The sequence below is a fragment of the Pseudophryne corroboree genome, chromosome 6 (genome assembly GCF_028390025.1).
Source record: "Pseudophryne corroboree isolate aPseCor3 chromosome 6, aPseCor3.hap2, whole genome shotgun sequence".
Classification (NCBI taxonomy): Eukaryota; Metazoa; Chordata; class Amphibia; order Anura; family Myobatrachidae; genus Pseudophryne; species Pseudophryne corroboree.
In genome coordinates, this window is record NC_086449.1 from 648,947,931 (window position 1) to 649,020,019 (window position 72,089).

Consider the following 72,089-nt stretch of genomic DNA (forward strand, 5'->3'; position numbering starts at 1 on the left):
GAAATTAACAAGAAGGTAAGGCAAACACTTTTTAATCCTCCAAATGCATGAAATTGACACAATAAATAAATAAATAAATAAATAAATAAATGTATTCTGAATGGTTTTAGGAGTCACAGGATTAAACAGAGAATAGTCAATTTGTAACCAAAAATATGGTAATCGACAGGGTGGACTTTGGACACCATAAATAAAGGTTTCAAATAGTACTTTGGATGGAAAAGATGTAAGAGTCTTGGATCACGAATAGCAGAGGCTTTCACCAACAGCAACATTCAAGGCCAAAACTTTTCTAATCTATGAGAATTATAGAAGACACATCTTTGATTTCTTCTTGCTGTTCCAGCATAATGGCATAAATAATACTTAAAGCATAAAATTGGGAAAAATGGTTAATTACAAATGGCTTAATCAAGAAAAAATTAAAGACATTAGAAACCCACAGGAGGGTAGCAAGTTAAATTGATGTGCTACTGGATTGCTTACTTCTAGACCCTCAAAAGGCCCAATGAAATAGGAGCAAACTTCATGTTTGGTATACAGTACAATGGCAGATTTCAGATGGAAAGCCAGAGCTTATCCCCTAGGCATATGTCTCTTACTGTCAACAAAGATCTTATATCATATAGAGGGCTGAATGCTTCTCTTAATTTTATTCCAGATCATAGAAAAATTGTGAATAAAAGTACTACTTCCTGTATAAGAAGTGTGGGACAAGTCAGTAAATCTGGTTTACCTATTTGGTTTGACCATTTCATTGTTGATATTAAGTAGAGGAGGAATTTAGCTTAATTCGGACAGATGTGCATTATTTAGTACCATATATGACCTTTTCTTTATAATGGCCAACCTCCTTCTTTACACACTTTATGTGAGCTGTGCACACGAGAAGTGGAGTATAGTCCAATACAGTAGTTTAGGTGTGAAATACATTTATTTTATTCTAAATGATACAGCATAAAAAATACAAATACATCTTATTAGTTCCTATAACAGACAATGACTAATTTAATAAAACAAAATAAAATAAAATAAATTTAACTAGGGTGCTGGCACTAAAAAGGCAGATACTAAATACAAACATTTAATATTGAGAATCAATTAAAAGAAAAAAACAAAATAATAAAAACAGAATGAGTCTCACTTATTTGGACTCTTGCAACATGTGTTTTATATTTTAGTTCCAGACGGAAAGCCACAAATTATTCAGTGTGAGCAAGGCTACAAATTTAGTTATGCCAGCGAATCCAAAGAAGAATGTGGCATGAGCCTAGTGTAGTGGTAGGATGCATGTTAGGTGGAAAAAAATGTTATTTCAACAGGTGGAGACTGATTTGAGTTGAGGTAAGAGAATACACGATGAATTGAGGATGGGTTTCTCAATGTTCTGTGGTTTCTGATCCAGATGATTAAGAGAGCTTGACAGGGTGCTCATTTTTTTTATTATGAAAACAAAAGTGCCAGCAAGTTTAAATTACATTGTGGTGAGCATTAATAAAAGATCACCGAACTGGTCATGGATTTAAACATTGTGCCTACTCGAGATATAAAGAGATTTTTAAGGTTAGTGAACACTGTTATGGGGTGATAAGCTCTTTAAGTAGGTATTGTCCTTAAAAAAAGTAGAGATGAGCGGGTTCGGTTTCTCTGAATCCGAACCCGCCAGAACTTCATGTTTTTTTTCACGGGTCCGAGCGACTCGGATCTTCCCGCCTTGCTCGGTTAACCCGAGCGCGCCCGAACGTCATCATGACGCTGTCGGATTCTCGCGAGGCTCGGATTCTATCGCGAGACTCGGATTCTATATAAGGAGCCGCTCGTCGCCGCCATTTTCACACGTGCATTGAGATTGATAGGGAGAGGACGTGGCTGGCGTCCTCTCCGTTTAGAATAGATTAGAGAGACACTTGATTTACTAATTTTGGGGAGCATTAGGAGTACTCAGTACAGTGCAGAGTTTTGCTGATAGTGACCACCAGTTTTATTTATAATCCGTTCTCTGCCTGAAAAAAGCGATACACAGCACACAGTGACTCAGTCACATACCATATCTGTGTGCACTGCTCAGGCTCAGGCCAGTGTGCTGCATCATCTATTATCTATATATAATATTATGGGGTATATGCAATTGTGGTCGAATTCCCGAAATTGTCGAATTTCGGGTCATTTTCGACCAAAAAAAAAAATTCCCCTATGCAATCCAGTGCTTTCCGACCAAAAAACGGACTTTCAAAATTCGACTTTTTGAAATTCGAATTTTTGCAAATTCGACTTTTCTGCAATGATACATGTGCTGCAATTCGACCAAAGCATATTCAATTCAAGTTTTGAAATTCGACAGCAGTGCTTTTAGACAGCAAATTCGTCATTTTCAATCCGCCACACTTTGGAGGGTGAAAACAAATAAAAAAATTTTAAACATGTTTTTTTTGGTTTTTTTTTTTTTGGGAATAGCAGATCTATTTATATTAGAAGGGATTAGGTACTTTTTTTTTTTGGGGGGAGGCACAAATATTATTTATATATTTTTTAAAATATTTTTTTTTTTTTTTTATGCTGGAAGGGTAAAATCATAAAAAAAAATGGCGTGGGGTCCCCCCTCCAAAGCATAACCAGCCTCGGGCTCATTGAGCTGGTCCTGGTTCTAAAAATGCGGGGAAAAAATTGACAGGGGATCCCCCGTATTTTTAAAACCAGCACCGGGCTCTGCGCCTGGTGCTGGTGCCAAAAATACGGGGGACAAAAAGAGTAGGGGTCCCCCGTATTTTTAACACCAGCATCGGGCTCCACTAGCTGGACAGATAATGCCACAGCCGGGGGTCACTTTTATGCCGTGCCCTGCGGCCGTGGCATTAAATATCCAACTAGTCACCCCTGGCCGGGGTACCCTGGGGGAGTGGGGACCCCTTCAATCAAGGGGTCCCCCCCCCCCAGCCACCCAAGGGCCAGGGGTGAAGCCCGAGGCTGTCCCCCCCCATCCAATGGGCTGCGGATGGGGGGGCTGATAGCCTTTGTGATAATAAAAAGATATTGTTTTTTCCAATAGTACTACAAGTCCCAGCAAGCCTCCCCCGCAAGCTGGTACTTGGAGAACCACAAGTACCAGCATGCGGGAGAAAAACGGGCCCGCTGGTACCTGTAGTACTACTGGGAAAAAAATACCCAAATAAAAACAGGACACACACACCGTCGACAGTAAAACTTTATTTCATACGTCGACACACACATACTTACCTATGTTCACACGCCGACATCGGTCCTCTTCTCCATGTAGAATCCACGGATACCTGTAAAGAAAAGTTCAAAATACTCACCTCAACCATGGTCCAGAGATAAATCCACGGACTTGGCAAAATAAGAAAACGCAAATACCCGCACCAAAAACGGACTGAAAGGGGTCCCATGCTGACACATGGGACACCTTTCCACGAATGAGACCTGTCAGTGACAGCTGTCACTGACAGGTCTCTAAGCCAATCAGGAAGCGCAACTTCGTTGCGCTCACCTGATTGGCTGAGCGCTGTCTGCACTGTGACAGCGCATCGCACAGCTCCCTCCATTATATTCAATGGTGGGAACTTAGCGGCTAGCGGTGAGGTCACCCGCCGGTCAGCGGCTGACCGGCGGGTGACCCCACCGCTACCCGCAAAGTTCCCACCATTGAAAGTAATGGAGCGGCTTTGCGATGCGCTGTCACAGTACAGACAGCGGACAGCCAATCAGGTGAGCGCCACGGAAGTAGCGCTTCCTGATTGGCTGAAGGGACGTCAGTGACAGGAGTCACGTGATGTCCCGGCATTCGGGAGAAAGGGGTCTTATGTGAAAACATTGGACCCCTTTCTAGTCCGGTATGGATCGGTGTTCGGTTTGTTTTTTTGCCAAGAACGTGGATTTACCTCTGGACGTGGATGTACCTCTGGACGCTGGAAGGTGAGTATAATTTTTTCACAGGTACCCTCGGATCGTCGGCGACCGTGGCAGTCGGCGTGTCAACATAGGTAAGTATGTGTGTGTCGGCAGTATGTAATAAAGTTGTACAAGTCACGGTGTCTGTGTCCTGTTTTTATTTGGGTATTTTTTTTCCAGTAGTACTACAGGTACCAGCGGGCCCGTTTTTCTCCCGCATGCTGGTACTTGTGGTTCTCCAAGTACCAGCTTGCGGGGGAGGCTTGCTGGGACTTGTAGTACTAATGGAAAAAACAATATCTTTTTATTATCACAAAGGCTATCAGCCCCCCCATCCGCAGCCCATTGGATGGGGGGGGACAGCCTCGGGCTTCACCCCTGGCCCTTGGGTGGCTGGGGGGGGGGGACCCCTTGATTGAAGGGGTCCCCACTCCCCCAGGGTACCCCGGCCAGGAGTGACTAGTTGGATATTTGATGCCACGGCCGCAGGGCACGGCATAAAAGTGACCCCCGGCTGTGGCATTATCTGTCCAGCTAGTGGAGCCCGATGCTGGTGTTAAAAATACGGGGGACCCCTACTCTTTTTGTCCCCCGTATTTTTGGCACCAGCATCAGGCGCAGAGCCCGGTGCTGGTTTTAAAAATACGGGGGATCCCTGGCCAATTTTTCCCCTGCATTTTTAGAACCAGGACCAGCTCAAAGAGCCCGAGGCTGGTTATGCTTTGGAGGGGGGACCCCACGCCATTTTTTTTTCGGGTTTTTCACGTTTTTTCCCGTTTTTTAAAATCGCGGCAAAATCCGCCAAATCGGCCGATTTTCGCCCGCGATTCTGGCGAATCCGTTTTTCATTGAATATGGTGAATCCCGGCAGGCACCTGCCGGGATTCACCTGGCGAATTTGGTCGAATTAAAAAACGGCGATAATTGCCGCGAATTCGACCGCAATTGCATATACCCCTATATATATCTGTCTGACTGCTCAGCTCACACAGCTTATAATTGTGGGGGAGACTGGGGAGCACTACTGCAGTGCCAGTTATAGGTTATAGCAGGAGCCAGGAGTACATAATATATTATATAGTGAGTGACCACCAGACACACAGTGCAGTTTATTTAATATATCCGTTCTCTGCCTGAAAAAAGCGATACACACAGTGACTCAGTCAGTCACATACCATATCTGTGTGCACTGCTCAGGCTCAGGCCAGTGTGCTGCATCATCTATATATATTATATATCTGTCTGACTGCTCAGCTCACACAGCTTATAATTGTGGGGGAGACTGGGGAGCACTACTGCAGTGCCAGTTATAGGTTATAGCAGGAGCCAGGAGTACATAATATTATATTAAAATTAAACAGTGCACACTTTTGCTGCAGGAGTGCCACTGCCAGTGTGACTAGTGACCAGTGACCTGACCACCAGTATATATAATATTAGTAGTATACTATCTCTTTATCAACCAGTCTATATTAGCAGCAGACACAGTACAGTGCGGTAGTTCACGGCTGTGGCTACCTCTGTGTCGGCACTCGGCAGCCCGTCCATAATTGTATATACCACCTAACCGTGGTTTTTTTTTCTTTCTTTATACATACATACTAGTTACGAGTATACTATCTCTTTATCAACCAGTCTATATATTAGCAGCAGACACAGTACAGTGCGGTAGTTCACGGCTGTGGCTACCTCTGTGTCGGCACTCGGCAGCCCGTCCATAATTGTATATACCACCTAACCGTGGTTTTTTTTTCTTTCTTTATACATACATACTAGTTACGAGTAAACTATCTCTTTATCAACCAGTCTATATATTAGCAGCAGACACAGTACAGTGCGGTAGTTCACGGCTGTGGCTACCTCTGTGTCGGCACTCGGCAGCCCGTCCATAATTGTATATACCACCTAACCGTGGTTTTTTTTTCTTTCTTTATACATACATACTAGTTACGAGTATACTATCTCTTTATCAACCAGTCTATATATTAGCAGCAGACACAGTACAGTGCGGTAGTTCACGGCTGTGGCTACCTCTGTGTCGGCACTCGGCAGCCCGTCCATAATTGTATATACCACCTAACCGTGGTTTTTTTTTCTTTCTTTATACATACATACTAGTTACGAGTATACTATCTCTTTATCAACCAGTCTATATATTAGCAGCAGACACAGTACAGTGCGGTAGTTCACGGCTGTGGCTACCTCTGTGTCGGCACTCGGCAGCCCGTCCATAATTGTATATACCACCTAACCGTGGTTTTTTTTTCTTTCTTTATACATACATACTAGTTACGAGTATACTATCTCTTTATCAACCAGTCTATATATTAGCAGCAGACACAGTACAGTGCGGTAGTTCACGGCTGTGGCTACCTCTGTGTCGGCACTCGGCAGCCCGTCCATAATTGTATATACCACCTAACCGTGGTTTTTTTTTCTTTCTTTATACATACATACTAGTTACGAGTATACTATCTCTTTATCAACCAGTCTATATATTAGCAGCAGACACAGTACAGTGCGGTAGTTCACGGCTGTGGCTACCTCTGTGTCGGCACTCGGCAGCCCGTCCATAATTGTATACTAGTATCCAATCCATCCATCTCCATTGTTTACCTGAGGTGCCTTTTAGTTGTGCCTATTAAAATATGGAGAACAAAAATGTTGAGGTTCCAAAATTAGGGAAAGATCAAGATCCACTTCCACCTCGTGCTGAAGCTGCTGCCACTAGTCATGGCCGAGACGATGAAATGCCAGCAACGTCGTCTGCCAAGGCCGATGCCCAATGTCATAGTACAGAGCATGTCAAATCCAAAACACCAAATATCAGTAAAAAAAGGACTCCAAAACCTAAAATAAAATTGTCGGAGGAGAAGCGTAAACTTGCCAATATGCTATTTACCACACGGAGTGGCAAGGAACGGCTGAGGCCCTGGCCTATGTTCATGGCTAGTGGTTCAGCTTCACATGAGGATGGAAGCACTCAGCCTCTCGCTAGAAAAATGAAAAGACTCAAGCTGGCAAAAGCAGCACAGCAAAGAACTGTGCATTCTTCGAAATCCCAAATCCACAAGGAGAGTCCAATTGTGTCGGTTGCGATGCCTGACCTTCCCAACACTGGACGTGAAGAGCATGCGCCTTCCACCATTTGCACGCCCCCTGCAAGTGCTGGAAGGAGCACCCGCAGTCCAGTTCCTGATAGTCAGATTGAAGATGTCAGTGTTGAAGTACACCAGGATGAGGAGGATATGGGTGTTGCTGGCGCTGGGGAGGAAATTGACCAGGAGGATTCTGATGGTGAGGTGGTTTGTTTAAGTCAGGCACCCGGGGAGACACCTGTTGTCCGTGGGAGGAATATGGCCGTTGACATGCCAGGTGAAAATACCAAAAAAATCAGCTCTTCGGTGTGGAGGTATTTCACCAGAAATGCGGACAACAGGTGTCAAGCCGTGTGTTCCCTTTGTCAAGCTGTAATAAGTAGGGGTAAGGACGTTAACCACCTCGGAACATCCTCCCTTATACGTCACCTGCAGCGCATTCATAATAAGTCAGTGACAAGTTCAAAAACTTTGGGTGACAGCGGAAGCAGTCCACTGACCAGTAAATCCCTTCCTCTTGTAACCAAGCTCACGCAAACCACCCCACCAACTCCCTCAGTGTCAATTTCCTCCTTCCCCAGGAATGCCAATAGTCCTGCAGGTCATGTCACTGGCAATTCTGACGAGTCCTCTCCTGCCTGGGATTCCTCCGATGCATCCTTGCGTGTAACGCCTACTGCTGCTGGCGCTGCTGTTGTTGCCGCTGGGAGTCGATGGTCATCCCAGAGGGGAAGTCGTAAGCCCACTTGTACTACTTCCAGTAAGCAATTGACTGTTCAACAGTCCTTTGCGAGGAAGATGAAATATCACAGCAGTCATCCTACTGCAAAGCGGATAACTGAGTCCTTGACAACTATGTTGGTGTTAGATGTGCGTCCGGTATCCGCCGTTAGTTCACAGGGAACTAGACAATTTATTGAGGCAGTGTGCCCCCGTTACCAAATACCATCTAGGTTCCACTTCTCTAGGCAGGCGATACCGAGAATGTACACGGACGTCAGAAAAAGACTCACCAGTGTCCTAAAAAATGCAGTTGTACCCAATGTCCACTTAACCACGGACATGTGGACAAGTGGAGCAGGGCAGGGTCAGGACTATATGACTGTGACAGCCCACTGGGTAGATGTATGGACTCCCGCCGCAAGAACAGCAGCGGCGGCACCAGTAGCAGCATCTCGCAAACGCCAACTCTTTCCTAGGCAGGCTACGCTTTGTATCACCGCTTTCCAGAATACGCACACAGCTGAAAACCTCTTACGGCAACTGAGGAAGATCATCGCGGAATGGCTTACCCCAATTGGACTCTCCTGTGGATTTGTGGCATCGGACAACGCCAGCAATATTGTGTGTGCATTAAATATGGGCAAATTCCAGCACGTCCCATGTTTTGCACATACCTTGAATTTGGTGGTGCAGAATTTTTTAAAAAACGACAGGGGCGTGCAAGAGATGCTGTCGGTGGCCAGAAAAATTGCGGGACACTTTCGGCGTACAGGCACCACGTACAGAAGACTGGAGCACCACCAAAAACTACTGAACCTGCCCTGCCATCATCTGAAGCAAGAAGTGGTAACGAGGTGGAATTCAACCCTCTATATGCTTCAGAGGTTGGAGGAGCAGCAAAAGGCCATTCAAGCCTATACAATTGAGCACGATATAGTAGGTGGAATGCACCTGTCTCAAGTGCAGTGGAGAATGATTTCAATGTTGTGCAAGGTTCTGATGCCCTTTGAACTTGCCACACGTGAAGTCAGTTCAGACACTGCCAGCCTGAGTCAGGTCATTCCCCTCATCAGGCTTTTGCAGAAGAAGCTGGAGGCATTGAAGAAGGAGCTAAAAGGGAGCGATTCCGCTAGGCATGTGGGACTTGTGGATGCAGCCCTTAATTCGCTTAACAAGGATTCACGGGTGGTCAATCTGTTGAAATCAGAGCACTACATTTTGGCCACCGTGCTCGATCCTAGATTTAAAGCCTACCTTGGATCTCTCTTTCCGGCAGACACAGGTCTGCTGGGGTTGAAAGACCTGCTGGTGACAAAATTGTCAAGTAAAGCGGAACGCGACCTGTCAACATCTCCTCCTTCACATTCTCCCGCAACTGGGGGTGCGAGGAAAAGGCTCAGAATTCCGAGCCCACCCGCTGGCGGTGATGCAGGGCAGTCTGGAGCGACTGCTGATGCTGACATCTGGTCCGGACTGAAGGACCTGACAACGATTACGGACATGTCGTCTACTGTCACTGCATATGATTCTCTCAACATTGATAGAATGGTGGAGGATTATATGAGTGACCGCATCCAAGTAGGCACGTCACACAGTCCGTACTTATACTGGCAGGAAAAAGAGGCAATTTGGAGGCCCTTGCACAAACTGGCTTTATTCTACCTAAGTTGCCCTCCCACAAGTGTGTACTCCGAAAGAGTGTTTAGTGCCGCCGCTCACCTTGTCAGCAATCGGCGTACGAGGTTACATCCAGAAAATGTGGAGAAGATGATGTTCATTAAAATGAATTATAATCAATTCCTCCGCGGAGACATTGACCAGCAGCAATTGCCTCCACAAAGTACACAGGGAGCTGAGATGGTGGATTCCAGTGGGGACGAATTGATAATCTGTGAGGAGGGTGATGTACACGGTGATATATCGGAGGGTGAAGATGAGGTGGACATCTTGCCTCTGTAGAGCCAGTTTGTGCAAGGAGAGATTAATTGCTTCTTTTTTGGGGGGGGTCCAAACCAACCCGTCATATCAGTCACAGTCGTGTGGCAGACCCTGTCACTGAAATGATGGGTTGGTTAAAGTGTGCATGTCCTGTTTTGTTTATACAACATAAGGGTGGGTGGGAGGGCCCAAGGACAATTCCATCTTGCACCTCTTTTTTCTTTTCTTTTTCTTTGCATCATGTGCTGATTGGGGAGGGTTTTTTGGAAGGGACATCCTGCGTGACACTGCAGTGCCACTCCTAGATGGGCCCGGTGTTTGTGTCGGCCACTAGGGTCGCTAATCTTACTCACACAGTCAGCTACCTCATTGCGCCTCTTTTTTTCTTTGCGTCATGTGCTGTTTGGGGAGGGTTTTTTGGAAGGGACATCCTGCGTGACACTGCAGTGCCACTCCTAGATGGGCCCGGTGTTTGTGTCGGCCACTAGGGTCGCTAATCTTATTCACACAGCTACCTCATTGCGCCTCTTTTTTTCTTTGCGTCATGTGCTGTTTGGGGAGGGTTTTTTGGAAGGGACATCCTGCGTGACACTGCAGTGCCACTCCTAGATGGGCCCGGTGTTTGTGTCGGCCACTAGGGTCGCTTATCTTACTCACACAGCGACCTCGGTGCAAATTTTAGGACTAAAAATAATATTGTGAGGTGTGAGGTATTCAGAATAGACTGAAAATGAGTGTAAATTATGGTTTTTGAGGTTAATAATACTTTGGGATCAAAATGACCCCCAAATTCTATGATTTAAGCTGTTTTTTAGTGTTTTTTGAAAAAAACACCCGAATCCAAAACACACCCGAATCCGACAAAAAAAATTCGGTGAGGTTTTGCCAAAACGCGTTCGAACCCAAAACACGGCCGCGGAACCGAACCCAAAACCAAAACACAAAACCCGAAAAATTTCAGGCGCTCATCTCTAAAAAAAAGGACAATACTTCCTTAGAATGTTTAACTGCGGTTGCTTGGAAAGTCAAATATACAATATAGGTTATTTGCTGAAGAATATATGCTACCAAACTCTTGGTAAAGATGAAGGTATCATCCAAGAGACAACAACAAATTAGTGAAGTACAGAAGATCCATGAAGAACTTCTTTATGAACTTCTGAAAAGCATCAACATTACTTATAGCAAAGGGTATAACTAGGTACATTCTAGGTGTTGCAAGATGTCTTAAAATCATCCCCATATCTAATCCTAAAGAGGTTGTAAGTTTGTCTATGGTCTAGGGCAGGCATGTCCAAACTGCGGCCATCCAGCTGTTGTGAAACTACATATCCCAGCATGCCCTGACACAGTTTTGCTGTCAGAGAATGCTAAAGCTGTGTCAGGGCATGCTGGGATGTGTACTTTCCAACAGCTGGAGGGCTGTAGTTTGGACATGCCTGGTCTAGGGGCTGATTCAGGTTGGCTCGCAGTGTGCGATCCAACAACAAAAACTGAGAAAAAGATAAGGGCACATGCACAATCAGGCAGATGTGGTCGCGAGGTGGGGGGGTGGGGGGGCAGCAACGCTCCATTTCCGGGGAGGAGACGGAGCGTTGTGATGGGCAGCCCTCAGAATGGTAACAAAAGATTTAGTTAAAATTTAAGTTCCTTTAAACCTGTCAAAGAGTTCTGGGATATCGGGCAAGGGACACTGATCCTTGATAATAATGGCAGTCAAAGGGGTCTAAGTACTAAACCTTAGAGAGATAAAGCAGACAGAGATAAAGTACCAGCCAATCACCTCCTAACTGCCATGTTACAGACTGTGGCCCAAATGTATTAAGCTTTAACAATAGATAAATCTGAGATGCTTAAGGAGAGATAAATGACCAGCCAATCAGCTACTAACTGTCATTTTTCAAACACAGCCTCTGACATGGCAGTTAGGACCTGATTGGCTGGTCATTTATCACTCCTTATGCATCTCAGACTTATGTCTTGTTAACGCTTAATACATTTGGGCCTGTGTTTAAAAGAATTACGCGCTGGTTGGTTGCCACTTTATCTCAGCCCACATTATCTCTCTCCAAGGCTTAGTGAAGTACATCTGGCCTAATTCAGATTTGTATGCAAATGTAATTGTTTATGTACAAATCCGATGGTGTGGGATCTGTGCAGATGCATGACCTGCTCTGCGCATGTGCAGAATGGATTTTGCAATATCACTCACAGCCTCCTGTCAGCCACAGCATTATTGACATGCTGTGGCATCGGGGGGTGCTGCCCAGCATCTTTATTCAAAACAGTGGCGTGATGGGTCCAGGGTCCATGTTATTGGATGCAGACTTGCTGGACCTGGGTGTCCAGTGTCCAGATCCGACGGCCAGCCTGAGTAAATTTAAGCCTACACAGGATAAACGGTGCTTAAAAACCAACGGTCATGATGGTGATGTGAGGCTGTGCCCTCGGATCTTGTAAATACATGCGGAGGCATCAATCTCCTACAGACGCCTACTGCTGCATTTGAATTTGAATTACATGGAACATTTTCAAAACATACAGTAATTAGGCCCATTAATCATTGATCTTTCTTTTTCAGGAAGACTAATCCAGTTCCTACATATGAATGGGAGTTCCTGATAAATCCCCAATTAAGATTTTCTTGGATGTATTTTGTAGGGATGAGCGGGTTCGGTACTCGGGACTTCCCGTCAGACTTGGATCCCAGAACGAGGCAAAGCATCATCATTCCGCTGTGGGATTCTCATGAGTTTTGGATCCCATATAAAGAGACGCGCGTCGCACCCATTTTCAGTCTGGACTTGGAGAGTGAGGGAGACAGACCTCTGTCTCTTTGTGGGTGGAGGCGTCGGGTGGGGTCAGTGTGTGCTCTTTAGGGATGTTGCTGTTATGTGTGCTTGTAGGGGTGCTGTACAGGGGTGCTGTCCTGGGGTGTCCTGTGCCATTTGGGGTGCTGTACAGGGGTGTTGCTGTTCTGTGTTGTACACGGGTGCTGTCCTGAAGTGTCCTGTGCTGTTTGGAATGCTGTACATAGGTGCTGTCCTGGTGTGTCCTGTGCTGTTAGGGGTGCTGTACAGGGGTAATGCTGTCCTGTGCTGTACAGGGGTGCTGTCCTGGGGTGTCCTGTGCTGTTAGGGGTGCTGTACAGGAGTGCTGCTATACAGGGGTGCTGTCCTGTGCTGTTAGGGGCGCTGTCCTGTGTGCTGTAAAATTAAAGGGGTGCTGTAAAAATAAAGGAATGCGGTGGCCCTGTCTTGTATGCTGTAAAAATATAGGGGTGCTGTAAAATAAAGGAACGCTGTGGCCCTGTCCTGTGTGCTGTAAAAATATAGGGGCTGTAAAAATAAAGGAATGCTGTAGCCCTGTCAGGTGCTGTAACAATAAAGGAATGCTGTGGCCCTGTCGAGTGCTGTAAAAATAAAGGAATGCTGTGGCCCTGTCCTGTATGCTGTAAAAATATAGGGGTGCTGTAACAATAAAGGGATGCTGTGGCTCTGTCCTGTGTGCTGTAAAAATATAGGGGTGCTGTAAAAATAAAGGAATGCTGTGGCCCTGTCCTGTGTGCTGTAAAAATATAGGGGTGCTTTAAAAATAAAGGAACATTGTGGCCCTGTTGGGTGCTGTAAAAATAAAGGAACGCTGTGGCCCTGTCCTGTATGCTGTAAAATATAGGGGTGCTGTAAAAATAAAGGAACGCTGTGGCCCTGTCCTGTATGCTGTAAAAATATAGGGGTACTGTAAAAATAAAGGAATGCTGTGGCCCTGTCGGGTGCTGTAAAAATAAAGGAATGCTGTGGCCCTGTCCTGTATGCTGTAAAAATAAAGGGGTGCTGTAACAATAAAGGAAAGCTGTGGCCCTGTCGAGTGCTGTAAAAATAAAGTAATGCTATGGCCCTGTCCTGTATGCTGTAAAAATACAGGGGTGCTGTAAAATAAAGGGGCACTGTTCTGTTTGCTGTAAAAAATAAATAGGCAATGTTCTGTGTGTTGTAATAATAAAGGGGTGATGCCCTGTGAAATGGGGAACAAAAATTTGGAGGACAAAAATTGTGAAAGATCAGGCACCACTTCCTAGTACTAGTGCTGAAGCTGCTGCCACCAGTCATGACACTGCAATTCCATCAACGTCGTCTGCTAATGCCGATGCCCAATGTCATAGAGGGCACGTAAAATCCAAGAAGCAAAAATTATTAACAAAAAAAAATTATTATTATCTGATGAGAAACATAAAATTGCCAATATGTTATTCATGACACAAAGTGGCAAGGAAAGGCTAAGGTCTAATGACTGGTGATCTCACCAGTTCATGACTGGTGGTTCAGCTAATCATGAAGATGGAAGCCCTCCTCCCTCTTGAAAAATAAAAAAATAAACCTTGTTAAAGCACAGGAAAAAACAACTGTGCCTTCAGACTCAGAGATATCACAAATCTCCAAGGAGAGTCCAAGTATGTCCTTGGTTGCGATGTCTAGGCCTGACCTTCCCAAGACTGTATGGGAAGAGGAGGCTCCTACCACAGTTTGCACGCCCCCTGCAAGTGCTAGGAAGAGCACCGCCAGTCCAGTTGCTGATATTGAGATTGAGGATGTCACTGTAGAAGTACACCAGGATGAGGATGATATTGGTGTAGCTGGCGCTGAGGAGGAAGATGATGATGAGGATTCTGATGGTGATGTGTTTTGTTTGAATATGGCACCAGTGGAGACAGTTGTTGGCCATGGGATGAAAAAGCCCATTGTCCTGCCTGGGCAAATATATAAGGGGACAATATACAGAGCTTGCAGAGGATCTGTTTTTGATAAGATCGACAAAGAGGACTTGTGGACATCCGCTTAGGTTAAAGGAGAGGAGATTTCGAACACAGAGGCGAAAAGGTTTCTTCACAGTATGGAAAATACGCGTTTGGAATTCTCTGACCGAGGAAGTAGTAATGGCAGACTCGGTCAATACTTTTAAGAATGGGCTAGATAAATTCCTAATGGATAAGGATATACAGGGTTATGGTGGGTAGATCACACACTATCATTAACAAAAGAGAAAAAATAACACAACGGCCAACATTCACAATAGATAATTTTAGTCCTAAAAATAATACAGCATGGGAGACCATAAACAGGTTGAACTCAATGGACAAGTTGTCTTTTTTCAACCTCAGAAACTATTTTACTATGTTACAATTGACTGTCCAACAATCCTTTGTGAGGAAGATGAAATATGACAGCAGTCACCCTGTTGCAAAGCAGATTACTACGGCTATAACAACTATGCCGGTGTTAGACATGTGTCTGGTATCCACCGATAGTGCAGTGGGATTTAGACAGTTGATGGATGTACTGTGTCCCTGGTATCAAATCCCGTCTAGATTCCACTTCACTAGGCAAGCGCTTCCCGGATTGTACAGGGACTTTAAGAAAAGTGTCCTAAAAAATGTGGATGTACCCACTGTCCACTTAACCGTGGACATGTGGACAAGTGGACAAGTGGAGCAGGGCAAACTAAGGACAACATGACTGTGATAGCCCACTGGGCAGATGTATTGCCTTCCGCAGCAACAACAGCAGCGGCACCAGCAGCAGCATCTCACAAACGTCAACTCGTTCCTAGGCAAGCTACGGCTGTGTATCACCAGTTTCCGTAACAGACACACCGCTGAGAACCTCTTACAGAAACTGAGGGACATCATTGCACAATGGCTTACCCCACTTAGACTCTACTGGGGATTTGTGATATCTGACAACACCACGAATATTGTGCATGCATTACATCTGGGCAAATTCCAGCACGTCCCATGTTTTGCTCACAAAATTAATTTGGTGGTGCAGAATTTTTTTTTAAATGACAAGGGCTTGCAGGAGATGCTGTCAGTGGGCCGAAAAATTGCGGCCCACTTTCGACATTCAGCGACTGCATGCCGAAGACTGGAGCATCAGCAAACACTTTTGAACCTGCCCTGCCATCACCTGAAGCAAGAGGTAGTAACGAGGTGGAATTCAACACTCTGTATGCTTAAGAGGATGGAGGAGCAGTAAAAGGCCATTCAAGCCTATACAACAACCTATGACATAGGCAAAGAAGGAGGAATGCACCTGATTCAAGCGCAGTGGAGAATGATTTCTGTGTTGTGCAAGGTTCTCCAACCCTCCGAACTTGCCCCATGTGAAGTCAGTTCAGACCCTCTCAGCTTCAGTCGGGTCATTCCCCTCATCAGGCTTTTGTAGAAGCAGCTAGAGAGATTGAAGGAGGAACTAAAATGTACTGATTCCGCTAAATATGTGGTACTTGTGGCTGGAGCCCTTCATTCACTTTGCCAGGATGCAAGGATGGTCAATCTGTTGAAATCAGATCACTACATTTTGGACACCGTGCTCGATCCTATGGTTAAACCTTATGTTGTATCTCTCTTTCCGGCAGACATAAGTCTGCAGAGGTGCAAAGACTTGCTGGTGAGAAAACTGTCAGCTCAAGCGGAACGTGACACGTCAACAGCTCCTCCTTAATTTTCTCCCGCAACTGGGGCAGTCAGGAGCAAGTTTTGACATCTGGTCCGGACTGAAGGAGCTGCCAACAATTACTGACATGTCTATCGAATGTCTGACATGTTGAAAGAATGGTGGAGGATTATATCGGTGACAGCATCCAAGTAGGCATGTCAGACAGTCCCTATACATTCCCCATCTCAGTGGTATAAAGATAGACATAATGTTCCTTTAAATGGGATAAATTTCTGTTCACATTACCACTTACATGAGATAGGGGGGACTTCTGGAGCCCTATAGGTGGATTGATTTTCAATTAATACATCCAAACGATCACTTGTGTATGTATCTGGATATATTCACAAGAGGCTCGGCAATGGGCACTGGCACCTATTAATGTATTTTACACATAAGATTGATACGTTCAGCCAATTTGTTTAACTGTGAAGTTTAGAGCTCTAGGTGCATGACACTCTTTGAGGACATTGGGAATTCTACCCATTAGGGCATATTTTAAGACGTGAAGTCATATGAAAAATGAACCCATAAAGTCCCATAGACTTAATAGTGATTGATATAAACTTATTGGAGACCATACTGTACCCAAAATCAGATATTACATCATGACATATTAATACATTGGGTACAGTTTCGTTGCTCTCCCTTTATTTCCTGAATTTTTTCAGAAGAAATATTTCATGGAGTGTTTTCACATATAGCAATTTTTTTAATACACATTTTCATTCTCTTTGACACTTCTACACTTTCTCTTTTAAATACATTTTTTCGCTTTTTACGCATATTTTTTATTTAGAATACTAATAAAAGTTATATTTTAGCTACTATGTAATTTTTTGTGCACCACATTTTGGACATTTTCCTCCTCTTCTTGAATCATGTCCCTAAATATACTGGCAGGAAAAAGAGGCAATTTGGAGGCCCTTGCACAAACTAGCTTTATTTTATCTAAGTTGCCCCCCCCCCCCCCCCCCCCTCCAGTGTGTACTCTGAAAGAGTGTTTAGTGCAGCTGGTAATCTTGTCAGCGATTGGCGTAGGAGGTTACCACACAAAATTCAGATTTTATCATTCATGTTTATCAAAATGAATTATAAAATACTACGGAAAGACCTTTACCAGCAATTGCTTCCAGAAAGTACACAGGGACCTGTGATGGTGGATTCCAGCAGGGACAAATTAATACTCTGTGAGGATGAGCATGTAAACACTGAAAGGGGTGAGGAATCGGAGGATGATGATGAGGTGGACATCTTGCCTCTGAAGAGCCAGTTTGTGCAAGGAGAGATTGATTGCTTCTTTTTTGGTGGGGGCCCAAACAAAGCAATCATTTCAGCCCCAGTCGTGTGGCAGACCCTGTCGCTGAAATGATTGGTTTGTTAAAGTGTGCATGTCCTATTTATACAACATACAGTAAGGGTGGGTGGGAGGGCCCAAGGACAATTCCACCTTGCACCTCTTTTTTTTCTTTGCCTTATATGCGCTTTGGGGCCTAGTTTTTAAAAGTGCCATCCTGTCTGCCACTACAGTGCCGCCCACTTGTGTCGCTTAGCTTAGTCATCCAGCTACCTCGGTGCAACCTTTTGGCCTAAAAACAATATTGTGAGGTGCAAGGTGTTCAGAATAGACTACAAATGAGTGTAAATGAATGTTATTGAGGTTAATAATACTGTAGGAACAACAACAAAAAAATTATGTGATTTTAGCGGTTTTTATGTTTGTTTGTTTGTTTGTTTGTTTGTTTGTTTGTTTGTTTGTTTGTATCCAGATCCAAAGCCAAAACCAAAACCCAAAAGGATGGTTTTGGCAAAACCAATCTAGATCCAAACCACGAACGGATATCCAAGACCAAAACAAAAAACCCGAACAGTGTACGGTGCACATCTCTAGTACTTTGACATGGTTTTAATTTTTCCTATCAAAAGTGGATAAGTTGCTACAGTATGTATAATTTTATAGAACGCATTTTATAAATGTTACCTCAACACTGGGCAACTTCTGCACTGGCTCACTTCTCTGCACTTTCCGCTGTTTCATGAATAGACCCCTTAGAGAAAAAGATAGCAAAAAGTATATCAGTCAGTACATTTGTATGAGTATGCTCCAATATTAAATCATTATAGAATAATACATTTTAAATTATGACTAATATACTACAGCAGTAATATTAAAACAAAATCATACACAGTTAAATGCATTATTAAAAAGTTCATCCTAGTATTCATGAAACAAACCTGTATGGAATCTTAATATATGTCATTCAGATTAGCAAATATATAATATGTTGGAAGAAGCATAATTATTGTCTTCCTCCCATGAGAACACTGCATCAAAGCTATGCTAACGTCAACTGTAATGTGTTGCTTAAGCAGCATCATTCACATGCACAATGAAAGCAGAACAAATTATCCAAGAGCAAAGGTTATAGAAATAGATTATACGCAATACAGTAAACCTTTAGGAATCAAAGGGATAATACGATTATTCAGTTAATTATTCGTAACTTTCTTTTGTCTTCTGACGGAAACATGAGCAGATATTAAATCTGTTCTAAGCTTTTTCCTATTAGCATGGATTTCGGCTGAGATGTGGGAAGTTAGTATGAAAAAATAGTAGTTAGAACTTTTCCTCTTCATACTTTGTCCTGCTGGCAAGTGTCAGGCTACTGGGCTAGTGCTTACATCTTTTTGCCCTCAAACCGATTGGTCTCCCATAGGTTACCGTCATCTCTGGCCTTACCAGTACCTAGATATGGATGAATAAATCACCTAGAAAAACAGGGAGTAAAATACACCATTATATTATATTAACGTACACAGAAACCCAAAAGTGCAAACAAATGCCAGTAATACTGTCATTACACACTCCTATACTGTATTACACCAGCATCTTTATCACTGGCATGTCAGTGCCACTTTCAGTTGTTGAGCCATGTACTACACTGCTCTATCTATATGGTGGGGAATGAGCTTCAGGTCAGGGCCATAACTAGAGGCCAGGATGGCACCCACCAAGGGAGCTGGTTGAAGGAGGGCACCATCCTTGCCATAGGCAAGGACTACAGCAGTCCTTCTGGCCTGACAATCACTGCGAACCCTGTCAAAGAAGTCACCATGCCAGTCCTGCTTTTAACATAGAATTTGATGGCAGATAAGAACGACTTGGCCCATTTAGTCTGTCCATCTACTGGCCCACCTCTCCATAGCAATAACAAGATGGCACTTGGAAAAAGTTGCTGCAGTATTCATAGAAGCTGAGGTAAGCAAGTTAGTAAAAAAAATGGGGGGTGGGGGCAGTGTGGCATAAGTTAAATTAGGCACACACACAGTGGTCCTTATTCATGTTGTATGCAATGCCGATGTTCACACAACTGAGCGATTATTGGCAGATTGTGTTGTGCTACAATTGCCTTGCACCCCAAGGTACCTTTGCATTGCTGCTCAAAGTGGGATTTTTTTCATTATTGCAAGTCAATGTTCCTCATTATTGCGTCAGTGATGCTTATGTGTATGCAGTTGCTAAGGACTTTGGAATGGCTCCAGTGAGTATCTATATTCTTTTCTGGGCAGCAGCTTCACTTGCGATGATTCCGTAGCCTGAAGTCCGTAGCCCAAAAAATTGCAGCTGTGTAGTGTCACGGCTCTGGGTAATAGTTGTATAGTCAGGCCCTTACCTACTTGACTGCTGGTGAGACACCAGCATGCTTCGGTGGTCAAGGGTCGTGTAGCTCTTACCTCTCTGTTGGTCAGTTGGTCTCTGCGACAGACTCTGTGGAAGACGCAGTTATCGCAAAAGGAGGCACAGTACAGGATTCGGGGTAAAGGGCTGGCATTCCACTTGGCAGTGTTCCCGCCGGGACAGCAGCATAGATGACGCCATTTTGTCCAGCATCATGTGATATCATTCTGGCCAATCCTGCTCAGTCTGTTAATCAGCTGATTGCTCCAGCCAAACAGGCCTTAGCCTTGGGTATATAAAGATTCCTTCTTTGCTGGACCAAGGTTGCCAGTTCCATAAGTCACACAGCTCTGTGTGTGAGCATTGTAGCTGTGCTCCCCTTTTGTACCAGTCTGTCGCAGCAGGGGAGACGTGAAGACGTCACCTGTGACCGAGATGCTTCCTGTGTTAAACCTGGTGTCAGCATCAACCCAGTGTATATTCCTAACCGTCTGTGCAAGTCCGATACTCCAGATTCCTGATCATCTGTGCAAGTCCGATGTTCCTATCCACCAGTACTAGTGCAACTCTCCAGACTATTGGATTCATCCAACATTGGAGCTCCATCCAATTCTAATCTGTTGTCTACTTCAGCCTAGTACCAGTACCAAGTCTTCCGTCATCGAATCCAGTCCGATATCCCTAGACCAATTCCTATTCTCACTTTCTAGTGCTAGCACAGGTGACCCAGAGAGGGGGCCATGACCGGCCCTTCGGGTGCAGCTTAACCCAAATTTCCTTGCGGGAATCCCTGGTGAAGACCACCGGTGGGTGGGGTTACTTCCAACCCAACTCCGTCCAGTTCTGAGACAGAGTCGGATACACTAATATCCTAAATCCTGACAAGTAAGCATGTGTGTACAAACATGAATTAAGCCCTGTGTGTGATAATGGGAATTGGGGAAATATGCAATGTGGCATATACTGTGTATTGGCAGCATGCAATGTGGAATATAATGCAAATTGGCTGCATGCACAGTATGGCATCTAATGTGAATTGGCATATACAATTGGCATATAATGTGAATTGATTGCATGCCCAATTGGAATATAACGTGAATTGGCTGCATGCGCAGTTGGCATAAAATGTGAATTGGCTGCATACAGAATTGGCATATAGGGGGTTATTCAGAGATGAACGCAGATCGCTGCATTCGCAGCCACATCTGTGTTCATCTCTGCACATGCTGAGGGCCGCCAAGCACAAGACAAGTCTGCCCAGCATGTGTAAGGCCGTCTCCCAATGTGTCCACAATTAAAATTGCGGACACATCGGGACTAAGGTTGACCACTGGCAGCGCAGCCTGACTGCGCTGTCAGACAGTCAGCGGCATTTTTTTCTGAGTGGCTGCGTGTAACGTCATTCATCCGCCACGAAAACGGCCCCAGCCCATCCCTGTTTATCCGTCACCTGTCAATCACACCGCTGATGGATGCGACCGCAATTTGTATGGCCGCGCATCCACTGTGTGGCCGCTGCACATGCGCAGTTTGCCACCACCGGAAAACTGCGCTGCGGGCCGATATTGCGTGCCGATATTGCAATTGAATTGGTGGCATGCACAGTGTGGCATATAATGTGAATTGGTGGCATGTACTGTGTGACATATAATGTGTATTGGCTGCATGTACTGTGTGACATATAATGTGTATTGGCTGCATGTACTGTGTGACATATAATGTGAATTGGCTGCATACACAGTATGGCATATGTTAGTTGGCATCATGCACAGTGTGGTATATAATGTGAACTGTCTGCATGTACAGTGTGACATATAATGTGTATTGGCTGCATGCACAGTTGGCATATAATGCAAATTGGCTGCATGCACAGTGGGCATATAATGTGAATTGGCTGCATGCACAGTGTGGTATATAATGTGAACTGTCTGCATGCACAGTGTGACATATAATGTGAATTGGCTGCATGCACAGTTGGCATATAATGTAAACTGGCTGCATGCACAGTGGGCATATAATGCAAATTGGCTGCATGCACAGTGTGGTATATAATGTGAACTGTCTGCATGCACAGTGTGACATATAATGCAAATTGGCTGCATGCACAGTGGGCATATAATGTGAATTGGCTGCATGCACAGTGTGGTATATAATGTGAACTGTCTGCATGCACAGTGTGACATATAATGCAAATTGGCTGCTTGCACAGTTGGCATATAATGTGAATTGGCTGCATGCACAGTTGGCATATAATGCAAATTGGCTGCATGCACAGTGGGCATATAATGTGAATTGGCTGCATGCACAGTTGGCATATAATGCAAATTGGCTGCATGCACAGTGGGCATATAATGCGAATTGGCTGCATGCACAGTTGGCATATAATGCAAATTGGCTGCATGCACAGTGGGCATATAATGCGAATTGGCTGCATACACAGTTGGCATATAATGCGAATTGGCTGCATTCACAGTGGGCATCTAATGTGAACTTTTTAAGTGGCCTAAAATTTCTCATTTGGTGGGAGGAGTATTAAAAAAATATGTAACATTTATTTAACAATATCAAAGTCACTAAGGGGGTAATTCAGATCTGATCACTGGGCTGCGTTTTTTGCTGTCTTGGGATCAGATAGTCGCCCCCTACATGGGAAGTGTATTTTCTCTGTAAAAGTGTGCATTCCTATGTGTTAGCAGAGCTGCTAAAAATCAGTTTGTGCAGTCTCTGCGCAGCCCAGGACTTACTCTTTCAGTGCGACTGAATCCTGCTGATCGGGGCCGGAGCTGACGTCAGACATTCTCCCTCAAAACACTTGGACACGCCTGCGTTTTTCCGGACACTCCCTGTAAACGCTCAGTTGCCACCCACAAAAGGCCTCTTCCTGTCAATCACCTTGTGTACGCCAGTGCGAATGGATCCTTTGCACCATCCCGTCACTGACCGGCGATGTCCGTTGTAGCTGTCTGACACGCCTGCACATTGTGGTGTATATGCATGCGCAGTTTGGACCTGATCGCCGACTGTGCGAAAACGCACAGCAGCAATCAGTCCTGAATTACACCCTAAATGTTCTGTGGGCTAGATGGCCTGCAAGCTCAGAGTTTTTCACTTTAAATTTCATTCCCACCTTATTGGGCCGATTCAACTACAGTAGCTACAATTTGGATAAAAATTGCTTAACGCACCTAAAAAACCCATGGCCAAGACTTTTACTATTCTATTTAAGAATCCATGTTAAGTTAACATGGGTCTCAACGGAAGTTTATATGGATTTTAGTTTGTAGCCCGAGTATGTGAAAAGTAGAGAAAAATATTTAAAGGTAAAAATGTCAGTACAGCTTTCCTAATGCATAATCATTCACTTGGAGGGATTTCATTAGAATAATTTGGCTAACACAGATGTCATTTTTCAGGAGGTTTTCTGTAAAAAGCTCAAAAATGGGTTTAATGTAGGACGTGCATTTTGAGGCACTGTATAGCTGGGAAATTAATTTTCATGGGAGTTAAAGTTAAACTTGCTTAAAGCCTAATACAATTCTCATTACAGAATTTTTTTCTGTACTTCATAATAATCTAGAGGTTAAATTTGGTCAAAGCACTTGCTTACTATAATTTTTCCACTGTTAGTGGTTTGACATCATTTAAGATCCTCAAATTGTTCCTGTTGCACAGGCCACAAAAATGTCCCAGACCTGCCCGCATTTTCATCACCCGGACAACCTCGTGAACACATCTGCCTGTCAATCAAGCAGAGGCGTTTGCGCCACTGAAATGCGATCGCATCAGTGGCCCGGTATGCACTGACCCGGTAATTGGCAAAATGCGATCACATCACAGTAGTGATCAAAGCTGAATAAGGCCCTAATTACACACTGGCTTGTAATACCACTGAGGGCTGCCCAAAATGTAGTATTAATCTTATTACAAGACTGCAACAGACTGAGATTGCCACAAGCAGGAAGAAGTACAGTAGCTGCATCAAGCAGGTTTGTGGTGTGCAGTTGTAGAGAACTCAAGGGCCACCAATATACATTTTTTCACAAGTTGGGAATGTAATATGAGTTTGCAAATTTGCAGCTTGAAATCCAGCAGGAAAATTGCTGGAAAATTGGGACTTATTTTACAAATTTGTATTCTATTATATTCTATTATATTCCCCCATCATGTGATTTGTTTATAATTAAATGTCTACTCTTCACATACTAGACTGATCTCCAGTTGTTTGCGAACATTTAAATGAACTATGGGGCTAATTCAGGTTAGATCTCAAATAGCGATCCAACCGGAATTTTTACGATCAACTCAAAGGGGGAATGCGCAGGGACCTTACTGGGGGCGCCCCGCTGAAAATGCTAACACCTCTGTCTGTCAATCAGGCAGAAGCATTAGCCGGGGGGGAGGGAGGGGGCAACGCTCCATTTCCTAGGTGGGGATGGAACGTTGCGGGGTCACGGCTTAAAAATAGGGGTGGCGATAGTCGAATGGGAGCATGGTGTGGGCGTGATCGGGGCAGCTGCGTGGCTTCACATGCAGCCGCTGCAATCACAAAAATGGCGGCGGGGCTCCTGCGCTGGAAGGAGACTAACCTATTTTTAAAGATCATGCTGAAATTGCAGTACGACATGCGTTCTAAAGGATTGCAAATTCTGCTACTTATCAGAATTTGCAATCCTTACTGAATCGGGTCCAATAGACATTAATGCTCCCACTTCTACAATAATTAACAACTTAATATCCACAAGGCTAGATGCACCATGGTTCCATAATTTCCTATGAACCCTTACTGTTTCGGGCATTGAAATATATATTAAATAAAATCCTCCTAGCAGATGATCTGTGACGTAAATTAATTAAAAGTGTCCTGTTTGCAACTATTCAGTGAGAGCTGATCTGATTGGCTGGTCAAGAATAAACTCCATGAGGGCTTGGAATTAATTTTCATGTATCAATTACCTTCATTGATACATTTCTGCAATGAACTGCACTGATTAATTAATGTTCAGTAATTGTTCATGAATAGTCTATACGTGACTAGCCAATAGCAGTGGTTTTTCAGTCTCCGTCAAGGCCTAGCTGATCCAACTGGCTAATCACAAACAGGCACTTTTTCATTCATTATGTTGTGCCTCTGATTGCGTGTTGTGTGTCAACTCACTACGTCCCTATGTCTTTAAAAAAAAAGTAAAGATGGAAATGTGTGTCTTTATTTCTAAGAAATATTTTCCTTCTACTTTCACACATTGATATAATGTTTTACAAACCTTAACGCTAGAGATGTGCACCGGAAATTTTTTGGAATTTGTGTCTTGGTTTTGGATTCGGTTCCGAGGCCGTATTTTGGATTCGGACGCATTTTGGCAAAACCTCCCTTAAAATTTTTTGGCGGATGCGGGTGTGTTTTGGATTTGGGTGTTTTGTTTTTTTCAAAAACAGCTTAAATCATAGAATTTTGGGGTCATTTTGGTCCTATAGTATTATTAACCTCAATAACCATAATTTCCACTCATTTCCAGTCTATTCTGAACACCTCACACCTCACAATATTATTTTTAGTCCTAAAATTTGCACCGAGGTCACTGGATGACTAAGCTAAGCAACCCAAGTGGCCGGCACAAACACCTGGCCCATCTAGGAGTGGCACTGCAGTGGCAGACAGGTTGGCACTTATAAAAATTGGCCCCAAACACCACATGATGCAAAGATAAATAAATAAAAAAAAGAGGTACAAGATGGAATTGTCCTTGGGCCCTCCCACCCACCCTTATGTTGTATAAACAGGACATGCACACTTTAACAAACCCATCATTTCAGCGACAGGATCTGCCACACGACTGTGGCTGAAATGACTGGTTGGTTTGGGCCCCCACCAAAAAGAGAAGCAATCAGTCTCTCCTTGCTCAAACTGGCTCTACAGAGGCAAGACGTCGACCTCATCATCATCCTCCGATTCCTCACCCCTTTCACTGTGTACAGCCCGCTCCTCAAAGAGTATTAATTTGTCCCCACTGGAATCCACCATCTCAGGTCCCTGTGAACTTTCTGTAGGCAATTGCTGGTGAATGTCTCCACGGAGGAATTGATTATAATTCATTTTGATGAACATCATCTTCTCCACATTTTGTGGACGTAACCTCGTATGCCGATCGCTGACAAGGTGACCGGCTGCACTAAACACTCTTTCGGAGTACACACTGGAGGGGGGGCAACTTAGGTAAAATAAAGCCAGTTTGTGCAAGGGCCTCCAAATTGCCTCTTTTCCCTGCCAGTATATGTACGGACTGTCTGACGTGCCTACTTGGATGCTGTCACTCATATAATCCTCCACCATTCTTTCAATGGTGACAGAATCATATGCAGTGACAGTAGACGACATGTCAGTAATTGTTGGCAGGTCCTTCAGTCCGGACCAGATGTCAGCACTCGCTCCAGACTGCCCTGCATCACCGCCAGCGGGTGGGCTCGGAATTCTTAGCCTTTTCCTCACAGCCCCAGTTGCGGGAGAATGTGAAGGAGGAGCTGTTGACGGGTCACGTTCCGCTTGACTTGACAATTTTCTCACCAGCAGGTCTTTGAACCTCTGCAGACTTGTGTCTGCCAGAAAGAGAGATACAGCGTAGGCTTTAAACCTAGGATCGAGCATGGTGGCCAAAATGTAGTGCTCTGATTTCAACAGATTGACCACCCGTGAATCCTGGTTAAGCGAATGAAGGGCTCCATCCACAAGTCCCACATGCCCAGCGGAATCGCCCCGTTTTTAGCTCCTCCTTCAATCTCTCCAGCTGCTTCTGCAAAAGCCTGATAAGGGGAATTACCTGACTCAGGCTGGCAGTGTCTGAACTGACTTCACGTGTGGCAAGTTCAAAGGGTTGCAGAACCTTGCACAATGTTGAAATCATTCTCCACTGCGCTTGAGTCAGGTGCATTCCCCCTCCTTTGCCTATATCGTAGGCAGATGTATAGGCTTGAATGGCCTTTTGCTGCTCCTCCATCCTCTTGCTTCAGATGATGGCGGGGCAGGTTCAGGAGTGTTTGCTGGTGCTCCAGTCTTCGGCACGCGGTGGCTGAATGCCGAAAGTGGTCGCAATTCTTCGGGCCACCGACAGCATCTCTTGCACGCCCCTGTCATTTTTAAAAAAAATTCTGCACCACCAAATTCAATGTATGTGCAAAACATGGGACGTGCTAGAATTTGCCCACATGTAATGCACGCTCAATATTGGTGGTGTTGTCCGATGTCACAAATCCCCAGGAGAGTCCAATTGGGGTAAGCCAATCTGTGATGATGTTCCTCAGTTTCTGTAAGAGGTTGTCAGCTGTGTGCCTCTTATGGAAAGCGGTGATACAAAGCGTAGCCTGCCTAGGAACGAGTTGGCGTTTGCGAGATGCCGCTACTGGTGCCACCGCTGCTGTTCTTGCTGCGGGAGGCAATACATCTACCCAGTGGGCTGTCACAGTCATATAGTCCTGAGTCTGCCCTGCTCCACTTGTCCACATGTCCGTGGTTAAGTGGACATTGGGTACAACTGCATTTTTTAGGACACTGGTGACTCTTTTTCTGACGTCTGTGTACATTCTCGGTATCGCCTGCCTAGAGAAGTGGAACCTAGATGGTATTTGGAACCAGGGACACGCTATCTCAAGAAATTCTCTAAGTCCCTGTGAACTAACGCCGGATACCGGACGCACGTCTAACACCAACACAGCTGCCAAGGCCTGAGTTATCCGCTTTGCAACAGGATGATTGCTGTGATATTTCATCTTCCTCGCAAATGACTGTTGGACAGTCAATTGCTTACTGGATGTAGTACAAGTGGTCTTCCGACTTCCCCTCTGGGATGATGATCGACTCCCAGCAGCAACAACAGCAGTGCTAGCAGCAGTAGACGTTACACTCAAGGATCCATCGGAGGAATCCCAGTCAGGAGAGGACTCGTCAGACTTGCCAGTGACATGGCCTGCAGGACTATTGCTTTCCTGTCTAAGGAGGAAATTGACACTGAGGGAGTTGGTGGTGTGGTTTGCAGGAGCTTGGGTACAAGAGGAAGGGATTTAGTTGTCAGTTTTTGAACTTGTCAATGACTTCTGATGAATGCGCTCCAGGTGACTTATAAGGGAGGATGTTCCTAGGTGGTTAACGTCCTTACCCCTACTTATTACAGCTTGACAAAGGCAACACACAGCTTGACACCAGTTGTCCGCACTTCTGTTGAAATAATTCCACATCGAAGAGGTGATTTTTTTGGGTATTTTGACCAGGCATGTCAATGGCCTTATTCATCCCACGGACAACAGGTGTCTCCCCGGGTGCCTGACTTAAACAAACCACCTCACCATCAGAATCATCCTTGTCAGTTTCCTCCTCAGCGCCAGCAACACCCATATCCTCATCCTGGTGTACTTCAACAGTGACATCTTCAATTTGACTATTAGGAACTGGACTGTGGGTGCTCCTTCCAGCACTTGCAGGGGGCATGCAAATGGTGGAAGGAGCCACCTCTTCCCGTCCAGTGTTGGGAAGGTCAGGCATCGCAACCGACACAATTGGACTCTCCTTGGGGATTTGTGATTTAGAAAAACGCACAGTTCTTTGCTGTGCTTTTGCCAGCTTAACTCTTTTCATTTTTCTAGCGGGAGGATGAGTGCTTCCATCCTCATGTGAAGCTGAACCACTAGCCATGAACGCAGGCCAGGGCCTCAGCCATTCCTTGGCACTCCGTGTCGTACATGGCACATTGGCAAGTTTACGCTTCTCCTCAGACGCTTTTAATTTAGATTTTTGGGTCATCATTTTACTGAACTTTTGATTTTTGGGTTTTACACGCTCTCTACTATGACATTGGGCATCGACCTTGGCAGACGACGTTGATGGCAATTCATCATCTCTGCCATGACTAGTGGCAGCAGCTTCAGCACTAGGTGGAAGTGGATCTTGATCTTTCCCTATTTTGCCCTCCACATTTTTGTTCTCCATTTTTTAATGTGTGGATTTATATGCCAGTAATATTATTATATCCATAGCAATGGCCTACTGTACTGTACTACTATATACTGCTCACAACAATGCAGCACAGATATGGATACTTGCAGTGACACGGAGCTGCAAGATACAGCAATGGACTACTGTACTGTACAGACTAAATAAAAAGGGTGGAGGGGTGTGTCTTTACGTAAAGCCGTTTTTAAAACCTGATATACGGGAAGATATTCAGGAGGGGACTGTAGACACTGTTGAGACATTATGGGTAGAAATTGCATGCGGGGAAAAAGGAATAAAAAAGTTAGTATTGGGTGTATGCTATAGGCTGCCTGGTATCAACCCATCTGATGAGGAATTGTTACTAAAGCAAATTGAAAGAGCAGCAAGAGTAGGAGACATAGTAGTGATGGGAGATTTTAACTATCCAGAGATAAACTGGAAAAACGATTCATGTGATACTGCTAGGGGCAATATGTTTTTAAACACACTTAATGATAACTACTTAGTCCAACTAATTGAGGAACCAACTAGGTACAATGCAATCTTAGACCTGGTATTAACAAACAATGGGGATTTGGTATCAGGTATTATAGTAGGGGAACCCATAGGAAACAGCGACCACTATATGGTCACATTCAATATCAGTTTCCATAAACAGCCCTATACTGGCTCAACTAGGACTCTAAACTTTAGCAAAGCAAATTTTGAAAAGATGAGGGTATTTTTCAGGGATATTGAATGGGAAGGTTTGTTTTTAGGAAAAAATACTACGGAGAAATGGGAGGTACTAAAATTCCTGCTAGCTAAAAATACACTCAAATTTATTCCTATGAGTAGCAAAAAAAGGAATAAAAATCATAAACCGATGTGGCTTAACAAAAAGATTAAGGAACTTATGGGCAAGAAAAGGCGAGCATTTAAAAAATACAAATCTGACGGGGAAGCAGAGTCATTTCAGCACTATAAGGAATGTAACAAAATTTGCAAAAAGGAAATAAGAGCGGCTAAAGTAGAAACTGAAAAACTAGTAGCAAAGGAAAGCAAAGCGAATCCCAAAAAATTATTTAAATACATTAATAGCAAGAGATTAAAGAAGGAGAGTATAGGCCCTTTAAAAGACAAGTTGGGAGTCTTAAGCAAAAATGATAATGACATAGCGGACACACTAAATGAGTTTTTTTCAACAGTATTCACTAGAGAGGACCCATTTCAGGGACTGACACACAATCTCAATAATGAGAATATCCCACTGATAGGTACTTATTTAAGCGAGGAAGTAGTCTGTGACCGATTAAAACATTTACAGATTAATAAATCACCAGGGCCCGATGGTATTCACCCAAGGGTTCTAATGGAGCTTCACTCTGAACTGTCAAAACCGCTATCTTTGATCTTTAAGGATTCAGTTATATCAGGTATGGTTCCCAAAGACTGGCGTATAGCGGAAGTAGTGCCTATATTCAAAAAGGGAAGTAAAGCTGAACCAGGTAATTATAGACCTGTTAGTCTTACATCTATAGTGGGGAAAGTATTGGAAGGTATTCTAAGAGATAGTATTCTGAAGTTCCTTGAAGTCAATAAGGTCATTAAAAGGAATCAACATGGGTTTATGAAGGACAGATCCTGTCAAACCAACTTACTTGGCTTTTATGAAACAGTAAGCGCAAACCTAGATCAGGGTAAAGACGTGGATGTAATCTTTTTAGACTTTGCCAAAGCGTTCGATACTGTACCACACATGAGACTTATCTACAAGCTACAAGAATCAGGGCTAGGAAGCACAATAAGCACTTGGGTCAAAAACTGGTTAGATAACAGGGAGCAGCACATTGTGGTTAATGGATCTTTTTCAACTTGGACTGGAGTGCTAAGTGGTGTGCCGCAAGGCTCAGTATTAGGACCGCTATTGTTCAATATTTTCATTAACGACCTAACAGAAGGTCTGGAGAGCATGGTGTCAATTTTTGCAGATGATACCAAATTGTGTAAGGCTATAAATACAGAGGAGGATGCCGAGTCTCTTCAGAACGACTTAGTTAAATTAGAAGCATGGGCAGCCAAATGGAGAATGCGCTTCAACACAGACAAGTGTAAGGTAATGCACTGTGGTAACAAGAACAAAAATTACACCTACCTACTAAATGGGGTAAAATTAGGGGATTCTGTACTGGAAAAGGACTTAGGTGTCCTCATAGATAGCAAGCTAAGCAGAAGTACCCAAAGTAGGACTGCAGCAAAGAAGGCTAATAAGATATTAGCATGCATAAAACGGGGTATTGATGCTAGGGACGAGAGTATTATACTCCCGTTATATAAATCACTAGTGAGGCCACACCTTGAATACTGTGTACAATTCTGGGCACCGTACTACAAAAAGGATATCCTGGAGCTTGAAAAGGTACAGAGGAGGGCGACCAAACTAATTAAGGGCATGGAGACGATGGAATACAAGGAAAGGCTTGAAAGACTAGGCATGTTTACATTGGAAATGCGGAGACTAAGAGGGGATATGATCAACATCTACAAATATATAAGGGGACAATACACAGAGCTTGCGCGGGACCTGTTTTTGGTTAGATCAACACAGAGGACTCGTGGACACTCGCTCAGGTTAGAGGAGAGGAGATTCCGCACAATACGGCGTAAAGGCTTTTTCACGGTAAGGACAATACATGTTTGGAATTCCCAGCCCGAGGGAGTTGTAATGGCGGAATCTGTCAACACCTTTAAGAATGGGTTAGATAAATTCCTAATGGATAAGGATATCCAGGGGTATGGTGCATAGTCATGCATTATAGTTACTATAAATAGGGATAAAATGCAACGGCTGACAGCAGCATCAGTCAGAAAGTTTAGTCAAATCATCATGCATAGGAGACCACAAATAGGTTGAACTCGATGGACAATTGTCTTTTTTCAACCTCAGATACTATGTTACTATGTTACAACTATATACTGTTGGTCACCAAAATGCTGCACTGTACTACTATATACTGCTCACAACAATGCAGCACAGATGTGGATACTTGAAGTGACAGAGAGCTGCAAGATACAGCAATGGACTACTGTACTGTACAACTATATACTGTTGGTCACCAAAATACTGCACTGTACTACTATATATACTGCTCACAACAATGCAACACAGATATGGATACTTGAAGTGACACGGAGCTGCAAGATACAGCAATGGCCTACTGTACTGTACTACTATACTGGTGGTCACCAAAATGCTGCACTGTACTACTATATATAGTATATACTGGTCACCCAACAATGCAGCAGATATTGAGCACTGATGATCAGGATACTGTCTAGAACTGAGTCTGACACGGAGCTGCAAGATACAGCAATGGCCTACTGTACTGTACTACTATAATTATATACTGGTGGTCCCCACAATGCAGCACACTGAGCACAGATATTTGCAGCACACTGAGCACAGATATGGAGCTTTTCAGGCAGAGAACGTAGATATTTGCAGCACACTGAGCACAGATATTTGCAGCACACTGAGCACAGATATGGAGCTTTTCAGGCAGAGAACGTAGCCACGTCCTCTCCATTATTATTATTATTATTATTATTATTATTATTATTATCCTTTATTTATATGGCGCCACAAGGGTTCCATTCAATCTCCAATGCACGAGTGAAAATGGCGGCAACGCGCGGCTCTTTATATGGAATACGAATCTCGCGAGAATCCGACAGGTTGCCTCGGACCCGTGTAAAATAGGTGAAGTTTGGGGGGATTCGGATCTCGATGAACCGAACCCGCTCAGCTCTACTTAACGCGTTATGCTGATCCCCACAGACCCAGGCTAATTTACCATAGAGCTTGTTTTCCATAAGGGATGCACATTTATAGCAGGCTAGACTTTTAGAGGTCTATTTATTAACATTATTTTTACTAAAATAATGTTAAAAAGGGTGTTTTCACGCCCTTTTCCCATTATTTTAATATCACATGAATGTATTAAAGGGCATTTGGAGAAGTTTTCATGAAAAATTGCTCTAAACCCTTTAATTCACTTTTTCTAGTAAGCCACATCGCATTCCCCATACTTATAATAGGAAATGTGATATGGCCAAATTTACTAAAAAAAAAAAAAATGAAAAAAATACCACAGTGTGCCCTGAGCTGGCAAGATCACAGGGCAGCACTGCGATAGGGAGGCATTTGCCAAGCTTTCTCTGCCCCTGGCAGAGAAAGCTGAGCAGGACCCGGATCCAGTGATCAGCTATGTGTGTCCGAAGGACACACAAGCTGATCAAAGTGTTAAAAAAAGAAAAAGAAACTCACCTGTCCAGAGAGCCAGTGTCTGGTGCTTCACTGAGTGCTGCGGAGCGTCCCCCATGTGCTGCAATGTGACCCCGGTGCAGTAAAGTGACACTGCAAAGCAGCAGGGCACTTTTCAGCACCGGGGGTCACCGCAGCGCACAGGATCCAGTGCCTGGCAGCACCAGCTCCCTAGACAGGTGAGTATATCATCCTGCTGGGGCGAATCCGCGGCGCGTGGAAGTAGTCACGATGGGGGAAGTCGACCGTGCGGCGGCGGCAGCGGCGATGTCGTTGCATGCGCAGCAGGACATAGGGGTATTTTTACAAAAAAAATACCCAGATGATGCTGCGAAGAGGCATGGCAGGAACAGAGCTTGACCGCAAGCTCTGTCCCTGCATGTAATAATTGATACATTCCTGCGATGTAATCAGTTATCGCAGTGTGAGTTTGGGCAATTTTATCACATGACATCCGCATCCAAGATGCGGATGGTGATAATTAGGCCCCTTAGAGTTAATTCAGTCCTTTATTCAAGCTGATGCTGGTTCACATTATGGGCGGAATTCAATTGTTTATTGTGCCCGATCTCCTGTCTAAAGTGACGGGAGATTGCAGGGACAATATTCAATTGAGTCCCGTTATCGCGCTGATCGCACCCATAGAGGTCAGGTTTAGCCGCGTAAAGCAGCTTAACCCGACCAAAAAGCTGAGCGCGATCTTGAAAAGTGCAGTTTGGGGGCGTCCAGTTGGGTGCAGACTGAAATGTAGATGCCAGCAGCTATCGCGCCTGAAGTGAGCTACAGTTAAATAGCTCCGTTTGGACACCATCAAGTGGCTGCAGGCGGGATACGATTTGAATCTCGCCTATTGACTGATGGAACCCCAAACTGTGGGTCTACATTAGCATGAGCAGCCCAGCCTAGCATAGCCTGGTGCTAATTAGTAGTACAGGGGATCACACTCTCTTTGGGGGTCATTCAGACCATACACATGTGCAGTTCAGACCCGATCGCACCGCTGCAAAAAAAGCTAGCGTGCGATCGGGTCTGAACTGCGCATGTGTATGCACCGCAATGCGCAGGTACATCGGCCGCCGGCGACGGGCATTGCCGGACAGCGACAGATTTTGCGAAGAAAGCGATTGCACCGGCGATCGCAAGAAGATTGACAGGAAGAGGCCGTGTGTGGGTGTCAACAGACCGTTTCCAGGGAGTGTCCGAAGAAATGCAGGTGTGCCCAGCTGTTTTAAGGGAGGGTTCCTGACGTCAGCTCCAGGCCAGATCATCGCAGCGGCTGAGTAAGTCCTGAGCTGTGCAGAGACTGCACAAACTTTTATTTGTGCAGCTCTCTGCACATCCGTTCGCACCCCTGCACAGCGATTACCCCCTCCCCCTGTAGGTGGCAACTACCTGATTGCAGCACTGCAAAAAAAACGCGTGCGATCAGGTCTGAATCACCCCCTTTGACCCCTGCACCCTCACGCCAGGCCGAGCTATAAGCACTGGTGCAAGTTACATTTGAGTGCACTTTTTATACAATTAATTAAACACTTCACTTAAACAATTTAATGCTGATGATGATGACTGGAGAATCTGTAATACGCATCATTAGAAACGTAACGCATATGCTTATGCGACCACACACTGACATAATATTTTGTGTACACACAGTAGGCTGCAATTTTATGCACAATCTGCAAAATTGTAGCCTGCTCTAAGTGAGGCCAGTTTAGCTTGGTTTGTATAGTATATTGCTGATTTGATACATACCCCTTTGCAGTGCATATTGTATACATTTATGCTATTTGTTGACTTAGACAAAAGTTTATGAAGTGAAATTGCATTATTTTAGTAGAATGTTTCTTCTGGAACTGACTCATAAGTGCTGTGATAGACCCACAAAAGGAGCACACTTCACTGATTCATCCGAAAATATAATTTTAGTTCACTGTTCAGCCTGTCAAAAATAAGGGTGTTTTACATTTTATACAAATGACAATTATATTCTACTAGGTATGAAATATCTCATCTGTTAACTCTAAACACTGTTTATACGAATAGGCTCTGCTGTATTACTGTACCTGCGAGTATTGTAGTGCAAAAAATGATTGATGACTTACGTAGACTAGAGAAATGGTCAAACACGTGGTAACCACAGTTTAATGCTAAAAAATGCAAAATCATGCACTTGGGTCACAAAAACCGAAAGGCCAAATATAGTATCAAGGGTAGTATAATGGAAAATACTGAGGAGGAAAGGGATTTAGGAGTCACTATTTCAAGTGACTTAAAAGCAGGAAAGCAATGCAACAAAGCAATGAGAAAGGCAAGTCAGATGCTTGGTTCCATAGGGATACGGCCTCATCGGGAATACTGTGTCCAGTTCTGGAGACCATATCTCCAGAAGGATATAAATACATTAGAGAGTGTACAAAGAAGGGCAACTAAAATGGTGCATGACCTACATCACAAAACTTACCCAGAAAGGCTAACAGATTTAACATGTATAGTTTGTGTTAGTTCTATGTAACCAGAAGGTGTGACACTCCCATGGATTGAGGTACAGTATGTCCCACAAGGGCTGTAAGGAGGGCAATGCAGGGATGTTTTGTCTCCTGGCGTCTGCACTGTGTTTAGAAACTGAGAGACGTCATGACATCTCCCACTGTGCAAAGTGAAGACCTGTAGAGCTGGTCGGGGTGTATTTAGGATGCCCAGATCGGTGCTGTAGTTACTCCATGGTGGCGACTTTCAAAATGTCGACACCAGAATGCCAACATTTGTATGTCAACAGGGACATTATGTTGGCTTACGGTCAGTAGATCAACAAGACTTAGGTCGACAGTCATTAGGTTGACCACTATTGGTCGACATGCATTATGTCGACATGGTCATTATGTTCACTTTTTTTCCATTTCTTGATATTTTTAATACTTTACGATCCACGTGGACTACAACTGGTGACGGTAACCTGTGCCGAGCACAGCGGCAGCAGAGCGAGGCACCTTGCCCGAAGCATGGCGAGCAAAGCGAGCCATGCAAGGGGACACAGTGCACTAATTGGGGTTCCCCATTAGTTTACGAAGAAAACGACACCAAAAAAAGTAAAAAACTCATGTCGACCTTTTACCATGTTGACTTAGTGACCCTGTTGACCTAACGCATGTCGACCAATAGTGGTCGACCTAATGACTGTCGACCTAAGTCTTGTCGACCTAAGGACCCATACCCATTATGTTGATAGTCCAAATTTTGATATTCACAATGTCAGGGGAGGGGTCAATGTGAATGTCGCCAAGCACAACTTGGACAGTCCATGTTAGTAGGGTAGGGTTAATGCTCAAATTAGTTAAAAATGCTATTTTAATATTCAACACTATGTCAACATTCTGGCAAAGTCGCCAATTTGTCAGCACTGACAATGTGAATATCAACATTTCACATATCATTATAATGTCCATGTCGACAGTCTGAATGTTGTCCCACACCCCAAAGACACACATATGCCTGTCAGTAGCCATTTGCTGCCATTTGTCTTTGCTTTTGTTCCTAAATAAAGCATCAGGATTCCTCTGCTGGGTTTATGATGCTTAATGTAAATATGGAGCATGCGCCACAGATGCAGAGCTGAAGGCGTCTGGTCATGCATAAGCCTCAGGACATGTACGGAAATACACTATTTTTCATGCAACTTTTTAGAGCAGCCTACAATTAATTTCAATCATTCCTGGACCACCAACCCAGGGCACCCCTGCAGGTACCCCCAACGCATCCCGCTGTGCCACAGCACTCTGTTTGGGAACCACCACCCTATTCCTTGTTGAAAATGTGTGTATAGCCTTGATGGTGAACAGAGTATTGTTTACACCAGCGGTTACAATGTGTAGGCAGTGACCACGCAGGTAGCTTAACCAGGCTTAGTAGTATATTTGTAGAAGTAGATGTACAGCCGTACTCACTGTTACAGATATTGGTTTCGGCAATGGAGCAGAACCTGTAGCAGAGCAGGGTTAAAGACATCTCACCAGCCAGTTACTGTTCTCTCTCTCATAGTAGCATTGCAGCGCTGTGAAACAGTGAATATAGCAGGTCGCAGGAGCTAAAGGAGGACATCTGTCCTTCATTGTGTTGCTCATGCACAGCACCAAGATGGCGCAAATACACTATTGGCTGCCATCATGGTAAGGAAATGAAGCATCCCTCGAGGAGCCATTTCGTTGGAGATTACTCAGTAGCGCCCTCCACTTATATCAATATTCCTAACCCTCCCCTAGGGCTTAACGCTAACCCATCCCACCCATAGCCTACTTCTCTGCTGCCGCAGCCCAACCCTAACTGTCCGGTTGCTGCAGAATGTTGACATTTCACAAGTCGACAATGTAAACATATTGACATTCTGCAAATGCCGACATGTTCAATGCCAACATTTCAACAATATTGACTTAATAAATGTCTTTGTTGTGGTGTCGACACTAGGACTACATCCTGTAAAATATAATGAGTAAACAGAGTGCAGAATGTTAATATATAATAACCTGCAAATGTAATTGTCATACAGTACTGTATAAGGAATCTAAGTTGTTGTTTTTTCCCCACAAGATTTAAGCTGGAATTTGCACTTAGAGAAAGATCAAATGCTCACATTCCTCCCCAGCATTGGTCATTACATTGCAAACTCTGCCAAATCCTGACCCGTGTTTAGTCACAGCACAACAGAAAGTCAGTGTAACACTGGGAAATGGATAACGTACACTGGATTTCATTACAGAGCACATGGGGGACCTTATTTGTAAAAGATGGGAATTTTGTGAGCCAACTGTAAGTGCACACTTACAGCTGCCAAATGTTGTTTTCCCTGTATCTTATATACAGATGGAGTCGCACTCATCTGAGGCGGCTCCATCGCAAACGTGCACTCCCGGCGTGACTAGGCGATCCGTCCGCCTAGTCACGCCGGGAGTGCACAGAGATGCTCCCATTCAGAAGGGCACTCTGTCCGGGCGTGCAGACGGAGACACTCTCCATTCAATGAATGGGGCGCACATGTAGTCACAGACGGAGCCATGACTAGTGTGACTCCATCTATATGTAACTCACTGCACTGTATAAGTACTGTATATAGCCATTATCAAAACATAGCTTGATGAAGGCAGAGTAAAGATACAGATGTGTCCTCATACATTGGACACATATTGGATCTTCCCATGGACACAGTATCGGATCTTCCCATGGAGTAACGCAATGGTGGCGACACGCCTCTATTTGGAGAAATGGAGGCCATTGCCACCCCCTCCTTGCTCCCAAACGGCATCAGACTGCCAATCACTGAAAGTCTGATGCCGGTAAGCATCCATCATCGCAGCATTGAGCAGAAAGGACCGTGCACATGCACAAAGTAGTACATTGCTACATGTAACGCTACTCCAACCACATCTGAATTACCTTGTTTGTTTGCAAATCATGCTTTGCATAACTGTTTTATCACTACTGTATGTTCTCCGTACATGTTCATTTTCTGTTATTCACCATGGTGTAATAATAATGTATGTCAAGAACATGCCCCCAGCTCCTATGATATGGATGTTTACTGTAGAGGGTTACAAAGGTTTTCAACACTCAGTCTTGCCCTCACGTTCCATGCAGGTTACATAAACCTCCAATCGGCTGAGGATTGCCTTGTGCGTACATCAATAATAATAACAACATCTATAAATTTACCTGAAATAAAAACACAACTGACATACAGTAGATATGGCAGGAAACTGTTAGCTATTTATATTAAGTAGTATAAATATATATGCTTTAAGAAATGAAAGCATAGAATAACGGTAAAGAAAGAATAGCTAGAATCAGCCCAATACAATACTGTACTATAACAACTAATAATCAGCAATGTAGACAGATACCACCCTAGCTGCAAAAGAAAAACCCGAATAAACTAAATGCAACAAAGAGTATCCACTCAATCCTTCTAAGGGGGAGATGTACTAATCAGTGAAAAGTACGGAGAAGTGAGACAGTGGAGAAGCTGTTCATGGCAATCATTCAGTTGCTCTGTATAATATTATAGTATGCAAATTATAAATGTTACTTCCATGCTGATTTGTTACCATGGTGTACCTTGTCCACTGGCTCACTTCTCCACTCTTTTCACTGCTTAGTACATCTTCTCCTAACTTGACTACTTGACTACCAACCGGTGAGGGTGATGATGCTGCCTCCATCAGGGTGGTACAGTGAACATAAACAGTTAACGAAGGTGAGCACACCTGAAACTACTACCAATCAAACATAATACAAATTCTGCACAAATCTACTGTTTTTCACTGCCTAAAATACCCAATGAGAAAATCTCTAATCCAAGTATACAAAAACTGGGAGGGAGGGAGGGAGTGAGAGGAGGAGGATGGGAAAAAAGAAACAATAGAGCTTGAGCCCAGCCTCAACTTTTATCCACTGGCTCACTTCTCCACTCTTTTCACTGCTTCAAATGAAGACCCCTAAAAGTCCTAACTCCTAAGACAGCTAAAGACTCCCAACTACCATATTCCAATACTCTAACCTGATGACACAAAAGCCAGCCCCCAGTCTTGAGGTTTAAAATACACTCATATGCAATTGTTTTGTTCTCCTAAAATAAGACAAGAGCTGAATAGGCCCAAGGCTATATAAGAGTCCTTATTTTTTGTAATTAGTTTAGAATTTGTCAACTGTTTCTAGACAGATTAGCCTTGGGGAATTTTTGTGAGTGGTCAGGATTGGCCTATCAGGGAGCTTTTTGGAGTGGCTATGTCTTGCTTCATAAGGCTGGAGGTGAGCCCGTCATCCATCTTGGGGAATCATGATTGTCCCTCCCCCTCTGTTTTTCTTTTTCAGTTTTTCGTTCTGTTCTTATTAACTCTTGGTTTATAAGGTGCTGTTGGATGGAAATACGCTACAAACCAGCTGCCGCGCAAGGTGTAAGAAGCTGTTGTGGAGCATATACTCTGTAAAAGGCAGCTAGTATGGCCTACCTCTGCGGGAGGACTTTGCTTCCCTCTCTGTGGACACGCTTGCACTATCTGTTAGAAGGGGTTGTGGGCCTCCACAGCTCAGCTTACATTTTGTCACTGGGGGGGTGTATCAGTCACCTCCCAATATTGGTTCAGAATCATTTGGCTGGAGCCGTGTGCTTGTAGCATCCTTCTTTGCTTTCCAAAATTAAGTAAAAGTAAAAGCTCAGGGTCATACCTTAATAAATCCAAGTTATGACCTTCAACCAAAGCAGTCTGTGTCTCTGTGGTTATTTTTAGTGTTAACATAGTTAAATGGGTGTGTAGATATTGTTGGCTAATTGTATTAAAGTTATGGTCTCCTTCTGATTGATCACCCACAATACAGATCTCTGGCACCAATACACACCTCCTATATTCCACCACCTATTGCGCTCACTTTGCACTTTGTAGTCAAAAGAGTTAACAATTCACACACCAACAATCACAGGGCTAATACATCAACTCTGTTACACATACAGTATGTACCCACTGGCAGACACTATGCATCTTCTTAGTTGCAATTACCGTGCCATTATTGAAAGGGTCAACAAAACTGCTCTAGCATGCAAAGGGTTAATATAGTTGAGCAATCACTGGGTTAGAACTGACAAATAATAATTCTCTTCTTAAAAGGGCTATGGATTTGTTAAGTAGAGGCAGTCATGCTTTACATGGCAGCATGGATCACAGGCTGAGCCTGTCTGGAACACAATATTCTGTAGCCCTTCATGTGTTCAGAATCAGGCCTCCAATTAGTCATTAATGTGAGTGATTTACAATATTGCATTTTTACAAACAATATAATTACACATAACAAATAGCTACATTGCTTTTACACATTTGGTTTATGTAGACTACATCTAAAATATTTTATGAGGCTGTAACAAGCAGACAGATAAGTAAAAAGAATCCGGTATTAAAGTATTTTTGAGCTGTCTAAAAATATAGCCAATTTACCTATACTTCTCAGTAGACACTTCAGCTTAGAATGAATATTTCATGAACTCATAAGTTGCTTGAACTTTCTTAACCTCTTCCTTAAGTGATATATGTTATTTTGCATAATATCTCCTGGGCTTTTAAAGTCTACATATGCTTTTTCCCCAAGAAAGGGATTAATTGGATCTACAGTATCTATACCAGTGATATTAAACAATGATGCGCTGACACACATCTGGTGCATAAATGAAATACATGACATGAGATATTCACAGAAAATAAATCATGTTTTGTAGTCATATAGCCCGATTCAGGGGTGGATTCATATCCCGTTATGAGTGTGTGCGAATTTCTGCTAGCGTGCAGCCGATGGAATTCATACAGAGACACCCACCAGCAGCTTCTGAAACCGCCGCTTTGCGCAGAAAGTCGCACCATCAATCCCAGATCCTCCACACCATCAGACAATAAAAGAGTCCTATGTTTGCTCAGATTTTCAATTGAAATATGGCAACATATGGTACCAATACTGGTGCCATTGCAAATGGGTGGTTGTGACATGCCCACATCCGAGTCGCCATTCCACACCTCCCAACTTCTGCCAGCACGGGAGAGGGACACCTGTGCACGTCACAGGCATGTGCCCAAAATTAGGGAGTGTGGCCTATCAGCTACGGGGCATAGCCTCATGGCAAATGCTGCAATCGCGAGTTACGCCCCTGTTTTTGTCACTGTGGGAGCATGCCCAGGACTCTGTGAGCTGCTGGACATGCCCCAAGTCCCCATCTCCCATGAATAGACACAGCATCTATTCACTGAGCAGTGTAGTGAGTGACGGAGGACTTTCCCAACTGCCCCACCCCCACACCCCTTCCTCTGTAGGATGCTGCGGCCCCCAGGTGGGACAGCGAGACACTACCTTAAAACTTTGACCTGCAAAATGCCATTGGTAAACCACAGTGAGGCATGTGCTATGTGGCTCAGAGGGATTCACAGTCTACAAAACATTGGCCAACTGTGACCGCCATAGAATCACCACTGAATCAGGCCCATAGTTACTAATAACTATGTTAAAAGTAAAAGTTGCATACAAAAGAGAAACTCTACACTGCCACAATAAGCTTCCACAGTTTCCACTTATAGTGAAATTATGTTAACTAAATCCCAGCAGTCTATGAAAAGTGTTATTTCCGTGAAGGCGATCCTTAAGCACACAGTTCCTGGTCTGACTTGCACATAGGGGGTAATTCCAAGTTGATCGCAGCAGGATTTTTGTTAGCAATTGGGTAAAACCATGTGCACTGCAGGGGAGGCAGATATAACATGTGCAGAGAGAGATAGATTTGGGTGCGGTGTGTTCAATCTGCAATCTAATTTGCAATGTAAAAATAAAGCAGCCAGTATTTACCCTGCACAGAAACAATATAACCCACCCAAATCTATAACTCTCTCTGCACATGTTATATCTGCCTTCCCTGCAGTGCACATGGTTTTGCCCAACTGCTAAAAAAAATTCCTGCTGCGATCAACTTGGAATTACCCCCATAATGCGCACACAATTACGGAGGCTTCCAGCAATCAAAGTACTATGCAGATATCTGCCTGTATTCTGTAAGCATGAGCTGCTTTTATCACTAGAATCGGCAGTCACTCCTATCCCATTCTTGGTGCAGCTCAGCTCAGAATATGTTGCAACCTGACTACATGCTCGCCACATGCCCAGAAGATGCTTCTCTTACAAGAAAATGCCCTGTTGCTACCCAGTAGAACCAACTCCATAGATGAGAGTCAACTGAGATGACTCATAATTCTTCGTAGCTGCTGGAAGTTGCACATGCACGTGCAGTTTGCTACAAATTACAAGATGTACTGTAGCCACCACATTACACTTTTATGCAACTCAGAATCTGGCCCACAGCTCCTTCTTGCCCAACTTCCTGATGACCTCAAAACAGAATTGAGGCATAGGTACATAAAAAAGGGAGGAGGAAATTGCTGCGCCTGTGTCTGCCAATTAGGCTGATCTCATATCCTAAACCTGGAGTTAATAATGTCAAAAGTACGTTCGCCTCTATAAGGAGTTGTGTAATACTCCTGAACCTAGAGATCAAAAAAGAGAATTAATGGAGGCGCTCATTTCATTTTGACATCATGAAGTCCTATATTTTTTCACAACCAAGGAGTCAGATAAAAATAAGATAAATATTTATTGTCAGAATAAATCAATAAAAAAATATTTATAACAAGCTAATATCTAAAATACAATTCATAATCCCTGTCCTCACTAGATTGCCGTTTAAATAGAGATCTGAAGCTCACATAAATTGCATAAATTATTCCAACAGCACTGAAAACAATAAAACAGACTGAATAGCTAACGGCAGTCCAAAAGTAACAAACTGTTACAATGTTTATAAGACACTGTTGCCAAACTGCTGTGTAACGATGTATAGCTGTTAAATGAGACACAGTTATTATGTATAGAGAAGAAAGCTGGAGGCAATTGTGTGCTTTAAATTATTCAGCTATGATGTAAGTCGCCTCAAAGTTCAAAAAGCCGGTATATAGGTAGCTATAGATTGTAATGTTACCTCTCCAATAGGGCTAGTGGAACCGAGCGTCCTCGGGTTAAATCAAACGAGCCCAATGAGTTGTGGAATAGGAGAGTTCGTAGCTGTTTGTCCGTACTGATCAGGATCCCACTGCTATTTAATAATTTTCCCTGGGCGTGCACCGCCCGTAGCAATTGTGAGGGAAGGCAGATGTGCGGCTGGTGAATTAAAAGCCGCCACGGGGATCCGGCTGTATGTTGGTTTCCTCCGTTACTCCCTGGACGTGCGCCGTCCGTTTCCAATCAGAGGGAGAGAGGCTGAAGTGTCTGCTACAGCAACCATACGGAACTCACAAGCCGGCTGAGTCCTGTGTTTAGGACACGTACTGTTCGTTCCTATAGCCGGTAAAACAGGGCTGTGAGATGTGCCTCAGACCGTGCGTTCAATCAGTGAGGAAAAAGGGAGGAGTCCTGATGCGTTTCGTCACGCAACCCGTGACTTTTTCAAAGATCATTGTAACAGTTTGTTACTTTTGGACTGCCGTTAGCTATTCAGTCTGTTTTATTGTTTTCAGTGCTGTTGGAATAATTTATGCAATTTATGTTAGCTTCAGATCTCTATTTAAACGGCAATCTAGTGAGGACAGGGATTATGAATTGTATTTTAGATATTAGCTTGTTATAAATAATTTTTTATTGATTTATTCTGACAATAAATATTTATCTTATTTTTATCTGACTCCTTGGTTGTGAAAAAATATAGGACTTCATGATGTCAAAATGAAATGAGCGCCTCTATTAAGGCATAGGTACATGCAGTGTCGGATTGGGGCGTGAATTGCCCAGCGGGAGAATGCAGTGATAGGGGCCCATGTTTAGGGGTGTGGTCAGTCTCCAGAGGGGGTGTGGCCAGCCACCACAAAGGTTTGGTTAATCATTTGCAGGCATGTCCAAACTGCGGTCCTCCAGCTGTTGAGAAACTATACATCCCAGCATGCCCTGACACAGCTTTAGCATTCTCTGACAGCAAAACTGTGTCAAGGCATGCTGGGATATGTAGTTTCGCAACAGCTGGAGGGCCACAGTTTGGACATGCCTGCATTAGAGAGTGAATAGTCTGGGCCCCTTGATAAATATCTATAGTAAATACTGCTAGTGCATACATGATAATGTACCAGATTAATAACAGCAATATACTGTAGAGAATACACCATAGTCATGTGCAGTATGACGTAACAGTGGGGCCCACCGGGGGGTTTTCCCTGTATCCCTGTGGGGCAGTTCAACTCTGCGTACATGTGTCACATGATGTGTGGAAAGTCTGGACAGAATGGTTTCAGGCAGCAGGGTTGGTCATCAACATACTTAGGCAAACTTGGTTTCATGTTTTTTTCCCCCTGCTATTGTCTGAGCAGGTGGTTCATCTTCAAAATTAAACCCTATAAATTCTAGCAAAGTAATTATTATTATTATTATTATTATTATTATTGTAGTAGTAGTTCTATGTACTTTTTTGGATGCCGTACGTTTATATACTGTAATTCATTATCAATGTTTATTTTTTAAAAAGGAAATGTGACATTACTGACAAACTCTAAATATATGCCAGGCAGTTATTCTGATCATGTTTGATTAATGTGTAATGAAGCAGTTGGTGTTTTGAATATAATTACTTAAATTATGTCATCATACTTTGCACAATTACAGAATTAACAGATCTAAAACACATTCTTTTATTAGGAAAGTAGTATAGTTACACAGTTACATAATCAGTGAGGTTAACAAAAGGTTCCTGGTCCATAAGTTCAATATGTAATGATAACAATTCCAATTATAGCTGTTTTAGTTTCCATTGCGTTTACCAGTATAATGTTTAATACTAATTACGTTGACATTCTGCATTTGCTTTGGGCAAAAAGCTGTTAGCCCTACTGAATTAGCCATAACCAGATCCCTTGGGAGCTGAATATATAACATCGCAGCTAGTACAGAGTTTTAGTTATACAATTAATATGTTTCCAAATAGTTTTTTCTTATATTAACTGCCATTTAAAACCACATTGGTGGAATGTCTGGGATTGTAAGTAGCATTATACTCAACCCTTGTTTAAGGTAAGCAGGACAAGAGTGCACTAGTACCACAAGACCTGGCCTTCTGCCAGGTCCACAATTGCACTCAGGGCAGTACTGTACCTGATCAAAGTTTTCCTTATTGAGTGTAGCTTGCCTGGTCTTCCGTTTCTGGGCCCTGCCTCCTGACCATCTTTGTCTATGACACTGAACTTCAGCTGGTTGTTGGATTTCTAAGTTTGTGCCCCTTGTATTTACATTTATGGCCTGACTCAGAGTCGCATGCAATGCTGATCTGCATAGAATTAGGCTACTTTTTTGTTACTGCATGTGCGTAAAGATCTCCTATGGCGCATGCACAAAGGCACTGTTGTGATTGAGACACACAGTATCAGAAATGTCGTGGGAAAGTGTTGGATATTCTCGGTGGTGATATACTCCACTTCTTTATGTGTCTGCCTGGTGGGAGTCTTTCATGAAATGTATCACCCCCTTTCAGACATTCATGCCCCACATCCAGACTGTGCACTTTAGTTGAGCCAACTTCAACTGGTAGAGGTACAATAGGCCCATACTGTTTGTTGAAAGAGGAGTGCACTACTGCGCATACTCTAATCTACCTGTCCTCTAGGAGTGCTTCCTGTACTATCCCAAGATGTCCGCAAGATCTCTATTGAGCATGTGCCAAGGTCATCTGGAGACTGTGTAGTGTCAATCTGTGGGAAACAGATGTCTCTTGCTTAGTGCCTATAAGAGACCTGCGATTACCTGCAATCCACAACGTTTTCCACTGTTCCTGCACCAGTACTCATTTGCAGTATACACTGACCGGCTGGTGAGCTGTATGAAACTGTCCTCCACTCAAACATCGCTCCATGATCAGTATTCATGTAACAGTGAGTACAGCTGTACCTGCTATTTATCAATAAACCATCATTACTAGTTAAGTAACTGGGCTGTTCATAGTATGAGTCTTCCTCTGGTGTGTTACTGTATAACTCTGCAATATCAACACCTGCACACACATCATTCCCAACACTGTTTGGGGGAGATTTATCAAACATTGTAAATTGGACAAGTGTGGTTGTTGACCATAGCAGCCAATCAAATTCTAGATATCATTTACCTAGTACATTCTATAAAATAGTAGCTAGAATCTGAATCTGCACCAACCAAAATTATATTGCACCGCTGAAGAGGTGTGGCCAGCTGCCAGAGGGTGTTTGGCCAGTTCTCAGATGAAGAATTTAGGCAACTACCTGTGCATAGTCTGGCTCCACCCCCATGGTCTGTCTGGGGATAGCCTATGTACCAAGGGGAGATTTATCCAAGAAGAAGAAAAGAAAAAGTGGAGAAAGAAAAAGTGGAAAGCAATGAAGTGCCAACCATTCAGCTTCTAACTGCCATGTTACAGGCTGTATTTGAAAAATCAGTTAGGAGCTGATTGGCTGGTACTTTATCTATCTCCAAGCATTGATAAATCTACATGGGAATATGGCATTGATATACAAAATAAATACTATATACTATGAAGTATGTTTTGTAAAGGTGGACACGTCACAAATACTACTAAAAATTAATGTATATATGTGTGTGTTTGTAAAGGAACATAATTTACTTTTTTTAAAATAATTTAGCATCTTAATACTGCTTTCAAACCTAGCACTATCTAAATAGTCAGTGTTACTGAATGACCTCTCTCTGCCAGGCGATCACAGATTTTTGTCCACTGATTTGGAACAGAGGCACCTGGAACTGTCTTTCCTAGGCTTCTACCATCAGCATCTCAATCACTTACATCTGAGTATGTGTGGACATACTGCTACAACATGTCCCGCCCCAATTAGTGTTGGCTAATCCCAGGTGTGTGCCAGCGGTGCCTGGCACATAGCGCATATGCACTGTGGGCGCAGTACCGCCGGCAACACCTGTATTTCTGCAATGCAATGTGTGACCGCAGTAGTGTTACAGTGCAGCCAGGGGCAGCAATGCCCTCTGCCACCCCCTCTACCACCAGAGCTTACATTGCTGGCCAGACACCACCCCCATCCATGGAGGTTACACTGAGTATCCCCCCGCCCCAACAACAGGTGCCTACAGTGCAGCCTGAGCAGTGACCACCTCCTACCCCTGATGGGAGGTTACAGTGAGTCACAGGCAATGCTGCCCAATGCCCCCGCTCTGCCACAGTCTGAATACTCCGCCGGAGTTACTGTGAGCTGCGGGCTGTAATGCCCGACCTCCCCTTCCCGTCTCCCTGCCGCTGCTGCAGTTTAAAGTCTCCCTTACAGTGACCGGCTGTACTGCCCGATCTCCCTGCTGCCGACGGAGTTCACTTTACTATGCCTGACTCCCCCCTCTCCCTGCTTAATGTCCTCACCACCAAAGCTAATAATGACCCGCGGGCAGAAATACCAAACCCTCCTCTCCCGGCCACCACTATAGCTTACAGTGAGCCGCATCTGTAATGCCTGATCCCCCCCCCCCTCAGGGTTACAGTGCAGCCCAACAACTCCATTCATGTTCTCACCCCCCTCCCAACGGAGGTCAAATTGCTGTAATGCCCGATCCCCCCCTCAGACTTACAGTGCAGCCTGACAACCCCCTCCCCCCAAGGATACACTGAGCGCCCAGGCAGTCATGTCCTACCCCCCCCCCCCCTTCCCCCTCTCCCCACGGAGGTCACAGTGCTCAGGGGACTCTACCTGCTGTATTTTGTAAAAGGGGACTCTGCTGTAGTGTGTAAAAGTGTATCTCTGCCTGCCGTATGTGTAAAAGGGGTCTCTGCCTACTGTAATGTGTAAAAGGGGACTCTGCCTGCCGTAATGTGTATAAAGGAACTCTGTCTGCCGTAATGTGTAAAAGGGGACTCTGCCTGCCGTAATGTGTGAAAGAGGACTTCTAGGGACTGCATCCAGGGCCGGATTAACAATAGGGCGGATGAAGCTGCAGCTCCAGGCCCCCCATTGAAAATAGCCTCCTGGGATCCCCCTGCATCGTAGCCAGTGTTGACAAGAAAAAAAACTTTTTTCCTGTTACCACTGTGACCAACAGCCCAGCACATTGGGGGTCATGTCGAGTTGATCGTTAGCTGCATTTGTTCGCAGCGATCAGGCTAAAAAACGGCAGTTCTGCGCATGTGTATGCGGCGCAATGCGCATGCGTGACGAACGGGCACAACAAACAATGTAGTTTTGCACAGGGTCTAGCGATGCATTTGCAAGTGGGCATCTCTGAGTGGCAACTGACCATTTTCAGGGAGTGTGCGGAAAAACGCAGGCATGCCAGGAAAAACGCAAGCGTAGCTGGGCGAACGCTGGGCGGGTTTGTGATGTCAAATCAGGAACTGAATAGTCTGAAGTGATCGCAAGCTCTAAGTAGGTTTTGAGGTACTCTGAAACTACACAAAAAAATTTGTAGCCGCTCTGCCATACAACCATTTGCACTTCTGCTAAGCTAAAATACACTCCCAGTGGGCGGCGGCATAGCGTTTGCACGGCTGCTAATAACTGCTAGCAAGCGATCAACTCGGAATGACCCCCATTATACTCCTGGCTGCTCGAAGGATAGCGTCTAGTTTCCCTTCATGGAGAGGACTTTTCCCATGAGCCCCTGGGTCCATGTCACAAACTATTTGGAATAGTAACCTGTGGAGAAGCACTGCCCACTAAACTCCCAACCCACGGCTGTCAATCACCTGAACACAGCCACACAATGCTCCTCCCCCTGGACGCACTAAGCTCCACCCCATGCCATCAGAAACAGGGTCACCATTGTGGAGCTCCCTGGTTGCTCCAAGCTCCAACCCCAGGCCACCCTAAACTCAACCCCCTGGTCACGCTAAGCTCCACCCCCTGGTCACACTAAGCCCCACCCCCTGATCATCTGAAGATGTGTCATCTGGAAGGGAGCCCCCCTGGTTGCGTTTAGCTCCACCCCTAAACTGCACCCGTTCACCTGAAAATGTGTCACCACCAGTGTGGGTGTCCCCTGGTTGCTCTAAAGCTCGACCTCCCCCCAGCCGTCCAAAGATTCTATGGTTTGGCGTGACTCATTAGGTCTACACCAGGACATCTCAGTACCCGGATTCCCTGGAGCCTTGACCAACTACAGCCTTGTATCTCTGCAACCCAGGATTAGTGAGTGCTACTGTACAGCCGATTTTTCCCTACTTGGTTGTATCTCTGAAGTTCTCTGCAAAGCAACATATGGTGATTTAAGAACATCAGGGCCTGATTCAGAGATGTATGTAACCATGATGATTTATGTACAACATCTCCAGTGTTTGTGGGATCTGCGTACTATATGCTGCCACTGTACAGGTTTACCCTGTGTGTGCTGGTGCAGTGCAGTGTAACCCTGTGTTTGCTGCCACTGTACAGATTTACCCTGTGTGTGCTGGTGCAGTGCAGTGTAACCCTGCGTGTGCTGCCACTGTACAGAATTACCCTGTATATGCTTCCACCGTACAGATTTACCCTGTGTGTGCTGCCACTGTATTGTGTAACCCTGTATGTGCTGGAGCAGTGCTGTGTAACCCTGTGTGCTTCCACTCAATGGTGTGTACAGTGTTACTCTGTGTGTACTGCCACTGTATGGTGTAACCCTGTGTGTGCTGGAGCAACCCTGTATGCACCGGTGCAGAGTGGTGTAACCCTGTGTGCGCTGGTGCAGTGTGGTGTAACCCTGTGTATGCTGGAGCAGTGCAGTGCAACATACTGTATATGGCATGTGTATGTATGGGAGAGGTGTATATTATTACAGTATATTGGGTTTATGTGTATATACAGGAGGGTGTATATATGTTTATTGGCAGGTAGTGAAGGTAATGGTTCCGGCTTTGTTGAGATGATGGGGGAAGTTTAGTTGCAGGGGTGGCAGGCCTTTTATTGCGAATCACGACTACATGCAAGGACACGTGATGGTGTGTGTATGTGCACAAAACAGTTGGCTGATTTAATATTTTTTGGTGCTTCTGAAGTACAGATTGCTGTGTTTAAGTTAGTTACAGAACACATTGGGGGGAAATCAGTAAACATCGCAGGGATGTTACTCCTCAGTTAAGTGCCCTGAGCTATTCAATCGCTCGCGTGGTAAACCAGGTACTCGCAGATTTCTACTCACACCATCCCGAGGGGGGTGAGCAGAAATCTGCATTAAGTACTGTCTTAAGGCTAGTTGAGGTGTTACTGTGTTATAATAGCATCCCGCCCTGCACTTAACCCAGGAGGTGCAGTTTACCGCAACTAAGCCCAGGCAATTAGTCACGGTAAGGTGCATCTCCTGGGTTAAATGCCCAACGTGATGCTTTTAACTGAATAGCTCCGGCACTTAACATGGGAGCTACATCCTCGCAATGCTAATTAAATTCCCTTCAATGTGTATTTATTAGTGCTATTTTATATACTGTATTACTATAGATATACAGTACAGCAAGCAGTACTTGCAAAAAGTTCAGTAATAAAAACAAAGCAGGTGCCCTCCAACCTGGAACATATAGCAATATGCCAGTAATACATGCTACACTCCAGCGGCAGCATTCTATGGAGAATAATTACCACAACACTTGTGGACAGTGGGGGTCATTCCGAGTTGATCGCTAGCTGCCGTTGTTCGCAGCGCAGCGATCAGGCTAAAAATCAGCATTTCTGCGCATGCGTAAGCACTGCAATGCGCAGGCATGTCATACAGGTACAATGAGCATCGTGGGTTTGCACAGAGTCTAAAATACATTCCTGTCACATGGCCGAACGCAGGAAGATTGACATGAAGTGGGCATTTCCGGGGTGTCAACTGACCGTTTTCAGGGAGTGCTTAGAAAAACGCAGGCGTGCCTGGAAAAACGCAGGCGTGGCTGGGCGAACACTGGGTGGGTGTGTGACGTCAAAAGCCGTCCCTCCATCATTAGAATCAATGCACACGAAGAGTAACTACAGGGCTGGTCTTGTTTTGCACAAAATTATTTTGCAGTTGCGCTGCACAATCGTTCGCACTTCTGCAAAGCAAAAATACACTCCCCAGTGGGCGGTGACAATGCGTTTGCATGGCTGCTAAAAACTGCTAGCGAGCGATCAACTCAGAATGACTCTCAGTGACAAGCGTTTCAGAGTTATTGCAGCATTTTGGTCAGGGTACACTGTGCACAACTGAGATGAACTGTATTAGAAATGTCTGAGCATTCCTGGGCAGTGACTGGGAGGTGGCCATTAATGCACGAAAAATGGTCTGTCTCATGGGCGTGTTGCATACATGGATGATAAAGTGTTTGCGTACACAGGGGGTCATTCACACCTGATCGCTCGCTATGTAAGAAATAGAAAATACCCAATTATTCACCACAGCAGCTGGAAGGGGTTTGTCAGGCCCCAAAAATATATACACAATAAAAAAGATTACCAGCGCTATGAGTTGTACTACCAATTCAATAAATACTTGGATCAGTTGATTAAAATATTAAATTTTTAATATAAAAAAGCTGCATAAAACTAAACATTCAATTAATGTATGTATACATCAAATTAATTAATTCATACAACATTGGCTCTGAGATTTTGATGATTACTTTGCTGATAGGAACCAAACCATTAGCTTATGATCCCGGACTTTATATGCATAAGGATTCCCTCCTCCTTGTATAGCAATTGCACAGTCAGCTGGTAATGACCTGATATTACCTCATACACAGTTCCACAGAAGATGGTAGTTGTTCATCTGTGTAGAGAGTTCAAGGTGTTTCCATAGATTGCTGGGTATATAAGCACAGGAGAGGGCTGTTTCCTATTTCTTGCATCCAATTTGGAAAAGATGGAAAAAAGTCCTTATCTGGATCAATCTCGAATGGTGTAGGTTTAGGTTCCACAGTGGTATCTTAACGCGTTTCCCTGAGCTAGGTCGCTCAGCTTCCTCAGAAGGTTCCTATCAGCAAAGTAATCATCAAAATCTCAGAGCCAATGTTGTATGAATCAATTAATTTGATGTATACATACATTAATTGAATGTTTAGTTTTATGCAGCTTTTTTATATTAAAAATTTAATATTTTAATCAACTGATCCAAGTATTTATTGAATTGGTAGTACAACTCATAGCGCTGGTAATCTTTTTTACTGATCGCTCGCTAGCAGTTTTTTGCAGCGCTGCGATTAGATAGTTGCCGCCTATGGGGGAGTGTATTTTAGCTGTGCAAGTGTGCGAACACATGTGTAGACGAGTGGTACAAAAAGATCTTTAAGTTACAATACCGGTCAAGCAAAAAGCTCCCACCAGGTCAGGAGGGTAACCCACACCGAGATAGATATATATATATATATATATATATATATATATATATATATGTGAATCCCTAAAATAAGGGTTTAATTAGATATGATGAAAGGCACCCCAACTTTGTAATTTCTATTATAATTTACTTATATATGTGAAAAAGATTTGAAGGCTCACAAAGGTGCTAGCAACTGGTTTAGGTAGGGATATGAGATCAAATCCCCATAGAGAGGGAAAAAGGGGGAGAAACCAAGTATAATTTGAGGTGCACTCACCCAACTAACAAGTTTTTATATGATTGTTATTATGAAAAATGTATATCCACAGCAGTAATATCAAATAAAGGCTTAAGTGCCCAATAACCTAAATCAATGTTTAAAGTTTTTTTTGTTTATATGGGACTAAATTGTCCTTTATTAAAGATAGAGCGAAATATTAAAATTCATAGAAAAAAAAAGAAAGAGTAAAAAGTGACAGAAATTGAACGATATGTGAATAAAGATTTAAAAACAAAGCTGATGTGTTTATCCCTTCATATGTTTTCTTGTATTTATTTCAAATGTGCATCCACGTACATGTATTTATGCAGCACTGTATCAGTGCTATGTTTATATGAGATCTGCAATTTTCGTATTAACTGGAGCCCATACAATGTAACAGAGGAAAATATGATACCTTACTTTTGAGTCACAAACTGTTACATTAAATTGTAACCATGTTTTTGGAATATTGCAACAATGAGTCTCCACTCCTGCCCTTTAGGCTATAAATGTGGTAAATTAATTCTGATGTTGTGAATTAAGGAGTAAATGAAACAATTTTGATAAGAATGTGACTCATGACTAAAATCCTAGAACACCACACAGTGCAAAAATGCTTGCATGATATTATGTAGGTTACCTAGGCTTAGAGAGAACTAATTGGGGATGTGTCTTGGTAAACTGCCTCACTGCCCTATATTCAATAATATCTGCTTGGTAAATCACAGCAGCCTCTGATACCCGCTACTAATATTTATAGTGCATTAATAAATGTGCAGAAAAAATGGGTTTAATATCTCCCATATGATGTCAGTTCACAGTGATAGATTATCCTACTACACTGTATTGGATTATGTTCGTGCGATAACTCGCAACAGTAATTAATATCCGCTAGCCGTACTTATGATATATCATTCCTTGTGCACAGAGGTGTTTGATTAGTGTATACACCCCTAATTTCTGCACTGCATATATGAGTTGGTATTTCATATAATATGAATTGGCAGCAGTTGTCTCTGGTACTGAACAGTGTTAGATTATGTTCATACAAGATATATTAATAGCTCTTAAATATCGCTAACCGTATTTAGATATGTATATATATTTAGGTATGTTACATTTTGTATAAGTACCAGAGGATTGTGCCCTTGTGTATAGATTGACAGCAGTGTGTATATAATTGCACTAAATGTCCGCTAAGCACAGAGACAGTATTGCATATGAGACATATTAAGGAGAGATCACTTTGTTCTATTCCCTATCTGACACAATCCCCCCGTCGTCTCTCTTGTTTGATATTAGTAAAATTGTGACCCGCAGCATATGAATGGAGTATTAGTAAGTAAAAAACATGTGTTCAAAAGTTCCTCTGTAACATAAGCATATTTGGTTCCTAATTACATGCTATAGGTCTCGGATGTATGTCATATACCATTTGCACATTTAATTCTTATTACTAATTCGGGAGCACATGGCTAAAGCCTATGCGCATTTCACTCCTATTGAGCTTCCTCAGGGCACTATTGTGAATGGCGCCCACTGAAGTAGATAGTTTTATAGGGGAGGGAAGGCAGTGATAGGACGTGTAAAAGCCGACCAGCCAATGCCCACCAAGTTAGGTCCTTTCAAATAAAAAAATAGCCGTTGATCATTCATCTATGCCTGTCCCGCTGGATCAAGCGCTAGTAAGTGCCGCCAGCTGAATCACACAGCTGCGGCATTAGTTCTGCAGCTAAAAATGAACTATTTGTGTTTAGTGATAAATCGGTATGCTTTCAACTCATACGTCCTCATTTTGGAATTGATTGATCGTCCGTAATGGAACACAGTATCAATTATTATACTTATATGCAGATCTATATCTAACTGATCATCCGTAATTGCTGTGGTCTGCTGTACTATATTAATCTATCTATCTATCTATCTATCTATCTATCTATCTATCTATCTATCTATATATATATATATATATATATATATATACATTGTAATAAAAGTAAAAATAACAGTTTACTGGAAATAAAAGAAAGAGAATTTTTTTATATGTCATCAGTAATATGTATGTGTAAATAGATTAATGGAATTTATCAAAAACAGTACCTCACATCGGTATGACAGAGTGTCCTAATTCAAAAATAAATATCAATTATTTGACCAATGTAAAAACAAAAATATAAATAACGTGCATGTAGGTACAAGTGCAGAAAAGTGTGCCAAATTAACAACCAATACAAAAATGACAAAGTGAGCTGGTGAACAAAAATAGTAAAAAGGAAAAAAACCTACTAAATAATACAAAATATATATGTATATATTATGTGATTATTAAAGTGATACGTGCCAATTATAACACTAAATATAAAGTATGAGGAAGAATACATATCCCCAAACTTAATATTACGATATGATCAATCTAAAATTCATTTATTAATTATATGTCGTGTGCTGAATAGTGATAGTGATTTGTAATATACAGCTCTGAAAAGGAGAGGAAAAAATAAAAATAAAAAATATATTTTTTCTCTCCTTAGTGAATGATAAGTGAATATAACTCGGTCCATGTAATACATTTCATATAAATAACCAATAAGAGTGTCTATTATTTCCCCAATATAATTAGCTGTCATAAACCATATGAACACTGCCCCATTCATGTTTGATCCATATGTATATTATTAAATATACATGGTGACTTGTAAATTAATCATCCAATATTATATATTCTGCACCCATATTGGACCCAGAAAAATAGTCATAAGATTCATATTTAGTGATTCAGCTTAAAAGCTCCCTGGTGGTGTGATGTAGACTGAAATATATTGTAAACAATTTTTTCTTTCCAATCTTCATGAAATGTATTGTGGAAAATTCCAATCTGCATGGATACTTGATGTCAAGGTATTGTGTTTTTCCGAATAAATGAATATCTGACAACATATAATATGTCTTAATGGTAAGTATTTCATAAGTAGATATTCGTGGAAAGTATAGTGGATATAACAGTAGCTATAGTTAATTTAATGGTAAGTATGGTATGTATAGTGATATATTATTATTGTAATCCTTCCAATAAAATTCTTACATGATAGGTAAGTATTTCATAGGTGAGTATTCATGGTAAGTATAATAAGTATAACAATAGATATGATTAGTTTAGTAGTAGGTATGGTAGGTATGATAGTATATTGTTGTTACAGTCCTTCCAAGAAGACTCTTGCATGAGAGAAGGATTCCAACATCAAAAATAACTTGTTCACCTTTCATGCCCCATATACGTTGCCATCCTACACTTCCCACATGAAACACATCCTCCTTTTCCATATTATGGAACAGAGAAAAGGACAAAATGGTCTCTTGAACCACAGGTAGGTATTAAATTTGAGTCTGGTAAATTAAATACCCCAATCATCTACCGTAAGTATCCTAATTAATGATATTAATAAAAAGCATGTGATAGATAAAGGGAACCCTTGGACGAGGGATATATATCCCTCTGATAACTGACACAATTTAGATGTCCAAATGTTCGAATATGGAATTGATAGCCATATAAATCCTGGTCCAACGTGCATCCTGATATCAATACATACAGTATATCATGCCCTATATCTATCCATAATAATTGAGATCCGATAATTACTAATAAGATGTGAGATAGAAAATAATATCACCCTTCGTACGAAGAAAGAGAAGGAAGCTACCTCTTCCTATTTACAATAGAGTGTGAAGTAGACAGTGATATCATTACACTATATATAGGAGGGAAGGTGGAAACTGTCTCTTCCTATTTACAGTAAAATAAATGTAATCCTATAAAATTCACATGAGTCAGATAAATGCCGAATTATGAATCTCTTCATTAAGTCCAGAGGGAGTCAGAGAATCTAATAAAAAAATGTATCTGGATTCCTTCTTTAACAATTCCTTAGTGATGTTATCACCTCTGATTCCCAATTCGATGTGCTCCAAACCAAATATTCTCATTTTTTTATGATCACTGTCATGGAATCTTAGAAAGTGTCTTGCCACACTGGTAATTTTTATCATATTATCCAAATCTCTGCGTGCATTTTTGATATTATATGTATGTTCTAAAATGCGTTTCTTGAAGAGTCTTTTTGTCATACCAACATATTTGTATCCACATGGACATGTAAGACAGTAATTACTCCCTGTGTTAGACAGTTGATGAAACTTTTAATTTTCATCTTGTTCTGATATCTGTCTTTAAATTCCTATGTTATGTTAATATGTTGACATGCTGAGCATTTGCCACAGGGATAACAGCCCACCATAGATGGCTTTCTTTTCTGATGTTTGGTAAAATGACTTTTTACCAAATTATCACCTAAATTCTGTGATTTTCTCCAACTGATCTTGATGTTATTATCAAATTCTTTTTTCAAGTCTTCATCTGTGTTTAATATGTTTCTGTCTTTCTGCAGTGCCATATTGATATGTTTCCACTCTCTGCAATATGTACCCACGAATCTTTTCTGGCTCATGTCAGTTGATTTAGTGTTTGGAATAAGTAAAGAGCTCCTAGATGTTTGATTCGTAGAATTATAGGCCTTTTAAAGGATCTGTTTCTTATAGCCCCTCTTTTCTAGTCTCTCTTTGACTTCCTTGGCTCTTTTCCTGTAAGTTTCATCATCAGAACAATTTATTCTGGTTTGAATGTACTCTCCTTTCGGAATAGCTCTTAAAGTAGCTGGAAGATGAGAGCTACTGTAGTGCAAAATACTATTTGTGGCCGTTGTTTTGTGGAAGATATCAGTATCGATTCCTCCATCAATCATTTTGGAGACCTTCAAATCCAAGAAGTTGACCTCATTCGAATTTATGTCTGATGTGAGTTTGAGACCTAAAAAATTGTCATTGAACAATTGATTGAATTCATCAAGTAATTCACGTTCACCTTCCCATAGGATCAGGATGTCGTCTATGTACCTGTGCCACCCGATGATATGCTCTGTATATTTTTCATTGGGTACATTAAACACGAGTTCCTTCTCCCACCACCCCAAGTACAGGTTAGCATATGTGGGTGCACAAGTGCTGCCCATCGCAGTCCCCTGTACTTGGAGGAAATATTTGTCATCAAAGGTGAAGAAAATTTTGGTTAGTACGAATTCTAAAAGTTGTACAAGGAAGTTATTGAAATCTTGATGTGCACTAATATCAAGGAAATATTGCACTGCTTTTATTCCATTATTATGGCTGATACTTGTGTACAAGGATTCAATGTCACATGTACATAACCAAGTATTGGATGAAAGAGTTACTCCTTCCAATTTGTTAAGGATATCCATAGTATCCCGTACATATGATGGAAGTTCCAACACAAATTTACGTAGATTCCTATCTACAAACATACTGGCTTTTTCCGTGATGCTTTCGATGCCCAAAACAATGGGTCTTCCTGGTGGTCATGTGCTGTCTCATGCACTTTGGGTAATAAGTACAGTGTGGAAATCTTTGGATTGGACATTTTAAGAAAATCATAATCACCTTTATTGATGATTCCATCATGCAAAGCTCCCTTAATGAGTTCCTCATAAAATTTAAGGAAATTAGCTGTGGGGTTAAACCAAAGTCTTTTATATGTAGTTGTATTAGCAACTTGGCAATATGCTTCTTTAAGGTACATCTCTGTCCCATAATACAATGTTGCCCCCATTATCAGAGGGCTTGATTATGGTACCCTCCCATGTATTATTCTCTTTTACAGCCTTACATTCTTCCTTAGTGAAATTGCTTTTTCTGACATTTCTTTCCATATATATAGTGTCCAGTTCTTTAGATACTAGTTCTGTAAAAATCTGAACTTCTGGGCATATCTGTGGGTTTGGGAAGAAAGTGGATTTTTTTTACGTAGAATCGGTCTTTGTGGGTTGGTGATGTTCATATTGGTTTCCTCACATTCATCAGCCAGTTCCTGTAAAATCCTGATGGCGTCATTTTCTTCATTATTCCACGCTGGATTTATTATGGACTGATCCTCATATTGTTGACCCTTTTACCTATTGCTGTGGAATTTATTTTACAGGATTTTTCTGGCAAACAATTGTAGGTCTTTCTGTATTTCAAACCTATCCATGTTCTTTTCTGGGGGAAAACTAACACCTTTGGAAATAATTTTGATATGTGTGGGACTCAAAATACACTGTTTGAGATTGATGACCTGAAAATTCTCCTAGTTCACGTACACCTGTATGGGCGTTTGGTCCTTTGGGATCTTTTCTCCCATTCCCCTTTGTTCTTTTATCTTTTTCCATTTCTTTCCTCCTCTTCTGATCTTCTTGAGTCGGAATTGCCTTTATCGTTTTCCCTTGTCCTTTGGCCAAGTCCTAAAAAATTGGCCCTTTGCCATCTGGATGGAGTGGCTTCATTGGCACCTTCTCCTTCTGACGACCCAAATTCAGAGGAACTGTAATTGACCATATTGCCAGGTTCTTTCCTTTTTGGTCTGGTGTTCCATTTGTATACCGTGTTATTGATGTAATCAGTTTTGTCCCGAATAAATTTTCCTCATTTACGTTCCATCAGATCTTTCTCAAACCGATCAAGGTCAGACACATATTTCTCATATGTCTGTTGGAAGTCATCCTCTTTCTCATATGGTTTCAGTTTTTCACTCAATGTGTCAATTTCAGTTGTATATTGATTCAGGAGTCTGGTATCATGTTTGATAAGAATTTCAATCAAATTTTTAGAACATCTAAGTAATTCCGTTTCCCTTCTTTTTTAAGGTCATCCTGTAAATCAAAAGAATGGAAACAGCTTGGGTCTGAGTCCTCTAGGGATCATCTCAAATTTAAGATAATTATCAAAAGTGGTCTTATTCCAATAGACCTTCGTCTGTTTGTACATCAAATTTTTAAGATCAATCAAATCTTCTGCCCACCCAGGAGATTTTGCATTTAAACTTTCTTCTCCAAAAAGGTTTTTTTTTGTTCGTTATTCCATTTATCACACCTACTGCCTAGATCTTTACTTAAACTGAATCCAGCCACGGTGCTGTTTAATATTAATTCACAGGGATATACACAAAATTAGATATCTATATATATGAAAAGAATCTAATTTTGTCTCGTGCTGGGAAAGAAAAGAGAGGTTCAATGACCGACTCTAGCGAATCTAGAAGTTCCAATACTGGTCAAGCAAAAAGCTCCCACCAGGTCTGGAGGGTAACCCGCACCGAGATAAGTAAATTATAATATAAATTACAGAGTTGGGGTGCCTTTCATTATATCTAATTAAACCCTGTCGAAGTCGAAAAATATTGCAATACACACATCACGAACAAACTACACACATATGGCCTCCGTGCGCGTACTTGTTCTTCCGTGCATGCGCATATTCGCAATTTGCTTATGGTCGCTCCCACGGTCCTGCGCATTAGCGCGTGGTATGAGTATTTACGGTAGTGTTTGTAGTCGCATGGAAAAGCCATAAAAACACATTACATATTTAATCCAAATAGTGCACAATGGGGGTCATTCCGAGTTGTTCGCTCGCAAGCTGCTTTTAGCAGCTTTGCACACGCTAAGCCGCCGCCTACTGGGAGTGAATCTTAGCTTATCAAAATTGCGAACGAAAGATTAGCAGAATTGCGAATAGACACTTCTTAGCAGTTTCTGAGTAGCTCCACACTTACTCGGCATCTGCGATCAGTTCAGTGCTTGTCGTTCCTGGTTTGACGTCACAAACACACCCAGCGTTTGCACAGATACTCCTCCGTTTCTCCAGCCACTCCCGCGTTTTTCCCAGAAACGGTAGCATTTTTTCGCACACACCCATAAAATGGCCAGTTTCCGCCCAGAAACACCCACTTCCTGTCAATCACATTACGATCACCAGAACGAAGAAAAAACCTCGTAATGCCGTGAGTAAAATACCTAACTGCATAGCAAATTTACTTGGCGCAGTCACACTGCGGGCATTTGCGCATGCGCATTAGCGACTAATCGCTTCATTTCGAGAAAAAAAAACAGAGCGAACAACTCGGAATGACCCCCATTGTACACATAGTCTCCCTGCATCACACCAGCAAGTTACAACAGTTTAAATGGTATCAGAACAAAGGGATTCACCTTTATAGGATAGGAGGGGACAGAATAAGGTTATAAGGTGGTGTTTGGTATCCAGCTGTAGGGTATATTAAGGGAAATATTCCGGTGTTGGTTTGCAGAAGATCGCACGCTCCTGCAAATAGTTATGCGCAGGAGCAGAATATAAATATTAACTGTGTTTACTGTACATTTGGTATGCGGTGGGAACCCAGAGGAGACCACCTACAAGTGCACCTGGAACAGACATCGCCCACCTATTCAAACCAACCTATGACCTCTCCTGTACTGTAAATGACCATCCCTGTGTCTAATGGACAAAGAGATTACAGTATCCATTGTGTTAGGTTTTGGAAGATTGAATAAAAGAGACAGCTGCATGCCTGGTCACACACAGACTCTTAAGGTCATCTACCCAGATGACTGAGGACCAGACTGGGAAGCGCAGGCGAAACCAAACAAGTATGTACAATTGACTGTAGCCATTATTCTATTGTATTGTATTGTTTATATTGTTACCCCCTGCAAGTAAAGAACCGTTGGTGGGTTAGACCCCAACCTAGTTTTGATTTACAACTGGTGTCATGTTCCATTTCCTTGTTAAGGTTTAAAGTGTATTTACAGCCACTCGGGCTGCTGCATTGTGCTAACAGCATATAGACCTGTGTACACAAACTGTGTAGTCCCAACGCCCTTTCGGCGTACATACGCAGAGTGCGTACACTGTGCGACCTTGTGTATGTAAGGTTTGTAAATAATATAAAGGTGAAGGTTAATTACTGCGGCCGCAGCGGCTCAATATTAAAGTGTATCAAGTGTGTATAAGGTATAAGCTTTTTAGTCCTGTAAGTAAACCAGCATTTACAATTGGGGGCATCGTCCAGTTTTCACACACTCACAGCCTAATAGGTCATAGCAGACTTAATCTATCAGCAAAGGGCGGAAAGTTATCCTAAGTAACCTTTTCCTGGTCGATGGATGTGCTGAAAACCCTATTTGTGTGCTGTTAGATTGCGTCTGCTCTGTCTGGTCTGCAGAGGTGCTGATAGAACCCGTAAAACAGGAAAAAAGCTATTTAAAAATCTGTGATTTTTTTTTTTTCTTTTTGCGCCAAAAGCGTACACAAAGGGCACCGATACTTTGCATACCCTCTCACATTGTTGCAGCAAGATTCAGATTGCTAAATTAATTTAGATCTGTGTGAAATTGGATATATTTGTTGCTATATAGTTAAAACTGAAATAACAGTGTTTAAGGAAGTAAATATAACGCACAACACGCAGGTCTGGCCCTGTCGTTAAAGGTTACACTGAACAAGCAGTTGGGCTTGTGAGCGATTATAGTTAGTATTGCTCACATTTATAGAGTTGTGGGATTTGTTTTATTGCAGATGCACGGTTTTGTACACGTGTGTCAGACAAAGTACTGGACTGCGCACGCAGCGTAAAAGACACGCACAGTCACGTGTTTACGCAAAGTGCGTAAGAGTGCGGACGATAAGTGCAAATTACATGATAGTTTCATTCAGTTAAAAGGTGGGACAGTAGCCATGCTACAATAGCACATAACTATCCGGTTTCTAAAGCAGATTAGTATAAAACTTTTGTTTAAACTGTATTGCCTCTGGGGGTAAAGCTGCCAATCAGAACGCGTGAAAAATTTCTGTACAGAAAAACAAAGCATATTTGAGTAAGTGAAAGTAAGAGTGAACGTATTGAAACCCCGGGAATTCGGGATCCCGTCGTGTGGTACACCAAGTGAGTGGAGGCTTGGTGGCGTGAGGCGGCTGACTCACGTTAGTAAAGATTAGAATACGTAAGTCGTGAGGAGACTTACACAGGAGCTTGGTAGGGAATTGTGAACTTTGTGACCCATATAGTTTTTTTGATACTCTCCGGCTGAGGTTTCGCAGTTTGTGATTCGATTCCAGTGGTCGTAGGGCGGATAGGTAACAAGTACCTACACTCTGTGCGATTGGACCGCGCGTTTGTGGGTACGATATATAGTGCAACTTGATACCCTTTTTACGAGCTTTTGCGTAAAATCGCGGTATCATTAGCGCCGTGTAGCACATACGCAAGCGTGATTTGTGTATAAAGTGCATAGGGAGTTTTCGCTGGTCTCTGTCAGGAAAATCTCCAACGATAGATATTTTACTGGAAAGGGTAAGTTACTCCTAAAAACTTCCAGTAAATATAGGTCAATTAGGGGCCCTAAGTTGGGTACATCGCCTTCGCTATCGACAGTGTATGGTAGTACCAGCCAACGTGGGCAAGAGTGGGTGGAAGTGCTCAGAGAACTTTCACCGTCGCCTTATATTGAGTATTTTGGTATTTGAGGGAATAGCCGAGACGGCAAGACCCACAAATTATGGGAGCCAGTTGCTCAACTTAAGGACATATGGTAGCCAGGGTTCAGGCAGAAGAGTTGGGACCGAGAAGGTCAGAATTGCGGCCAAGAGGGTCAGCAAGGTTTATCATGTGTGAAAAATATGGTTCACACCCGGAAGTTTATTGTGATGAATGGGTACGTATGACGATCATTCCCTATGGTGGGCAGCTTTGAACCAGAGGTACTGCAGAATGTAGGCAGTAAAATATGTCTGCTTAAATCCAGAAAACAAAGGATTAGACATAACGATTGTTTAAAATTATGGCAGCAAGAGGGGGACATGCAAAGGGAACCAACTCGCAAAGCAGGTTCCAAACCTAGCAGGAATGATGACACAAACACACCATTATCGACACAGGTCGAGAGGGAAGAGATGGCTACAGTCAATGGTATATCTATGAATGAAAGTATAATGGAAGAGAAATGTATTAACCCTAATTTTTGCAAGATGTATCCTGTTTTGAAGTCTTTTCAAGGTTATAGGTCACAGGAAGATGAAGGGCCCAGCCAAATCGCAGCTCTCATTCAGGCAGTTGCCTTGCAGGAAACTCAGGTGGGGCCTATCCATCCAGTTAGAGCATTAGCAGTATTCCCCACTGAAAGAACTGGTGAGGTCACAGCTACCGGTAAGTGTGAGACGGGTCATTGCACAGAGACAACAACACCTTACAGCAAACAGATTAGGAACGGAATGGTAGGATTACATCCTGTCTTGGAAATAGTAACTCCCAATGGGGAAACCAATAGTCAGGGAGTAATCCTCACCAGGAATAATGCAATGTATTGCCCGTGGTCCAGAGCGTAGCTGCGGTCAATCATTTCAGAATTCCTGGATCCCCGGAAGCATTTAGCCAGATGTCAAAAGTTTATCAGAGATCTGGGTAATGCTCATGAACCAGCTAACAAAGATTGGCGGATATTTTTGAAAGCATGCCTACCCCCTAATATTGACACCCAAAAATGTATCACTGATTGTAGATTAGAGTCGGATAGTCCTATGACTGATGAATATAATCAGGAGAATGTGGAACAAATTAACATGCAAATAGAGTTGTATTTCCCCACTACTGTTAAGTGGAGAAAAATTTTCTCCATAAACCAGAGGGAAACTGAAATGGCATCTGAATATTTTCATCGGGCTCTGCAAATAATGGATATCGTTGGGATATCAGATACAAGGAACGATGCGAATTACAGGGAGGTGGCTGTCTCTGTGCTAAAGGATGGGCTCAGTAAGGCAGTAAGGGACAGGGTACAAACATCTTTGCCTAATTGGAGAGGGGCCACAGTAGCTTGTCTTAGAGAGTGCACAATTGAACACCACAAGAATATTGCTAGGCGCAGAAAACAACAGGAGGAGAAGCTGATGACAATAAGTCTACAGGCTCTTGCAGCAAAGCCTCATCAGCCAAAACCCCAGACCCCTGGTGGTACATCACGAACAAGAATATGTTACATTTGTAGAAATAAAGGGCATTTTGCCAGAGACTGTAGGAGTAGTAGAACACATAGTCAATATAGACCCCAAGACAGAGAAAACAAGCCACATTATTAAACACATAGACGGGATCAAGGGACATATAGTAAGGAATCACGAGCCATATAGAAAACACAGATTCGGTTAATGGGAAGAACGGAATAAATGCAACTTTACCCTTTTGACAAAACTTGCTGGGGTTAAGATGAGGCCTCTAAACTTTTGCTTCTTTCTCTAGCAGAAATGGCCCCTGATTAACTTAACAAGAGTTTTGTTAGAGATGGTATACATATAGCGTGCTCCCGCCCAGGAAACACAAAGTATGTTGGATACCCACGAAGACTAATGTTGCATTTCACGGTTCTAGATGCATGTCCATCACAGGTAGAGGAAATTATCTCACAGATACCGGGTTCCCTATGAAGTTTGGATGGACAGGACACTGGATTGATGGCTGGGATAGTCCCAGCAGAGATATGACACATAGATTTTTTTTTAGGGGTATGACAGTAGAGAATCACTTCCCCATAGTGCCCAATCCAGTTGTCAAATTTTATAAAATCCTCTTTGCCTCTATAAACTTATCTGTTACTAATCTCTATGTGATTTTTCTTCAAAGTTTCCTCCTCATCTCTTACGTTCACTGACAGGAGGGTACAATACATGGACCCGATTACAGTTCAAATGTCACATGCCTACTCGGTCCTTCAGAGTTCAGCCCAAATCCAGTATATCTCACCAGCACAAGGATACCAGTATTTATGCAGTGTGCCTGGTCAGGCACAAAGGGTGAAGAATGAGAATACTGGTGAAGGGAGACTGTGTACAGACACCGATATGCATGATGGTGTGACAGCCTGTTGGTGAATGCCAAACCTGACATTTTCTTTTTTTTAATTTTACTATTTTTTCCCTCTCTTCTCTCATCCAGAGACGGTTTACTTCACACAACTGATAACACACGATAGAAAATTAAAATGCAAAATTTGTGTTCCCTACAGGAAAAGGAAGTCTGGAGGGCCAAGGGATATGGCCAGGAGTCCTCAGGACTTTGGACAGGTGGACACGGTAAGCCAGTGGCCCCCAAAGCATATCTTCCAAGTCTAGCTGAGGGGGCACACAGTCTGACTCATCTAGGCAAAGAGGGTATGTGCAAGCTGGTGAGAGCCTACTGGTGTGCGTCAGGATTCTCTTCTCATGCAGGTAAGAGAGCAATGACATGTTTTACTTGCTTGAGGAAGAATATTGGAAAGACAATACCAACAGAGCCATCCCATATCCCTCTGACAGACGGACCTTTTCAGGTATTACAAATCGACTTCATACAGTTACCACCCTGTAGGAATTTGAAATATGTGTTAGTTTGTAATGATGTATTTTCCAACTGGGTAAAAGCGTTCCCTGCTGCCACAAATACTGCTACGTTCACTGCAAAGAAAATTGTACAGGAATTTGTGTGTAGATATGGTATCCCTAGAGTAATTGAAAGTGATAGGGGTACCCATTTTACAGGTGAAGTCTTTCAGGTCATGTGCAAACTGATGGGAACAAGCTGAGCAGAGTAATGGATGAAACTGGATTGTTGTGGCCAGAAGCTTTGCCACTAGTGTTGTACATCATCAGAACCACTCCCAGGTCTCCACTTAACTTATCACCCTTTGAAATTCTTTTTGGTCGACAACCTCATGTAATGATAGACCCCCAGGATGATTTGAAATGTAATAATGAAGTGACTGTGAAATATTTGGTTGGGATGAGCCAGCAGCTGAGAAATCAACAAAGAAATCTAAAGCTGGTGATTCCTGACCTACCGAACAGTAATTGTCATGACATTGAGCCTGGGGATTATGTGATGATTCGAAATTTCTTCGCTCAGGTTGCCTCATAGACAAGTGGGAAGGACCATAGCAAGTCTTGTTAACCAGCACGACAGTACTAAAGGTCGCCGAAAGAGAGACTTGGGTCCATTTTCCCACTGCAAGAAGAGAACTCGTGACAAAGTAGTTTGGTAACTGTGTGTTCAAAGTCAACTGTGTATTCAAAGAGCAAGGCAAAGAGACACTAGAGTGTTTGTTCTGGGAAAGTTGAGAAGCAGGACTGTTGAAAGGCACCTGAGCATGGAGAGCAATAAGATCTAGGACGGTTGTCGCACCATTTTCTTTTTTCACCTCCCTTGCATTTTCCTTTCGTTTCTCCTTCTTATTTTCCTTCTTTCCCCTAATGAAATGGATCTATCACAAGAGACTGCGTTTCGGGTTCTACTAGTAATTCTGTTTTTGATCAGGACAATTTGTTTTGGTGAGGGTCCCAAAGAGGTCGAGCAGGGATCTGGAATGGGTTCTTATGGAGAGTACGAATTTGTAGGATCTCAGGAGCAGCACATCACTCGAGTAAAGGCTGGTATCAGTAAGCGCTCTGGTAGTCATGGAGCTCGGAGGCACTGTGAAGGGATATTGTCTGCTGAACTTGTACGCCAAATAGCCAACAGTGGGAGGTATTTTCGGTATAGGTATACCCGTGGAAGCAAGACCATGTGGGTTGGAAAAGTATCGTCAGGGTATTGTGCTCATATCATCCAGCCGGATACTTGTGCGGAGCAGATGGGAGAACTAGGGATTGGTTTTTTTACTTGGAAAGTTTGCAATATGGTGATGTTACATTTTGTCCCATATGTTTTCCCAGATGATGCCTATTTCATATGTGGGAGGAAAGCGTACAAGTGGCTTGCCCCGAGCTAAGAGGGATTGTGTTATATTGGGAGAGTACTACCAGAGGTCATGACCATAACCCACGATAAAATGAAAGACGTTCACCGCAGTGCTCAGGCTCCTTATACTCATACTCACTATGAACACATCATCAAGAAACACCTCATAGATAGGGCAGAGCACGCAGCCTCTGATTTGATCCACGAATCCACCGGGATTCAGTTCCTTCTTGCATTAGACATCACCCGTACTGCCAGAGGAACTATAAATTATAGGTATATCCATGCGCTAGCGAACTTGATAGATAATATCACTGAGATGTATGATGACACCTTCAGGTATACGGGAAGGGAGTTACAAGCCTACAAGAAGGAACTGATCCAGCACAGGATGGTCCTTAATTATGTCACAGCCGTGACAGGTGGGTACTGTATTACTCTGGCAACTCAATATGGTGTGAAGTGCTGTACATATATTATGAACAGCACTGACGACCCAACGGAGATCATCGATAAGAAGATGGACGAGATCTTGCAGTTGAAGTGGGAGTTCAGGAGGAAGCACAATCTTACCTTAGCGACTGTGAGTAATGAACTGACTGGCTGGGTCTCATGGTTGAACCCACGCAAATGGTTCTCAGGTTTAGGAGAGTGGGCTCAAAATGTCATTATGGGTGTGGGGAAGTTTCTTCTTTGTATCCTGGGAGTCATCATAATTATTGGTTTGATATTTAGGTGTGTTCAAATTTTAGCGCGGCGCAAGCACGGCACAAATTTGATGAGTCTAAGGAGCAAGGGCACTGTTACAGCAGCAGATTTAATTTATGATCCATCCATAGAGACAGTGTTATGATAAGGATTGCAAATTAATTTCATGGCCTCTTTCTTTCACCCGTATTTCTTTGTCTCCCCTCTGCCCAGATACATCCAACTGGAAAAGACATCAGCCCTACCTAAAATGTTTATGTGAATGTATTTTTATATATGTGTCTTATCTTCATCTCTTCAACCTCCACTTAATGGCACACATAGTCGACAGGTGATATCCACATATACTAGCACTCACATATGTTCCCCCTCCATGTATCATCAACTAAATGTGCACCCCATTTGTTGGAACAAGAAGCCGAAAAGAGCTCGGTAGTGTTTGTTGGCCCATTTACAGAGCCTTAGTACGGGATGAGAAGGATTTAATGTATACTTCGCAATACCTTAAAGCTTATTTAGAGCATATATAGCATGATGATACATGCCCCTCAGACATGGATTCATACATACATGCTTTTTACTATCCCACTAGGTCATACATTTCCCACCTACAACTCTCCCCTGATCATCCAAGCTTCTGTATATATTGTATAGATATTTTTTCTGTTTATTGATTAGGTAGTGGCAGTTATTGGTGACTGCCAAAGGGTGGACTGTCGAAGTCGAAAAATATTGCAATACACACATCACGTACAAACTACACACAGATGGCCTCCGTGCGTGTGCTTGTTCTTCCGTGCGTGCGCATATTCGCAATTTGCATATGGTTGCTCCCACGGTCCTGCGCATTAGCGCGTGGTATGAGTATTTACGGCAGTGTTTGTAGTCGCATGTAAAAGCCATAAAAACACATTACATATTTAATCCAAATAGTGCACAATGTACACATAGTCTCCCTGCATCACACCAGCAAGTTACAACAGTTTAAATGGTATCAGAACAAAGGGATTCACCTTTACAGGATAGGAGGGGACAGAATAAGGTTATAAGGTGGTGTTTGGTATCCAGCTGTAGGGTATATTAGGGGAAATATTCTGGTGTTGGTTTGCAGAAGATCGCACGCTCCTGCGAATAGTTATGCACAGGAGCAGAATATAAATATTAACTGTGTTTACTGTACATTTGGAATGCGGCGGGAACCCAGAGGAGACCACCTACAAGTGCACCTGGAACAGACATCGCCCACCTATTCAAACCAACCTATGACCTCTCCTGTACTGTAAATGACCACCCCTGTGTCCAATGGACAAAGAGATTACAGTATCCGTTGTGTTAGGTTTTGGAAGATTGTATAAAAGAGCCAGCTGGATGCCTGGTCACACACAGACTCTTAAGGTCATCTACCCAGATGACTGAGGACCAGACTGGGAAGCGCAGGCGAAACCAAACAAGTATGTACCATTGACTGTAGCCATTATTCTATTGTATTGTATTGTTTATATTGTTACCCCCTGCAAGTAAAGAACCGTTGGTGGGTTAGACCCCAACCTAGTTTTGATTTACAACTGGTGTCGTGTTCCATTTCCTTGTTAAGGTTTAAAGTGTATTTACAGCCACTCAGGCTGCTGCATTGTGCTAACAGCGTATAGACCTGTGTACACAAACTGTGTAGTCCCTACGCCCTTTCGGCGTACATACGCAGAGTGCGTACACTGTGCGACCTTGTGTACGTAAGGTTTGTAAATAATATAAAGGTGAAAGGTTAATTACTGCGGCCGCAGCGGCTCAATATTAAAGTGTATTAAGTGTGTTTAAGGTATATGCTTTTTAGTCCTGTAAGTAAACCAGCGTTTACAACCCTTATTTTAGGGATTCACACATATATATATATATATGTGAAAAAGATTTGAAGGCTCACAAAGGTGCTACCAACTGGTTTAGGTAAGGATATGAGATCAAATCCCCATAGAGAGGGGAAAAGGGGGAGAAACCAGGTACAATTTGAGTACTAGAGACAACTGCTGCCAATTCATATTATATGAAATACCAACTCATATATGCAGTGCAGAAATTAGGGGTGTATACGTTCCCTGCACACTTATCTAACACCTCTGTGCACATGGAATGATATATCATAAGTACGGCTAGCGGATATTCAATACAGTGTAGTAGGATAATCTATCACTGTAAAACTGACATCATATGGGAGATATTAAACCCATATTTTCTGCACATTTATTAATGCACTATAAATATTAGTAGCGGGTATCAGAGGCTGCTGTGATTTACCAAGCAGATATTATTGAATATAGGGCAGTGAGGCAGTTTACCAAGACACATCCCCAATTAGTTCTCTCTCAGCCCGTGATTTTCAACCTTTTTTTACTCGCGGCACACCGAACAATATTTTAAAATTGCCAAGGCACACCATCAGTTCCCCACAGAAAAAAAACTAAAAACACACATTCGCCCTCACAGTAAAAAAAAGAATCCACACATACATTGGCCTACACAGCAAAAACAATCATATTGCTCCCCACATAAATCATGTTGCTCCCTACATAAATCACATTTCTCCCCACATAAATCCTAGTGCTCCGCACATGAATTATTCACATTGTCCCCCCCATAAATCCATAAATCCTATTGCTCCCCACAGGAGAAATAATATAACAAATATTAGCCCCTACCGATTAGCTATCCTCCTCCCTGTCCCTCAGTGGCGGGGATTGTTCATAGGGGAGTGCTGAGAATACTGAGCAGCGGGCGGTCAGGCAGGTGTGGATGTGGGTGGGCAAGGAAAGCTGTGGTTACAAGCGGGAACTGGAAGATGTGTATACAGGTGGGTGGGCTGGCTGGGTGGTGAGACGCTGCGGCAGTGACCTATGATATCACACCGCCGTGTCTTCAAGGCATGACTGATCCTCTAAAAAGAGCCCGGGCCAACAGTTCACCCTGAAGGTGCAGGAAGCTGCTCTGGCTCCGCGGCACACCTTGCAACTGGTCGCGGCACACTAGTGTGCCACGGAACATTGGTTGAAAAAGTCTGCTCTAAGCCTAGGTAACCTACATAATATCATGCAAGCATTTTTGCACTGTGTGGTGTTCTAGGATTTTAGTCATGAGTCACATTCTTATCAAAATTGTTTCATTTACTCCTTAATTCACAACATCAGAATTAATTTACCACATTTATAGCCTAAAGGGCAGGAGTGGAGACTCATTGTTGCAATATTCCAAAAACATGGTTACAATTTAATGTAACAGTTTGTGACTCAAAAGTAAGGTATCATATTTTCCTCTGTTACATTGTATGGGCTCCAGTTAATACGAAAATTGCAGGTCTCATATAAACATAGCACTGATACAGTGCTGCATAAATACATGTACGTGGATGCACATTTGAAATAAATACAAGAAAACATATGAAGGGAAAAACACATCAGCTTTGTTTTTAAATCTATGGCCCTCATTCCGAGTTGTTCGCTCGGTATTTTTCATCGCATCGCAGTGAAAAT